We start from the raw sequence: 53,852 nt of genomic DNA, 5'->3' as shown, positions 1-53,852 counted from the left end.
TCTCTCTAACAAGCTTTACTAATCTCTGTCTCTCTCAAGATTTTTGACTACGAGTTACAAAACAAAAGTAAGGGAGTAAAGCTATTTAGATCATAGCTAAAACAAGACTCGGTAAGAGTCTTTTAACCAACTTTCTATTTTGGGCAGAGTTAGTTAAAGTAGTTGATCTTTAGGAGGATTAATTACCACATGTACTTATTTAAACTACTAAAAATTGAGAATTTTATCTATAGTATCGCATTTATATATAAAAACAAATATTTATTTTTTGGGATATTTACATCCCTTACGGATTTCAAAAGAAAATTTTACAAATACTATATATATAAAAGTTTTTTTTTTCTATGGTTAGTAAGATATTTTTATTTTCTATTTTTATGTTATTAGAGTGCTTCTCCTCCTTCATACTTGGCACCTGCAGAGCCTTGCTTATGCCCTTTCATGGTGGACTCCGAATGCCCATAACAGTAAGTGGAGACTAAAAATCAAATTAATTATCATTTTAAGAGGTTTTTAAACTCAAATAAATGATCAAATCCATTAAAAAAACCATGTTTAAAATGTTTATAGGTCGAAAAAAACATTAAAAATGAGGTTTTACGACTAAAGTTTTTCTTTGGTTTTCATGGGGCTCTGGCAGTCTCGAACTAACCCGGCTGGAGGTTGAAGACGACTGATTTCAGTCATCAACCATATCAATTAGACCAACCACATCAACTCTCAAATCTTTATTGGAAAAAGTGAACATCAACTAAATTAATCGGATTTTCACTACCAAAATGTATTTTTCAAAAAAAATTATTTATAAAAAACATATTTTTGAAAGAAAAAAAAAACCGTATCAATAAAAAAATATCATAAGAGAATATATTTATGAAAAAATCCATTATTTTTTTTTTGGATAATTGCAGCATAAGTACTCACTGTTTGAGTTTTATACGCGGCATAGACTCAATATTTATTTTTAGTGGCAATAGTAACCAAAGTCAGTAAAAGTGTAATTCCGTCAGTCTCCTCCGTTAGGTCTGTTAATGAGCTGATTAGGCAGACATGTGTCACGTTTTTATTGGTCAAAATCATAATTATTTTTAAAATATTATTGAGCTGGACCAATCATGAAGTGACACATGTTGGTCCAGTCATCACGAAACGGAGACCTAACGGAGGAGGCTGACGAAATTACACTTTTACTGACATTGGGTACTATTGTCACTAAAAATACACATTGAGTCTATGCCGCGTACAAAACCCAAACATTAGGTACTTATGCCGCAAATAATTAAAAATGATTTGAACTACTCTTTTAATTAATTGAAAAGCACAAAATAAAAAAAAATTAAAATGAAACTAAAATGCCCGATTGTTCTTCAACTAAAAGTGAAGCCCCATTTGATATAGCTCGGCCCCCTAGTTTCTCTTTCAATTTATATTTCATGTTTAAGGCCCAATCTTACATTGTGTGTGTGTTTTTTTTCTCTTTTTTTTTTTTTTAGTTCATGAAGTTTTTTATAAAAAATTGAAAGATTTAATTCTTAATTATTTCTCATTATATTAAAATGGCAAAAATGAGATTAGGTGGGAAAACTCACTAAGATAATATAAAATTAAAAAGAAAGGAAAGGCATTGAATATCACTTTAATATAACAATATTATACGAATAATTGACTATAATAATAATAATAATAATATCAAAATGGGACAACATAAAACGGTTGTCTCTGCCTTTTGGCAACTACTTCCTGCAAACAAGGTTTAGAAGGAAATAAATAAATAATTATACTAATAATAATAATAATAATAATAAAGGCATCCAAAATCATTAATTAATCTAATTAATTGAGGAAAAAAAACAATAAAATGGGTTTTTTTTTTTTTAGAGGAAACAATACAATGGCTACAATGGTATTATACTATTATTAAAGGAAAGGGTCCACTTTCCTTTATAATTATATATTTTTGCAAAAAAAAAAAGGAATTTATTAAAGTATTTGCTATTAACTAACACATGATTTTGGACAAAAATGTATGAATAATAAAATAATAAAGATGCAGTTATTAGGTTAGCTTTTAGGCCAAGCATCTTTGCCAAGTCAAAACTGCATTTATTACATTTAATATGTCTGCCAATTTATTGATTTTGCTTAATTTATTTCACATAATTTGCCGGTCAAATTTCAAAAATTCAAATTAATGTCCTTAAAAAATGTGACCCTTTTGCTGGAATTATGTAATTTTTTTTATATCAAGTCAAATATTAATAAAATATTGCAAATAGTTTGTATTATTATAATTTCTATATATTTAAATTTTAAAAAATAATATTATTTATTATATGAGTAATTGTAAGAGCACATATATAAATTATACATCAAAATTATACATGTCCATACAATTTAAAATGTTATGGTCACACTTATAAATATTAATTATATAAATTTTATGTTTAATTTATATGTCTTTGAAATTACTTTTAATATATATATATATATCATTTTTAGTTTTTTTTTTTCATAAAAATGGACTTCCATTCAAGGCCAACCAGCCAATTATAAAAAACACTTACATATGGAAATTATATCATTTTTAGTTGCTGTTATGAAATTATGTAATTTGAGTACATATATAATTACTCTAAATAGTAGTAATATATAATTAGCAATAAATAAATAATGATATTTATATATTTATGAGAATGATATATATTTTGAAATAGTGAATTTATTATGATTAAGATTGAAAAGATCTAGGGGATAAATTTACTATACCTCTCCTCACAAATGAAAAGTTTCAAGTTTGATTTCCCTTTCTTAATGCCAAATACATTATTTTTAAATAAATAAAAAATTAGCACAAAATATTATATATATATTCAAAATTAGAGGATGAAATAGCTACAAGATTAACTCGCGGGTATGCTAAGCCAATTCACGAAGCGCTTAAAAAATCATTTAACATTAGGGGAAAGGACTTTTTTATGTTAGTTAATTATTTATTTAATAAGGGTAATTCCAGCCACAAAAGTTATTTTGTTGTTGGTTCAACATTAAATTAGTAAAATTTTAGCATCATATTTTTTTTTTCATTACAACCATAATATTAAAATTTACACTAAAAAAATATATTCTTTACTATTATATTATTTTATCTTATAAATAAAATAATATAACTATATATTTATTTATAAAATATTAATATATCAAACATAAAAAAAAAAAAAGTAAAAAAGACATTTTGGCGTTGCTACATTATGATATGACGTTGTTGTAACATTCTACTAAAATAATGTTATCATGTTTTCCGTCCCATTGAAATTGATTTGGTATAAATTTCACACCAAAATATATATAAATATATATATATATATACAAGAGAATTCTCTTATAGGGGTTTCACTTTAAGCCTTACCGATGGGGCTCTCAGTATTCTCGACTCGTGAACAGTTTTCGGCGCGATTTTTTGTATGATCGTGTATATTGTAGCTATTTAGAGCATCCTGCAAATTTTCAGAAAATTACGAATAGTTTACAGTACCGAAAACTAAATTCAAACATCTTGTTGCACGCGTGACTAATTTTTTTTTACGCGCGTGGAAAGCAACATATTTGAACCTAGTTTTCGCTAGTGTAAACTATTCAGAATTTTCATAAAATTTGCAGATGCTCTAAATCATTATACACGGTCATAAAAAAAATCGCGCTGAAAACTGTTCACGGTCGAGAAACACTGAGAGCTCCACCAGTAAGGCTTAAAGAAGCTCCTATAGAAAAATTGTCATACATATATATTTATGGGAATTCTCCTATAAGAGCTTCACTTTAAGCCCTAACGGTGGAGCTCTCAGTGTTTCTCGATCCGTGAACAGTTTTTAGTGCGATTTTTTTTATGACCGTGTATATTGTAGCTATTTAGAGCATTCTGTAAATTTTCAAAAAATTCTGAATAGTTTACAGTATCGAAAACTAGGTTCAAACATGTTGTTGCACGCGTGACTAATTTTTTTTATGCGCGTGGAAAACAACATGTTTGAACCTAGTTTTTGGTACTATAAACTATTCGAAATTTTCTGAAAATTTGTAAATGCTCTAAATGGCTACAATATACACGGTCATAAAAAAAATCGCGTAAAAAACTATTCACGGGTCAAGAAACATTGAAAACCCTACCAGTAGACTTAAAGTGAGGCGCCTCTTAAAAAATTATCATATATATATATAAATAAATGTTCTAAGAAAATAAATTTGATGGGAAATGATGAAAGCATAAATTGTTGTTTGGTATTTGAGTGAGTGGGCATAGCAAAAAAAAGACCATCACTGACTGTGACCATTTAACGGAAACATTTTAGGAAAACTTGTAAAATTACCTTATCACTTCAGATCAGATAATATCTCGATGGACGGTCACGATTTCACAGAAAATATATATATATATTTATTAAAAAAGGTTTTGGGTTCAGCAAAATCAACGGGGTCGCCTCGCCGGCATTCTTTTTCAGTAACTAAACTAACTCACTTTCTCAGATAGTGTCGTTTAACGATATACTCTCTTCAAAACGACACTCACTAACTCACTCTTCTTCTTCTGAGGTAGTTGAAGATGATGATGCTGATGGTGATTCTTACTATTTAAAACCTAGACAGAGAGAGTGAGAGAGACTGACGATGTGGGATTTCCCAATTTGGCTTCGCATTGGATTTTAATGAGCAAGTTGTTCGGTTCAGAGATTCTGTCCTCATCTGGGTTAGATGGTGTGGACCATTAACCATAACCAGTTTATTAGACTTCTTCGTTCTCGGTCATGGCTCGTCGTCATGGATGGGAACTCCCTGCTCACACTTTCCAGGTTTTTATTTTTATTTTTTTTCGTGCTTATTTGTATTTTTAAATGCTGTGCTGTTTAGGGTTTATTGGAATTCATTTCAGTCTGTTGACTATGTTTTTGGCCATTTGGGTTCCGATCTATGTTCTTGTTTTTTTGAATTTGTGATTTTATTTAGCAAAAATGTACTCGAGTTCGGTTAATATATTTATGAAAATCTGAAAGAAAAAAAAACCATTTTTAAAAAAAAAAAAAAAAGAAGTATTTGTCCTTTCCGTCCTTTTGTTAACGAGATAAACTCTAATATACAGAAAGATGTAATTTTGTGTTTTGCATTTTGAATATGAAGAGAGTAACGAGTGCATTTGTTATTAATAAGAATAACAAGTAAGAAAAGAAAGATGTGGGCATAGTGGCATTTGAATCAACAAGTTCATGGATCGAGAATCTCTGTAGGGTTCTCTGGTTTTAATGTTTGACATGTTGATACTCAGTCTTCTTTTTGCTGTGTTCAGGTTGTGGCTATAACAGTTTTCTTCTTGCTATCCGTGGCATATTATGCCTTCTTTGCTCCGTTCCTTGGAAATTATATTTACCAATATGCAGCTATTGGTGTTTATTCTTTCTTGGTATGCTATTTATACTCTTTTTAACTCATGCTTTCCCATTCTATAATGTTAACTGCTTCGCTTATTATAATCTCTTTTGCATTCTTGATCTTCAGGCATTGGCCGTGTTCATTCTTTATGTTAGATGCACGGCCATTGATCCTGCCGATCCTGGTATTCTGGTTGAACCCGACAAGATGTCTACATATAAATCTCACAATGATTTGGATACGCCTGGTCAGTGTTCTGCTTCAAGAAATTTTATTGGCTTATGGACGTCGTAGGAAAGGAAATAAACATCCGAGTTATCTCCACGATACATAAAAAGCTATATCTGCATTTATTTATTCTAATATTGGTTATTTCATATGAAATTGTGATTAAATGAAGAATGATGTTTATTTCTAATTTTCTGCAACTTCACTGCATAACTTGACCATATTTGATTGATTATAGGGAATGCTTCCTCGGTTGAAGACCCCAGCAAAATGGAACTAAATAATGGAGGAAAATATAGTAGGCATAGTTCAACATGTTGTGCACGACTTGGAGGTTTTATTTGTTGTTGTATCGTGCTAGAAGATTGCCGAAAAGATGATGTTCCACAACAATCTGGAGAGGATGCATTATTCTGCACTTTATGCAATGCTGAGGTATAATATTTTAGTAGCAATGTTAATTCCAATGTGGAGCAATCTGGTTTTCTTCAATAGCTACGGCCCTTTCTTCTGTAGGTACGCAAATTCAGCAAACACTGTAGAAGTTGCGATAAATGTGTTGATGGGTTTGATCATCATTGTCGGGTAAGTCTAAAGAGTTATAAACATTCACCTTTTACTATGGCATCATGTACTCTAAAACTATTGTATATCATAGTTGACAATCAATGTCAATGATAGCAAGCATGTCTTGTGTCTTTTGTCTTCTATGCTCTCTAATTGACAGTACACGTAACTAGTCTGCATTTGCACTTCGCTCTATGTATCAAATAATAATCGTCTTTGTGATGTTGTAAAACAGCATCTTGGCTGATTATACCAGGAATGATTAAGTTATCTCTACTCTTTATTGGTGCAGTGGTTGAATAATTGTGTAGGGAGGAAAAACTATATTACATTTGTATGCCTCATGGCAGCAAGCCTTGCTTGGGTAACCTTTGAATTTCAGTTCACTTTGATTGTTCTATTCATTCTATTTTTATTGCTTGAAATTGAATTAAGTTTAATCTTTCCTTTGTCAATCTTCTTTCAGCTTATTGTCGAATGTGGGGTTGGCATTGCTGTTTTTGTTCGTTGCTTTGTTGATAGAAAGGGTATGAATCATCAGATAGCTGAAAAACTTGGAGTTGGATTCTCACAGATCCCCTTTGCTATTGTGGTGGTGGGTTTATTGACTTGTTAGCTTTGTATTTTTTAAAACTTACTCAAAATTTACTCTTCTGTTTTTTGACATTTATTTTTCTTTAGAAATTTAGTTGGTGAGATGATAGTGTGGTGAAATAACAATGACACTTGTAATGTATCCAGGGCCTGTGTACTATTATATCATTTCTGGCTATCGTTCCTTTGGGAGAATTGTTCTTTTTTCACATAATTTTGATTCGAAAGGTATGCTCTTTGGACTTCTTACTCCTCTCTCTATCTCCATGTTTTTTTAGATCAAGCTCAAGTTAATTTTAATATGTTCTATCCTCCAGGGTATCACAACATACGAGTATGTTGTTGCCATGAGAGCACAAAGCGAGCCCCATGGACCATCTGTAGACGGGGAGGATCAACAAAGTCTGCCTTCATCACCTACTAGTTCAGCTGTGACTGCAATAAGTGGGAGAAGCTCTCTTGGTATGGGTTTGCAATATAAGGGTGCTTGGTGTACTCCTCCAAGAATTTTTATGGACCATCAGGTACTCCAAACTGTATGCATTCTGTAGCCATTGAATGTAGAAGTCATTTCTGTTTATAATAAAGAGCATTGCTAAACTAACATTTGAGGTCCTACTATTATAGTGAATATTATAACTTAACTAGCATAATCTAAGATGGGTAGGTCAAATAGTTAGGCATGTGGTTTGGACCCACAAATTCTGAAGTTCGAGTTATTCTTGAGCACCTACATAGCAATTTCTATAGTTTCTTGGTCCTTGGGTTAGGCAGGGAGGGAGCCTAGTTTAGGAGGAAAAAAAAACTTCACTACCATGTAAATTCTCTTAAATATTAGATAATAATGTTGCATGTGCATGCATGTAGATTCTTAGCTAACATAATTTATGGGTTTCTCATCATCCTAACTCTTGGGAAAACAGTGTGGAAGTGAAATAGGCTTCATCTAGTCTTATAAAAGAGCGTTTTAATTTGATTGTTTCTGATTTCTGTTTTGGTAGGATGAGATAATTCCACATTTGGAACCAGGGCGTTTACCCTCCACAGTGGACCCAGATGCATTACCACATCCAGACAGGGGGAAAAAAATACCCCAGCGTGTGCCACGTCTTAGTGCATGGAAGCTTGCGAAACTGGACTCTAATGAGGCAATTAAAGCAGCTGAGAAAGCTAGAGCATCATCATCTGTGCTCCGTCCAATCAGCTCTCAGCTCCATCCATATCATGCTGATTATTTATCCAATAGCAGCTTCAGTGGAAGGAGCAGTCCTGTCAGTACTGATCATGGCTTCCTCAGTAGAAATGCCAAAGCAGGGACTTCCAAGCTATCCCCTTCTAGAAGCTCATATCCTCCAAGTCGTGCTAGTCGGGAAGATAGTGAAACATGTCATCATAGTGTCAGTAGTATAAGCAGTCCTCAGGTTTCTAACTTCGCCCCTGCCCCCCTGCAAGTTCAGAAGTTTCCGAATAGAGATCATCAACACAACCCCATTTATCATTCGTTGGCGGATCAATCCCTGCTGCATTCAGGAAGAGAAGAAATCAAGCCAAACGAAGCTCCCCCGCAAATACCTGCAAAAAAGAACAACTTCAATGCTGCAGGAAATGTTCGATCATCGTCATCATCATCATCGGTTGTTTGGGATCAAGAGGCAGGACGTTTTGTCTCCTCCTCCAGAGAAGCAGGTTCTACTCAAGTGTCTGGGGCAGAACTACTTTACACAGGACAATCCATATTCTTTGGTGGACCCATAGTGAATGAACAACAACAACAACAACCCAACAGAGGGACAAGAAGTAGCAGCGGCAGTGTGGTGGATAGAGGCGGCTCTAATTATCAGTGGGGAAGATCACAGGGCGGCGGCCAGCTTCCCGTGTTCGTCCCTAGTGATTATCAACAGAACCAGTTCCCATCTAGACTGCCTTGATTTTACTAAAACGACAACTGATCTCTTTTTTTTTTCTTTTTCACGTAGATATTAGCATTGAGAGTTAGCCAGAGGGTCAGCCGTTCTCTAACTTGTAGTGATGGTTTTTTTCGAACTCATGTTTTGAATTCTCTATATTATATTATGACATTGTAGGTTGTAAAGACTGTTTTAGCTGACTTTTATATGAGGATTCCGTTCAATTTTCAGGGAACCGTTAGGTTTGTTAGTTTTAAACAAAAATGTTTCTCTCGATAATGGGTCACTGCCTGTTTTTTTTTTTTTTTTTTGATAGAATTGACTATAGAGAAACATCAAGCTCCTAATCCTAAAAGCTATCTAATATATTAAAAATAAAATAAATAAAATGCAGAAATTAAGATTATAAATCAATACTCAAAACGGTATGCATGAACAAAACTACTACTAAAACTTGTTAGGACTAGTTTTGGTATGTTTTTATGGCGTGTTTTAGGATGCAATTTTAATCTTTTATTTGGTTTTGTGCGATATTATGCTGGTGTTTATTGTGTTTTCAGGATTAAGTGTGGTTATGAAGGAAATAACTTGAAATTAGAGGAAAAACGCTTAATTTTTTAAGAAACGATGTTAAACGGGCTAAGGAATGGAAATTAGGCGAAACCGAGGGTCAAATTCATGATTTGGCGAAAAAGTGGAATTAGAGCCGCAACTCTATGGTGTAGAGCCGCAACCCTAAGAGTTTCAGAGATGAGAAAAAAAATCTGTCAGCATTAGAGCTGCAGCTCTATCAGATAGAGCTGAGGCTCTATTAAAATCTGAATTAGAGCTGCGGCTCTATCAAGTAGAACTACGGCGCTACAAGAAGTCAGAGACGAATTCTGGATTGCGAAGTGAATTAGAGTTGCGGCTCTATCAAGTGGAGCTGCGGCGCTAGTGCCTACAGAAGTCAAATTTAGGGCATTTTTCAAGGGCAATTTTGTCATTTCACACATAATTAATTAGGGATTATAAAAGCTTTCTTAATGACGTTTTTAAAAAGGAGATTAACCCTAGGAGACGGCTAGAGGTACATTGTGGAGGATTGCAAGTGGAGTCGAAGAATTCATCATAGTTTTCTTCTTTTCTACTTTGAATTTCTGTATTTTGGATGTTTTTTATTTCTTCTATGGTTATTATGAATTTGATCATGAACTAAACTATTTTTCTAGGGTGTTAATGGATTCTCCTGAACCTTTATTTTAAATTAATGCAAGTTTTATGATTTCAATTTTATCTTGTGATTTATTCAATTTGATTCTAATGCTTGTGAATGATTGCTCACCATTGACATGAAATATATGATTTTGATTCATAAGTGAGAATTGAATATACTGTAATTAAATAAACATAGATTTCATATTAGGACGAGAGTACCTGTGTGGTCTGTATAGTTTTAGAGTTGTTAATTTTAATGCCTATCTTATGTTTATTTATCACAGAGATATAGAAAATTTGCATAGAATTGAGACTTATATATTATAGTACGAATATAAGTTATTATTGTTGACCTGCTATCACAAGAGAAAAATTGAATAGTAAGATTTGTGTTAATAAAAATTAAAGAGGATGATTGATGAAATTGATTGCCCTAGTTTTTAATCCATTGAATTTTCTTTAACGTTGTTTATTTTCAGTTTTTGAAATTAATTTTAGATTTTTGTTTTATAATTTTAGTTAATTCTTGAGACTCAATTATCGTTAGCCAAATAGAAATATGAATTAGGTTTTGGTACTCAATATCCAGTCTTTGTAGGAACGATCTCACTTATTCTTTATTACTTGTTACGATTACGTGCACTTGCGTATTTATTTTACACAACAAAACAAAAAATGTTATAACAAAGAAATAAACATTCAATCGAATTGAAAGAGTGCTTACAAAGAAATTTATTTAATTAATATACGATATATATATTCAGATATATATTGTATAAATAATATTATATATATATATAAGTTTACGTAATAGACCGAGAGACTCAGTCTTCTTCCTTACCAACGGCTGATGAGCACCACCACAGCGTGACTCTAGTGATCGGCAGCACTTCTCCTCTTCTCCTCAGCATCGCTTCACGGTGGTGACTTGTACAAGACCGAGAGAGTCTCGACTCTGCCATCGTTCGACGATGCAGGCCACCACCAACACGACACCTTCCTGACGCCACCACGACGATAATCTTCTTGCCACCGCTGTCGCCACAGGCTTCCTCCCATTGTCAGCAACCATCTCCTGCCACGTAAAAGGGACGTTTGATTTTGTCTTATTCTCGCCAGCTGCTTGAACTTGAAGGAACGTTCGACGTTCTTCCGAGATGATCTTGGTCCGACAAATCTCACCTTGACACTACCATCTTCGGCGGAATCCTACTGGGTTAAACTTGGAGGTGATTGGGATTAAAGAGGAGAACCTTGAAAATAAAAGGTTGAAGTGGTGGGTTGGTAATGGCAGAATGGAGAAGAAGCGGGAGTGTACAGGTTCACATTTTATATTGATTATTTAATTTCTTGAGTAAGGAAAATTTCTGAAGTACAGTTATAATTTTAGTTTTTATTTAATATATGTTGGGTTATTTTTGTGTTGTTATTTTTAGTTGTTTAGATTTATGTATAGATGTTTTCACGTGATTTTTTAGTTGTTTAGATTTATGTACGGTTGTTTTCACATAAAAAAAACACAGTATGCAATGAGTTGACTTCTAGTTGTTCTTTATTTGTTGTTTTTAAATGTGTGTTGTATGCAGTGAGTTAATATTTAGTTGTTGTTTTTATGCTGCTTAGATTTTATGTATAATTATTTTCATGTTAGTTTTTATTGTTTAAGTTTATTTACAGTTATTTTATTATTGTGTTGTTGTCTATTTATTTGTAAATACATTATAATTTAAAAAAAAATAGAATTAATGTTTTGTTGTTGTGTTATTGTTATTTTTTAGTTGTTGCTTAGTTATTTTATTAACGTCGTATTTTTATAAATATATATTCCAAAAATTTAAGGTAGTATTTTTGAAAAAAAAAAAATTGGCATCTTAAAAAATAGAAAACCAAAATAAAAGTACCTAGTATAAATATAAAAAAATTTATCTTTGAAATTATACCATAATAGATTTCGGCCAATTATTGTATTAATGTTGTTATGTTATATATAAGAAAATTATACGAGTGGTATTTCTCAACAATGTCGTTGTAGTATAGTGGTAAGTATTCCCGCCTGTCACGCGGGTGACCCGGGTTCGATCCCCGGCAACGGCGATTTTTGTGTTTTTGTGTTTTTTTGTTTTTCTTAACTCAGACCTTTCTGCCGTTACAAATGGCGGGAGCCCTTTTCCTATTTTATCTCAAAGAATTATTTTTGGGATTAAATTATTTGGACCTCAGACTTATTTAGGCAATAATCCCTATCAATACTCTGGTTAACGAGTTCAGCGTTGGCACCTCAAACATGGCCTATCTCGAACACCAATCCCCACTCGTTGAACATCCTCGGCAACATTCCTTACCGTTACGAGGAAAAGAAATAGACCCAAAATACTACTTAACCGTTTTTAACCGTTTTCTCTTCTTCTCTTTCTATGACCCTTAATACATTAACCATCAACGATTGAGCTAAGGTTGATGATTTTTTTGGTTATTTTGTTATCTGGGTTTGTCGTGGTTTAACTTGAAAGGACAGGAGCTTGGGTTGGATTGGAAATGGCAGGTGGAGAAGGATCTAGTACCGCAAGGGAGCTTGATCAGACACCAACGTGGGCTGTGGCCTCTGTTTGTGCCGTCATCATTGTGATTTCTATTATTTTGGAGAAAGTTCTTCATATGGTCGGAGAAGTAAGCAATATTATGCTTAACCCAATAATGTTTTTTTCTTTTTCTTTTTCTAATTCATGCATGCAATGGGGTTGTTCTGTTTCAAACTTGTGATCTAAATTAATTTTTTGTATTGTTGGGATTGATTAGTATAAGATTATGTTCTGTCATTTTGATCTAGATTTTGCATTCAATTAACCTTTTTTTAGTGAATTTTTATAAAATAACATTCTTTTCATAATTTTTTGTAAAGAAGCCTTTCTGACATGTTTGACACTTGATAGCCTGTCGAACACCTATCGAGAATATCTAGCCAAACTCATGATTCAAATTTCTGGTTTGTATTGTTAGGATTGTTTAGTATAAGAATTGTTCTGTCAAATTGATCTTGATTTTGCATTCGATCCAATGAGAATACTGTTTTGTTCGGTAATTTGTCATTGTTTTTTAGTGTAAAATGACATTGTATTCACTCAACACCTATCAAGAATGCTACTTTGCAAAAATAATTATATAAAAAAAAAACTATTTTACAAAGTGACATGATTTGGTTTGTGTTGTAGTGGTTTCAAGAAAGAAAAAAGAACGCTTTGTTTGAAGCTCTTCAGAAAGTGAAAGGAGGTAACAATACCATTCAACCTATGAACATAAATATTTGGGTTTTGGTTCTTCTTGGAGTTTGATCACTACTAAAGTTGTGTTTAAATCTTTAATCCTGCAGAGTTGATGGTTCTAGGATTCATTTCTCTGATTATGACTTTTGGGCAAAACTACATAGCTAGGATTTGTGTTCCCATGCATAGTTCTGAGATTATGTTGCCCTGCCCTTTGACTTCTAGCGACCATAGCTATGAATCAGGGCATGAGCCAGAAGCCAAAGGTGGCGAACATGAACACCATCGAAAGCTTTTGTGGTTTGAACGTAGATATTTAGCTGCTGGTAGCGTAGGTGCTGGTTGCAAACCGGTAAGTATGTTTGGAATCTGAATGTAGACTACTGTGATGATCAGCTAAAGACTTTTTTTGATGAACTGATTTTTGGTGTTTTGATAATAGGGGTATGTGCCACTTATATCTCTAAATGCGTTACATCAGTTGCACATCTTCATATTCTTTTTAGCAGTGTTTCATGTTATTTACAGTGCCATAACCATGGCACTTGGAAGATTAAAGGTGATGATGATTCAACTATTTCTATCATACTTTTTTTTATAAAATTATGATTATTCTCTTCTTCCACTTGATGCTGAAGATCAACTCATTTGTTTCTTTCATGCAGATTCGAGGTTGGAAAGAGTGGGAACAAGAGACTGCTCATCATCAAGAATACATGAATGGTATTTTATTGCATTATCAGAAATCTCTCTTTTTGTTTTTGATAGACTATGATATTGGTAACATGTAGGTAATTAAGTGGCATATGGTTAATTGTAGTGAGGACAGTGGATGTTGATTGTAATGAATTGAGTGGTAGCTTTTGGGAGAGTCCAGTGTCTCTCGAATACCCAAAGTGTTTTCTTGTTTACTGAGGGGAGCATGTTGATTGTAATGAATTGAGCAGTAGTTCACAGGAGAGTTCTAAGTCTCTCAAATACCCTAAGTGTTTTCTTTTAGGTTAGTGAATAATAGTTCATATTTCTCTTCCTGTCTGGTTCTTGCCTACTGTTGTATTGATAGACCATACCTTGAGGACTAGGTGAAACTCGAGCTGACGGTAATGATAGACATATTGATAGCATATAGGTAATAGAGGGGTATATGGATCATTGTATTGAGGTTTGCAGATGGGTTGGAATATAGCATATATAGGAGAGTAGGAAGAGTAAGGGGAGCATATTTGATTGTAATGAATTGAGCAGTAGTTCTCGGGAGAGTTCTTGGTCTCTCAAATACCGAAAGTGTTCTCCTTTAGTTTAGTGAATAATAGTCCATATTTACCTTGAGGACAAGGTGAAACTTGAGTGGCTGGTAATGATAGACTCAGATACTGATAGCATATAGGTAACAGAATAATGAAGGGAGCATGTTGATTGTAATGAATTTAGCAGTAACTCATGGGGAGAGTTGTGGATCTCTCTAATACTCAGGATGTTTTCTTTTACTTTAGTGAAAAATAATCCCTTTTCCTCTTTCTGTTTGGTTCTTGTTTACTGCTGTATTAGATAGATCCTATATAGGGTCTATCAGTTTTACTTTGTTTTGTTTTGTTATTATACAGATCCTATGAGATTCAGGCTTACTCATGAGACATCATTTGTGAAAGATCACACGAGATTCTGGACTAAAAATCCATTCACCTTCTATTTTGTAAGAAATCTCATCTCATGACGGTTTTGTCCAACTCACTGATTTTCTATCACACTTCTTCATCACTTGCTTTCTTCAACGTTTAAATTTCACAGGTGTGTTTTCTTCGACAATTCATTAGGTCTGTTCGTAAGGCCGATTACTTGACCATGAGACATGGATTTGTAACTGTGAGTTTCTCCAAACTTATCCCATATTTTTTATCATCAAATAACAATGATGAGTACAATATGTTAGTCTTGATTACAGGTTCATTTAGCACCTGGAAGCAAGTTTAATTTCCAAAAGTATATCAAAAGATCATTAGAAGATGACTTTAAGGTGGTTGTGGGAATAACGTAAGCTTTTCTCAAACTTGTTTTGGTTAAGAATTTTGCAGCCTTATTTGAACACTTTTCCTTTGGAATTGGATGTCATGAACTTACATGAGCCATCATATGATGCTGCAGCCCTGTATTATGGTCTTCATTAGTGGTCTTTCTACTTCTCAATGTACATGGTAAGTATATTATTATGTTTTTTTTTTTTCTTTTTTAATGTTATGTGTCTTTTTTAACTTTCTTTTTTTCATCACTTTCAGGATGGCAGGCTATGTTTTGGTTGTCCATGGTGCCTCTAATGGTAAGAAGCCTCTGCTGAAAATAAAACATCTATGGTTTGATATATATAGAAATGGAAAATATTTTGTAGTATTAGGAAGAGTCCATCATGAGCTAGAGAGTGTTTTATTTCTTTTTTAGGTATTGTTTTAACATAGAACACATGACACAACACCCAATAAAAAAACTCATCTGTCACGTGATAAGCTCGTTCTCGGACTATGTAGCACTGTCCTATATATAGAAATGAAAAATGCTCTGTAATTAGATGTTGAGCCCATCATGGGTCAAAGGGTTATTCTTTTTGTAGGACGTTGTGTCAAAAGTTTGATTATATGGATATGTAATCAAATTTTTAATACAATACCTAGTGACAGAAAAATGATTCATCTCGCTTGTGATGGGCTTATTCTTGGATTGTGTAGCACTGCCCTATAGAAATAGAAATATGTGTGAGAAATGGTTTGTGAAGTGTGGGTTGCATTGGTTGAAGGTGACCTTAGCAGTTGGAACAAAGCTTCAAGGAATTATAACACAAATGGCACTTGAAATCCAAGAAAGACATGCTGTAGTTCAAGGGATACCTCTGGTGCAAGTTTCAGATGGACATTTTTGGTTTAGTTGGCCTCGATTGATTCTCCATCTCATCCATTTTGTCTTGTTTCAGGTTCTAAAAATTATCTCATTCTATCCAATTTAATCCAACTTTCCAAACACCATCTTTGGGTTTAGAGCTGATTCATTGTTACTCTTGTTTGTCCAGAACGCATTCGAGATAACATATTTCTTTTGGATATGGGTAATCAACTAATCTCCCAACACCACCCTTTTCATTTACATACACACATATATAGATATATTTGCCTCTTAACTCATGAATTTTGCAGTATGAGTTTGGATTGAGATCTTGCTTTCATGATGATTTTAATCTCATAATCTTAAGAGTTGCCCTCGGGTATGTATGTCTTTTCATCAACTCAAAAAACCATGTGTTATTGTTTCATTTTGTTTGGTCTTACTTACAAAAGTACATGATAAAACATGACACAGGGTAGTGGTCCAATTCGTGTCTGCCTATGTGACGCTACCGTTGTATGCACTGGTGACTCAGGTAGAGATATAATATAGAGTCATTTGGCAAAGTAGATTTCTTTTCTTTTAATGTCGTTTGATATTTCTTTACAAAAAGTAGCATTTCCAAACACATTAAACACACTGTCAAAAACACTCAGAACATCAAAAGAACATCAAAAGGTGGTTTTGATTGGTTGTATAGCAAACAAACTAAGTGAGTAATGAAATGTATAATGTATGTGTAGATGGGATCCACAATGAAGAGGTCGATATTCGATGAACAAACATCAAAGGCACTAAAGCAGTGGCACAAAAAGGCAGTGAAAAAGAAGGATGAGAAGGCGAGGTCTCCAACAAGGGTATTGGGAGGAAGCCCTGGAGATTCACCTCTGCATTCTCCCATGTACAACAACAACAACAACAACAAGCATAAAAGAGCTGTGTCTCAGCCTGATGATGCTGCCAACATCACGGCCGCTGTCGATATTCACCAACATCATCATTCTCCTTCCAATACCAATACCAATACCAGTAGTATTAGTACTAATAATACTAACAATAACACTAATGATAATAATAATAATGCCTTTTATAGCCATGCTGATCTTCTATAAGATTATATGTTATCTCTGTTTTTGTTGTTGTTGTTGTAATATCACTTTTATACATCTATTTATTCAGTTTTTTTTTTGGTTGATAAAACTAGGGATAGACCACATGTTCTGTATATACTTGAAATGTTGGTTATTTAAGAGATTCCTTTCCTTGTGTTTTTCTTTTAAATTAATACAAGGCAATTTTGTTTTTTGTTTTTTTTTTTGAAAAAAGTTTGTTATAGAGAAAGAGAAATGGGAATTTAAAAAAAATTATTATAATGTTTATTATTCTTTTTGGTAGAAATGATTATATATAAGTGTCTTTTAGGTTGGTATTGTTTTGGGCCTAACCACACATTCTAAGTAAGACCCTTTGCCACTAAGCCAACCCCTTAGGTTGGTCGTAGGGATGGAAATTTTTTTTGCGGGAAAAATTTCCCGCGGGGATTCCCTGCCTAAATGGAGAATGGGGCCGGGATGGGGACTATTTTCAAACCCCGAATGTTAAACAGGATAGGGACGGGGATAGCAGTCTTTGCCCCTACAGGACTCTGTTTAATTTTTTATTTATTTTATAACATTTTTTTATTTATTTTACATGTTTTTTATGTGATTTTTTAGTATATTAGTAACTTTTAAAATATTTTTAATTTTATTTTGGATATATTTAATATTTTGAGTGATTAATATAGTGTAATATATATTAATTTTAGATAATCTACCTTTGTTTATTTTATTTTTTTAAATAAATGGGTATCCACGGGGATAAGGGTGGGGATGAGGATAAAAATGGTTAACATGAATGGGGACGGGGGAGCATCCCTGCCAATTACCCGCCCCGTTTCCATACTTAGTTGGTCAGTATCCATTTTTAAAATCATCTTTTATACCTTATCTAATATATTAAAAAAATGGTTTATACCTTTTTGGACCCTGTGTTTTTTCCCATTACTTGTTTGGACCCTGTGTTTTGACAAATTACTTTATGGACCCTATGTTTTGTAAAATAGTTAAAATAGAACACTAAACTCAATTTTGGTCAATGTTTTTTCAACTAAAATCACAAATAATTTACCAAACTAACAATTCAGAACAAAAATAAAATCATTCTGCTTAAAATCTGTGTTGTTATATTCAATTTTTTTTTCATCAAAATTGAGTTTAGGGTTCTATTTTAACTATTTTACAAAACACATGGTCCAAACAGGTAATGGGAAAAAACACACAATTCAAAAAGGTATAAACCTTTAAAAAAAATTATGTCTAGTATTTTTTAATTAATAAAAAAAATCATTTTCACAATAAATAAAAATATATATCTTATTTTACTTTTTTTTAATAATATTTAGTACATATATGGTATATGTTGAATACAAACAAATATCACATTTTTTAAAATTAAAAATAAATAAAAAATCATATTTTTTAAATAAATTCTTTTTTAAAATCGTAAAACTGATATATAAACCTAAAGTTAATTTAAAAAAAAAATATCCAAAATAAATTGAAAAATAAAATTAAGATTACAAATAATAAATAAATAAGCTAAACACTCATAATATTTATATTTGAAATCAAGGAGAGAATTTAACTAAATTATCAAAATTACATCATTTTATTTTATTAAGAAAAAAACACTTCAAAAAATATTATATATGAAAACATGTAATTTTGGTAAGTAGTTAAAAATTGTAATATGGATAGGGATATAAATACCTCAAAGTCTGTTCTGGTATGGTGGTCACTTCGTGTATTGTTCCAACTTCCAACGGCCATGGCTGCTTCTTCTTCTTCTTGTTCTTCACTAAGATGCCTGAACCAAAGGATGGTGAAACTCAATTTTGGTAATTTTGAAAGCGAGGAACCAAAACATGTTGTGGTTTCAACAACAGCCATACCCATTTCCATTTCCATTTCCAGAAGATGTGCCATTCTTGCAATGTCTTCAGTCCTTTCTCTGACCCTTCCCATGGGAGGAGCTGATGCCAGAGAGAGACGTAGCAGGAAGACCATTCCTCCTGAAGATTACCTAACCAGTAGTACTACTACTGATAACCCTTTGTGTTTTTCTTTCTTTACTATCTTAATTGTAATTGATTTTGATCAAAGGTTTGTGTTTTGAAGGTGATAATGGATTGAAGTATTATGATGTGGTTGAGGGGAAGGGTCCAGTTGCTGAGAATGGATCCACTGTTCAGGTTCATATAATTTGTATTGATGCTTTTTATGAGTTGGGTTGTTGTTGTAAAAAAAGTATGTGAAAAAGCTTTCATCTTAATTTGTTGATTATTAGGTTCATTTTGACTGCTTGTACCGTGGGATCACTGCTTTGTCAAGTCGAGAATCTAAACTCTTGGCTGGGAATCGTGCTATTGCCCAGGTTATCTATCTATCTATGTAGCTATAATCTCTCATTTTGGTATTGAGTTCTTTCTCCTAAATTAGACTGGATTTTGCTCTTTAGAAGTTTTTGCTATAGCATAATTTTAATTCTACTAGTTTTTTTTCAACTGGGTTTTGCTCTTTTAGTAGTTTTGTTTAGGCAAAAACTGTATGCATCCAGTTTTGAGTATTTAGTTTCATTTGTCTAACATTTGCAATCTTAAACTCTGTATCATCACATATTGTAACATGTTAAACTTCTCTATTGGTATTTTCTTGTAAAGCATTGCTACCTTTTTCTTCTCTTGAAAATTTTGGTAATGTGCAAAACTAGCCATACGAGTTCAAAGTAGGAGATCCACCAGGGAAAGAGAGGAAGCGTAATTATGTTGATAATCCAAATGGTCTATTCTCAGCACAGGCTTCACCTAAGCCTCCACCAGCATTGTACACCATTACACAGGGCATGAAAGTAGGAGGCAAGGTTAGCTACCATATACTTGTTTATCGCAACGGGGCACCTGTAGCTTTAAGCTACACTGGTAATGTCTCTTAGCATTATTCTTAGGACGAGCTCTTTCTCTTCTTCCTTTATGATCTGTGTGTGTTTGTTGTATGTATGTATGTCTTTTCGCAGCGAGCTGTGATAGTTCCACCGGAGCTCGGTTATGGCAATAAAGGGAGCAATGAGATCCCTGTAAGCCCTTCTGTTTCACCTCCTCATTTCTTCATCTCTATTCACTTGAATGATGACTTCTTACTGAGATTGTTTTTGCAGCCTGGAGCTACTTTTGAACTAAACATTGAGCTTCTTCAAGTGAACCCTACTCAAGACAAGTGAAAGTGATCTCTGTCTATGCCATGAGTTTAGTTCTTTGCATTTTTTTTGTTCTTTCTTCAATCTTGTAAAGAGCAAATTTAATTGAAATATGGAGAGAATTTTACCATAAATATGTAGGGTGCTTGGCATAATAGTCTTCTCGACATAGTTGACACCCTAACCCTATTTGTACCATAGAGAGCAAATTTAATTGAACTATGGAGATTGGAGAGGATTTTACTGTAAACATATCATACTAAGAGTGGATTTGGTGCAAGTTTTCATAGCTCCAAGTAATTATATTAGAGATGAAGCTTTAATAATGCTTTCTAATTATAAAATATGACAACCAAACTAATCCTCCCATCACATCTTAAGCCCTCTCTCTCTCTGTACTTCTCACTTCTCACTCTCTTCAATTTCTCTCACTAAAACAAAAATACCTAAACCATAAAATTTTAATTTTTTTAATTTTTATGCCTCAACTAAAATTTTATGCAACAATGGTATCTTACAAACTTGAATTTAGATCTCAAAACGATTGTTAACGATGTTAAAACGGTGGTCAAATTAAATTTTTATTTTAGAATTGCTTTGACGGTATCAAATTTTCATGGGGCTATCGCAAGCCATCATTTTTGTTCTAAAATTAGCTTTTAAAAAAAAAATTGTGATTAAAACGAAAATATCCTTGTACAAAAGTGTTCAAAATGTATGGTTTAAGTTTTGAATCATAAAAAAAAAATTAAAAATTAAGCCTCAAATTCCCCTTATTTTATTATTTGCTGCTGAAACTCAACTCCATCATGTTCGTGGAAATATAATAATTAGATTATAGATTGTTTTCTTCAAAATGGTACGAAGGATCCTACAACAGAGTAGTATTCTTCTCTTCCTAAAATCCTAAGGAGAACAGAAAGAGAGGTAAAAAAAAAAAACTGAAAAAAAACTCAGTAGTTCTCTGAAGACCTTAATAGAAAGTCAAAAACACAACCAACAAAGAACCAATTGAAATTAGTTTTTACTATTCGACTACCTATCTGATATATTTGAGGATTTCACAAGTTAACATGTAATCATTCTTGCACTTTTCCTTCGATTACAAGGGAGAGTTCTCTCTATGTTGAATTCTTATATCTCGTCGATAAAGTCCAGAAGATCATCAACCTCCTGCCTCAAGACACTGATTTTCTGCTGATGTAGAGCAACCCGGTTCTCAATTTCCTTTCCTCCATACTTTTTCTCATAGCAGTCCACAACTGTTGAGTGTTTTGCCAACAATCTCTCTTGTAAATCTTTCTCCTTGACAATCAGGTCCTCCACCTATTTAAACCAAATTTTAAAACCACAATTAAAAAGGCAGGTTCTAGCAGCAGAGCGTATCATAGCACGATACACTAAAAAATATTCATATTGAACAATGAGAACGAAATTTTGACAATCAGGTCCTTCATCTAAAGTCTTGTTCCAAGTGAAAACTCAGACACGAAATGAATGGAAGACATAAAAGTAAGCAAACCTTGGGCAATATCTGAGCAGCTTGCTGTGACGATTGCAGGGAAGCCAACAATGGCTTCAGCTCTTTTGTAAGCTCTTTCAACGAACCATCAACAGCTTTTCGGGCTGCTTTGCAGGCTTGAACATTCCCTGTCCTTGAAAGATCGTGTAATGATGCTTCCAGTTTATCATGTAGTGTTATGCAACGACTGATAATATTTTGGACCTGCTGAACTGCAGCTCGCACCTAAAACAACGCACCCACGTAATTGGCACTCTTCCAATAATGATCATAAACTATTAAGTAGATACTGAATGGAACGACCACTCACCTCATCCCACTGAAGTTTGGCAAGATAAGAAGGAGATGACTTCGAGATTGACATGTCCGCATGCATATACACAATACCGGTAAGAAATAGGAAGAGAAAACCAGAAATCAACATAAATGGTTCCCTAAACATGGCGAGGCTGTTGAACTTGTAATAGACCTGCAAAAACAAATTGCAAGATAATGTAAAAGTCGCACAAACTTATCTATGTTCTCTTGTATAGTTAAAGTTGAAGACGCACCTCTCTCAATCCCAACCCCAAAAAAGGAAAATAAAAACAATTATATTCATATCAGAATATCAGCTATTGTGGATGAGCCACATGCGACTATAAATAAATTTCTTTACTAGTTAGAAACACCTTACACAGACAATTTTGCTTATTTGAAAAAGTTTTAGGAAAATCTGATTCATGTGCCATCATCACTATAGCAAAGCCCTGCTACTAAATACGCACAGCAGTATTATTACCTGGAAATACTGATTATGCTCAGGCACAATATTAGTTTTTTCCAGTACAACCACAGGTCTACCAGCAACATCCAAGTGGGAGATTTTTGTCTGCGGAATAATAAACATAACAATAACAGCGTCATTCACTTAATAGAAAATAAACACAGCCAAATTATAATATCAACATTAAACAGGTTATGGGAGGAAAATATAAAATGACAATCATAGTCTGGTAATACCTCACTTGATTGTTTCACAGGAAACGGTGTAGACACAGATATATCCCCAGAGCCCTCAGGTAAAACAACCTGTAGTTCCAGTCACAAACATAGATACTTATTATTATGCTAATCAAATTATTTACATAATACACCATAGTAACAGATTCAAAGATAAATGCGTTCTACATTCTATTCACTTTTCTGATATAACACCTTCTTATGCTATTTGAGAGCACAGAGTTAAAACCTAACATCAAACTGTCTTCATTTCACTAACCTTCACAATGAGAGTATCAACGACAAGATCGTTAATAGGGGAACCAAAAGTGAAGTTAAGAAAGCGTTTTCCCTGTGACTCAAATAAGAAGTCATGAAGCGGCAAGCCATATCCGATGGTAAAAGCAGTTCTCCAACCACCAAACAATGGATACCTAGGCTCAATTTCTAGTTCCGTCTGAATTATGGAAAAGAATTGAGTAAGATTTAAAAAAAAAGGGAACTCCATAATATCAATTCATATTTAGTAAAAGTATCTACCTTTTTGGAATCACCCCATAAATGAGAAGTTGAAATGTTGCCAATCTCATCTCTATAATAAGCAGAGCGAGCTCTTGGAGGCAATTTTGCAACAAGATGCCTAAACGCAGATGCACCTCTCACATGAGGTCTAGATTGGTAATCAAGCCTGCAACAAAAATGAGTAGATGTTAGATTAAATCCCAACACCAGCAATGCGATCACTACAAGAAAAAATATTACCGAACCTGGAAAATTCCCCCTTGAGTTGGGCACCTCCATGGTGAAGATTGTAATGCTCAGTCACCTGAACATTACCCCAGTGTGAAATCTCTAGCTCTCGCACCAACTCATGAGCAACAGCAAAGGGTTGCTTGTTCTCATAATGAACAACAATAGGCGAGTACGAGAAGGGAGGAAGATTCTCATAGGGGCCATACTTGATCTCTGAGCCATGAATCTTGGTATTATCTAATTTTGTATACGATTCAATTCTAGCATCAGGTAATTTAATACTGACTGATTGAACCTTGACAACATATGGAGAGAGAAAGTAAGAGCTATCTTGGAAGACTAGGAGCTGTAATTCAGCCTGAGAAATTTTCTCAGGAAATGGCTGCAAGGCATGGGAGTAGACAGCCAATACATCAAGAGTAAAGCTTTCCCCTTTAGCCAATCCCTTTTGTAGAGTCACCGAATAAAATGTCAAGGAAGAAGGCATGCCTTTAGGGTGGGCAACTTGGACAGGTAAACTATTAGTGAAATCTTTTGCTTTTCCCTTCCCACCAGTAGGGTTGGCACCCAAATAAGCCAAATGTTTAGCCTGTTTATCAGGGAAAGCCAACAGAACCTCCGAAACCAAATTGGTTCCTCCATTCTCCACCTGCCAAGTTCAGATTTTTTTTTTTACAGGTAAGCACTTCAAATCATATTCAAAATCCCATTTCAGATTTAGGGTCAGCATCCATTTTAACTAACACTCATTCCAAACAAAGTTTAACATTACAAAATCTCACAAAACCCATTCAGAATTGTTAACAAGGTAAGTAAAAGAGTATTAAATGGGGTACCTTGAGTGTGGAAATTACACGAACAATTTGCGATCTCAAATCTACCTGCGGCCCAGCAAAATTGAAATGAAGAAATTAAACAAACATTAAAAGTGCATATCGATAGATCTAAAACAAAACCGTTAATAGGGAGTGGTAAGAGACTTACGCGTCGGTCAACCTTGGACAGAACGAGATCGGAGAGTACAGTCCCACAAAGAAAGGAGACTGAAATGATGAACATAAACACTAACAGATCCAACCTCAAACCCCTGCCCTGCCTATGAATCCTCATCGCTCAATTCTCAGTGAGCCACGCCTCAACGTTCAACACACCAATGAATCTATATGAATACTTCACTTCAGAGACTTCGGAAGCCGAGGTTTTTGTTTTGTTTTGTTTTTCTCTAAACCCCGTTTAAAGGACATATTATCCTATTACCCCTTTACTTTTGCCAAGTATAAAACTTTACCCCAAAATAATTACCTTTGAGTTATTTTTCCCCAAAAGTAATATGACTTTAACCATAGTATAAAATTGTTACTAACGGAATGGTATGATAATATTTAAAATAATAAAACTCTTAGGTGTTGTTTCGTAACACTTAAAAAAATAATTTTTTATTTAATTAATTAAAAAGTTGAACTTCTATAGCTTCTGATGAAGAAGTGAAATGATAATTTCATTTTAATTTGGTTCAGGTGCTAAATGATAGAGATCTCATTTCAGTAATTAAATTAGTTTACTGAAATATCATTTACAAGGAACTAAGTGTTTTAATGATAAAATACAATGAAGGGTAAAACAATATTTTAGTCTCATCTCATTGTAGATCGTCTATAGAGGATTGAGTGACAATTATGGTTGTAACAATGGATAATTAATAGCGTATCTATATTTGTTATAGAACGCTCTATAAATTCAATATTGCAATTCCAAGTCTTTAGTGGAGTTACGAGGAATTAATACGTTAGTAAATTTATTTGTTAGATTTATGATAACTTATTGGAGTTTGATTTCATAGGTCCATGGTCCCCATTTTACCTTGGATAAAATCATCTCGATAGTCTAAATTAATTGATTTAATTATCAATTAGAATTATCAAAGTTGACTAGGTCAATTTTGGATAGTTTCACAAAGTTGTGTAATTTAGAGAAGAAAAGAGAAATTAAGGTAGATTTATTAATTAAGATAAATTAGTATCTAAATTAATAAATAACTTTAAAATAAGGTTCAAATTATAAATAATTAATTTTATAAAGGATTTAAATAATTATTTAATTAATTAAATAAATAGAAAATAATACATGCATTGATTTTAAGTCTAATTGGCTTATAATCAAATGGGAAATTTCACGGATCTAAAGCTCATGATAATTTCGACCTAGGGCTGTTAATTGGCTATTATTTTATTAATTTTTTAATTGAATTAAATGACATAATTGAGTTTATAAAATGAGTGTATAACGCCCTAAACTCCAGGGACCGTTACGGTGCACATTGCAAATAGTGTTAAACTCGTTAATCGAGTCATTTGGGCATAAACATGTAACTAAGTATGATTAGCGGTTTAGGGATTAAAAATTTTGGTTAAGATATAACATTTCACCAGAACGTTTACTGTATACATTGGGATCCCAAAAATATAATTTAAAGGTCTATTACAAGAAAATATTTACAACCAGCCGATCTAAGCGGCAAAACACGGTTAACCCTAGTTCCTCTCCTTCCAACCTCGGCCGTGGCGGTTGAGCAACTGCATATGTACACTTCATCACCTAAGCTCTCCAACTCAAGGATGGTCCAATTTTCTTTTGCCTTTACCTGCACCACATAGCACCCGTGAGCCGAAGCCCAACAAGAAAACTTAATATGCTCATGAACAGTAATAACATGTCATCAAATCATAAGGCACATGCCTAGCAAATACAGCCCAATTCAAGCAGGCAAATAAGTTCAAATAATGAACGAGTGACTGATCAACAAGTCACTAACAAGGGGGTCTGTACCTTTAAACGAGTGACTAATCATCTAGTCACTATCAGGGGGTCTGTACATTTAAATGAGTAACTAATCATCAAGTCACTAACATGGGATTCCGCTCCCTCAGCCATGTGACAAAACAGCCACCTAGGCCTTTGGCCCTTGCTCTGAGTAACTAGTCTTAGACTAGACAAGCGCTTATGATTTTCATCGAACTTAGGGTCGGTCCAGCATTAATACCCGATATGAATCATTTAATGCCGATGTCGATTAGATCTAATCTTTTATCGGCTCTGCGTTCATGACGCTTATGCCGTTTCTGACTCTCAAGTCAGTAATACACGACCAGTGTCGATCCTGAATACTCGGTGCCACAATGCTACCAAACATATATCATATGTCAAATATTCGAATATAAGGCATTCAGCATGCTTACTTAACCATTGCTAGCGTAATTAGGACCATGCATAAACACAGAGGCTCACGCTCTGAACAATCTCATATTCAATATTCATAGCATGCCCTAATCACATGTTTCTCGTGCAACACATTTAATCACTTGACATGTCTCAACAATAACCATGCATGTTACATTTAAACATCCAACATGCATCAAGAATAACCATGCATGTCATACACATAGGGTGCAGTTTTCTTACATTTGGTCCAAGCACAGGTTACTAGTAAATGAGCCACAAGCACGATCCTGATTCAAAGCCCCTAGTGAAAACCTAGTCACAACCATAATATAAAACATCATCAAAATGAGTAAATAAATACTTCTAAACCCAACCCAAGCCTCCGGGACGTCGAATCCCACTCAACTAGGCAGTAGGATCGATCCCAGACCCTCAGAGTTAAGTTCCCATCACAAAAACACAATTATGGGAAACTTTTGCCTTAAGGGCCGCGACCCTCCATGGACCATGCCGCGGCCCGCCCCCCTGACAGAGCCTATCACCACCTTCATCAAGCTAGGGCCGCAGCACCCTAGAACAGGGCCTCGGCCCAACCTCACACCAGCCTAAAAACCTCGTTTTCTCCTTTCTAAAACCTTCGAAAAACCTATCCAAACATCTCCAAACTCAAAAATCAAAGTTCTCAAACATCCCCATGATCCAAAGCCCATAAAACCCAAGCTTCAATTCAACCAAAAACTCACCAAAACACAAAGTCCAATTTAAGCTTAAAAACTTTAAAAAACTTAAAACTTGAATTACCTCCGATTGAGTTGTTTCCCAACCAAATCCTTTGGATAATAAGCTCCTAATCTTTCCTAGGATCGCTATGCCTCAATCCTCACTTGAATCCGAGTCCTAGAACTCAAGTTACCTTCGAAAATGCGATCGGGAGACGAAAATGGAACTTAGAGGGAGAGAGAACTCACTGAACATTCTTTTCATTTCTTAAAATGTTACTTCAAGCTTAAGTAGCCTCAAACAAATCCTAACGCTCGAGGTCCCGGAAACACCCCCGGGGACAAAATAGTCAAAACCTCCAGAATTTCTCCCTGATCTTACTAACTCCCAATTTATCATCAAATATTTATTCCCATTAACCAATAACCCGGTAATGCTCTAAATACCCCTTGACTCACTCCGAGTCAAGAATAAATCTTGTTGTGACTTTCCCACTAGCTTACCTCCTAGGATCGTTTCGTGTTGGGTAACCCTGGCATAACCAAATAATAATAAAGCACCACACACATATGACATATATGTCAAATATGCCCGAAATGGCTAAAATATGAAAATCATTGAATTACTCAGAAATGGGTTCACATGCATATTTAATACACCTAACACATGCATATAATCATTTAATAGCATAATAAATCAATTATGGCCATCCTGGCCTCATAATCAAGGTCCTAAACCTTATTAGGAAATTTGGGGCATTACAGAGTGCTTAGAGAAAAGTAAAAAACATATGTTTTATAAGTTTAATCATTGGTTTTCTGATAGTTTTAGATTCTCTCTAAACCCAAGTCATTTTCTAAGCCTCTTATTATTCTTTTATCTTCTTCTCTCTGTATCTATCTCATGTGTTGAGAATTGCACACTCTAGTCTAGGTGATTCTAAGGATACTTCGGAAGCCTGTGAATATAATAGAATATCAGTTCAGATTCTTAGTAATACTTTGTGACAGAAAGGATACAAGGGTTATAGAAACTAAATGAATGACTCATTCATTCCGCTGCGTATACTGTAAGTATTCTTATCATTGTTTCTCTTTGAATTCAATTTTAGAAACATGTTCTATGTTATCTCATATTAATTTGTTTAATATTAGATCTACATGAAAATAAATAAATATTATGTATAAGTTTCTCTAACAAGAACTTCACCCAGTTCCTTAATTCTACATTTTTTTGGCCTCCCTGGTTGTATTACTATGGGTGGTGAAGCAAAGGGTTTAAGATTAGTCTTAAACCACTCTGGTCTTATACCATGTATAACACATGCTTGTAAGTGTCCACATATGTACTCTTCAGGTATGCTTCATGTATGTAGTCTTCAGGCTCTTCATTATTGCCATAAATAGCTGACTCAACATGCATACAAGGTATTCCTGTAACATCCCATCGTCGACAACTACAAATGCGTCGATCTAAGTCTACAACAGCAATTGGTGTGATGCCAATACTAATTTGGTACTCTCATGCACCACACCATGTGGGTTCAAAATGCCCAGATTTTGACTTAGCCTATTCTACCAACTTGGAAACCCTAGGGCCAATTTTCTCAAACCATTTTTCTATATATTTCCTTCAATTTTCCCATCTCGTAGTGAGTTTTATACGAATCCTCTCCAACATTGAGAATATTGGAAGCACTCTAGCCTCCAAAATGTTTAATTTCTCCATTAAATGACTCACACAAATTGTTGAGCACCATGTCACATTTGCTAGAATACTTGAAGTGACTTCTTGACCCTTGGCTTGCTGGTTTTTTTTCTAACAACTTGTATGCATCTTCATTTAGCTATGTAATCTCCTCCATCACTTCCTTAAATTAAAGAACAATTGAAGATTTTGCAGCCTTCCATAATTTAACTTTAAGTAGATCACCCTTGAACTTTTTTTGAAAGTTAGCATAAATATGCCTCACACAATTCCTATGCTCAGCACCCTCCCAAATTCTTCCAAAGGCCATCTCCAATCCCTCTTGTTTATCAGTCATAAAAGTTATGCCATAATCATTGTTAAGCTCTAGATCAACTTGTAGAAACTCCAAAAACCACTTCCAAGTTGTATAACATTATTTTTCAACTACAACATATGCCACTGGGTAATAAGAATTATCTGCATCAATTCCAATAGCCACTAGTAGTTGTGCCTTATGCATGCCTTTTGTGTGGCATCCATCAAGCCCTAAAATATTTCTACAACTTGATTTCCATCCTCTTTTACAAGCTTCTAAACAAACATAAATCCTCTTAAATATTGGTGTTTGATCCTCACTCATCTCAATTTCAATTATAACTGTGGAACCTGGAATAGTTCTTCTTAACTCTTCAGCATAGTCCCATAATTTTACATATTGCTCCTTCAAGGTACCTTGAATCAATATAGATGCCTTTCGTTTGGCTCTATATATTTGAGGCTTGCTTACTTGTACCACATAATATTTTCGAACTTTGGCCATGAATTCACCCACAGAAAAATCCTTCCCAGGTTTTATACTATTTATGTATCTCTTTGCTAGCCAAATACTGTTTGCATGTTTGTTCTTTAAAACATGTGGACATGTGTGTTTATTGTTATAAGTTGTCTCCATTGCTGCAGGATTATCTTTTTCAAATTGTGAAGCATAAATCTCCCAAGAGCATTTTTCGTTGCACTTAACTCTAACTCGATCATTTTCATTTCGTGTGAAGTTGAGATATTTCCCATCTTTTATACTATACTCCCTAATGGCTATCCTGAATACTGTAACAGTTTTAAACACCAACTCGACCCTAAAAGTTGGATCTCTCATATCTGTTTCCATGTTAAATACTGCAAAATTAGGAGCTTTTTTTTATGATTTTCCTTCGGTCTAGCCTTGACAACTCTCTGATAGCTGTCCTTTGTACTTCATCTTGTTCACCATACTCTGGAAAAATTTCTACCTTTTCACTTTCAATATCTTCTCCAAATGAATCTTTAGCTAATTCATCATATTGATTTGAAGCATAAATCTCCTCATTGCATATTTCATTATCACCATCACTCATATCCATATATTCACTCTCACTAAAGTCATCATCAAATATTGAACTCTCATCACTTTCATGGTCAGATTGATTCAACATAGTACCTATTAATTTTTTAAAACACAATAACTAAAAACTAAAATATATTTTAGAGCAAAAAAAAAAAAACAAAACAAACACACTTTTGTACATGTTTCAAGTATTTACAATAACAAAAAATACAATTCAACTATTTTGTGCATAGAAGTTAAAAAGTGAAGAATAAAAAGAAAGAAAATTTATGACATAAACTTCAATATGGGAAACTTTACTTACCAACAATGACTTTCTCTATCTTTGGATCTAGCTACAATAAAAGATTTTTTTCTGTCTTTGGACACCAACAAATTTAAAATTTCAGGGGTAAAAAATCTTCTTGAAACTTCTTTTCTAGGGCTTTGCATATTAGATGAATTTTGATTATTTTAAAAAGAAAATAAATGCACCGTTAACCCACCTGTGTAATTTTTGGGGGGAAAATTAATTAACTTTGTTATATTTGGGGTAACTTATTCCATAGTCAATTAGTTTGGGGTAAAGTGTAATACTTGGAAAAAGTTAGGGGCTAATAAGGTTATATGTCCTAGTTTAAACGTCATTCCACACAATAGTTGTAAAAACGACATGTCGTTTAATATTGATACCAACTCCAAAAAACGACATCTAATTTCTCACTCGTTGATGAAAATACGAAATGGTGCCTTGTATATGTAATGTCTCAAATTCCCTAATGTGGCTTAGTGCCTGGATTATGGGTCCGGAGGGCCATAATTGACTTAATATGTGATTATGTGAGTTATAATATTATATGGCGGTATTTGCATGCATGTGAACCCATTTCTTATTAGAATAGCATTTTCGTAAATTTAGCCCGTTGATGGCGTATTTGTATATTTATGTGCATGTATGTGATATATGGGTGAGACCACATTATTATGTGGATATGTTTGGATTATTCGGCATGAGACGATTCTAGGAAGCAAGTTAGCTGTTTGGTCATAACGGGGTCAAATATCAGGCTCGGGGCGAGCCTAGGGGTAATTTGGTAACTTAGTACATTACTGGGATCAGGTAATGGGGGAAATTATTTAGTAATTATTTGAGGATATTGGAATTAACGGGAATTGTGAGACGTTAATTATGATTAACAAGGTAAGTGGCAAATGACGAAACTGCTCTTGGAGGGTTTTGGGAGAGTGTAATGGCCCTAGGGGCAAATTGGTCTTTTGGACCGATATAGTGATTGAGTCACTAAAACCCTCAGGTGATGGAGCAGCAAAAACAGAGTATTGTTTCTCTATCTTTCTCGGCTATCTCTCTATCTCTTGGAAGTTTTGAGTAAAAGCTTGGATTTTGGGGAGAATTGAAGCTAGGAAACTGTTTGGGTGTAGCTAGGAATCCATTTCCAGTGATTAAGGTAACGTTTTTAGGCTTTAATTTGCTGAGTTTCTGGGTTTTAATTGTGTTCTTGGTGTTCTTGAGTTTTAAGAAATTAAGTGATGATTTTGGATAGTTGTGGGGATTTTGGGTATATTATGATGTTGTAATGATGTTATGGATAGTGTATTATGATTTTGAGGGTTGAATTTGGGTCTGAGGGGCCTTTGAGGTCGGTTTTGAAGTTTGGAACTCAGGGGAAAGAACTAGAAAATTCTGGTCTGTAGAACTGGCGCCCCAGCGCTAGGCAGGGGAGGGAACGAGTGCTCTCTAACTTGGGGTAGCGTGGTGCCCCAACGCTATGCCTGTTTCAGCAAGACCCATTTTTAGGGCTTGGGAGGACTTTGGGGGTTTGGGGGATGGTTTCACCACCCCGTTGGGTGAATTGGAAGTCCTGAGAGCACGAGAGTGGTTCCAGAGTTTGTTTTTAAGAATTTAATCTTATGAGATTATTGTATTTGGTTTTGATTAGGTTACCGCTAAGGGCCTACAGTTAGGATCATTCTCAATGGTCGTTCTTAACTTATTTTACGCTCAAGCCTGAGGTAAGAAAACTGCATCCATTACGTGACATACATGATTAGGGCTCGGCCCGAATGCTGAATATTGTTTTGATTGGGCATTGGCCCCTGTAAATGCCCATGATTATTATCCTGCCTGTGAATATTGATGAAGCATGTTGGGTGCTCTATATATATGGATGTTTGTTATATGACGAATGTTTGTTAGCATTATATGCTTGAGAAAAACATTGACTTACTAGTCAAGGACGGCAATAGCGCTGAGCGCTGGTCATAAGCATTGACTTATGAGTCAATGGGCGGCAATAGCGCGTTGAGCGCTGGTCGATATGATTAGACCTAATCAGGAGTGCATTGCATGCTTGTTCAACCCAATTGCGTAGAAAACTAAAGCGCCAGGTACGCTGGACCAGCTCCAACGCTGGTTATTCAGAAGATAGGATAATGGGTCCCAGGGTGACTTATTAGTCCTAGATCCTAGGGCGCTGAGACCCCAGTGTGACTTATTAGTCATGTGCGTGGGCAATGGGCCTCGATATGAATCACTTAATCATTTCTTTAGAGCATTTGGTTCCATATGACAGTGTAGTCATTTACATGAATGGTATGCATGCACGAGTAGGGTTATTATTGTCGGGCATGTTTATTATGATTTAGAAATGTGTTAATCACTACTTATGAGCATGTTAAAGTTTTCTTGCTGGGCTTTGGCTCACGGGTGCTTTGTGGTGCAGGTATAGAGAAATGAAAGCTGGACCAACCATGAGTTGGAGAGCTTAGGTGGCGATGTGTACATATGCGGCCGTTTAACCACCACGACCAAGGTTTCTCAGAGGAACTAGGGTTTAACCCTATTTTTTATGCTTAGGTCGGCGGATTGTAACTTTTGAATTGTAATGACCATTTTGGATTGTAAATAACTTTGTAAACACTTTTATGGGATCCCATGTACAATTTAACGTTTTTAATAAAATATATCCATTCATTTTAATCAAGATTTTAACCCTGGCCCATTAATAACACTTAGATGCACGTTTGTAGCCTAATGACTCATTTAGCGAGATAAACACTATTTAAAACACATAGTGTAACGGTCTTGGCTAACCAAAGCGTTACAGTATATTTCGATCGGGTTGGGCAAGATTACTGATAACTCTAGAAATTAGAGTTATTTCACCACATTTTTTAAGCTAAAAATGATTTAGTTCTTAAGTTTTTAATTAAATTATTAAGTTTTAATTACTTTTTGAATTTATTAGTTTCATTTTAATTTTTTATAGAATTTTATGTATTTTTATAATTATTTTGTTGTAAAATTTTATATAAATAAATAAATGAGTATTGTTGAACTTAAATGTTAAATTAAGTTATAATTAATATTTTCAAAAAATTTATATGAATTATTTATAATTGAAAATATTTTATCATGACTTAATTTATATTTATTTTGTAGGAAATGGTTCTATTTTTGGTTCTTGAAGAGCCAAGATAGAGTGAAGAAAAGAAAAAGGAATAAGGAGAAAAAAATGTTATTTTTGAAAGAATGAAGCCAACCAAGCATCTGGGCCCGAGCCCAACCATCTGCCAGGCCCACAGCCCGAGCCCAGCTCCCACCTGCTGCCTGGCCCAATCCGAAGTTGTCCTCCTCAGCCTTCAGCATTTCCCTCACGCCTGGCCAGCTTCAATCACTCTTGCCCAGCATATTGCCTCAACCGTGTGCCTGTTCTTCTCTCGGCCAAGTCCAACTTCAGCACATATAATATCCAATTCGCCAGCTGTCACACCATGTGTTTCCTCAGCATTCAGCTCCCAGCTTTTTCAACATATATCACCAACGTACGGGCCCATTCAGCAGCCAGCTCTTTGCCTCGCCAACATCACCTCCCTGCCACCCTTCAAGCCCAAACCGCCCAAGACAAAAGAGTCTCCTTTGGGCCCAATATGCAAGGCCCAAATGGCCAGTCAACCAAGCTGTCAAACAGCCACAAAAAGACCCCCAAAAATCACATTTTCATTCCCAATATTTTTCACTCAAATATCAATTTATTCTTCCCTATTTTTCTTACCTAAATAAACATTCTTAATTCATTTTTTTTACCCTAGTTTTTCACTAATCTTTTATCCAACCAAACATTTCATCTTTCCAATACTCTTACACTTACTCTATTTATCCTACCACTTCCCAACACAATTAAATTAATCAATTTATTTATTTTAATTTGATTAATTTAATATCCATATTTTGCATATAAATAGAGTCTTGTAAGACCATTTGGGGGGCTCTTCTTCTTCATATTTTTCAACCTCTTCTACACATTTTTCTTTCTTCTTTTCACTAGTTTCTCTCTACCATTTTCATCTTTTGAAGAGCATGTCAAGTATGTTATTTTGTAATTTTTATCTAGTTATGAGCTTCTAATCTTTTTCAAAGGTTATTAAGATGATGATGAAGCAAAATGTAACTAGATAGTATTTTTTAGTGTATGTTGATTTCCCATTTGTGTAACATTGTTTATGGATTTTTCTATCAATGATATGCATTTTTCATCTATTATTGAGTGTTAAAGCATATTACACTTAGTTATTCATTATGCAAAAATATGATATTCTTTGATTAAATGTTTTTCATTAAATTGTTCACATCTAATTCTTAGAGCATAAGTATCATATTTTGCCTAAACATAATCTCTTTGATTTTTTGTAGTTTCATTAGGTTGTAACACAACTAATGCTTAGAAATTATATCTTATAAAAGTGAAGAAAAATCCTACCTTTTTGAAAGAGTAACTTGTGCTTGAATAGAAAATATATTTTGAAAAAATATATAGTGTGATTTATTTCAACTATATTAAAACTTGGGAATCAATATACTTATAAATACTATTAAACTTGCATTTTGTGGATTCTAAAATCTTAATAATCTTATTTTATATATCTCATTTGAAAACAATTTTTCTATTTAATCTTAAATCTTTTTATTACTTGTGTTTTATTTTTCTAAAACAAAATCTCATCAAATATTTGGAACTAGGTTAGAATATTCTTGCTTTGTTTGAAATAGTTTCTTTTGATGTTAGTCAACTCCCATGGGTTCGACCTCGTACTTACATGAACATTATATTCCGAAACGATTCGTGCACTTGCGAGCTTAAATATTAAAACACCCTCTTTTGGGATCAACAATTACACCGACCATCCAACCATGAAGATTCGAGTTTAATTTTGTACATATGAAACTTGTTCAAATGATATATTATAGGTACAATTTAAAATGAGGTGATATGACTTGAAATATGAATGGCTAGAGGATTTTTTATTTTATTTTTGCAATTAAGTCTCTGAATTTAATTAAATTAATAATTAAGTCTAATTTATAAAATTTTAGTAATTAAATTATACTTTTTATAAATGATTTACATTAATCGTCGATAAGTTAAGTGCGATATTGTATGCTGGGAATACCCTGCCATCCCCACCATAGTTCGTTAATGACTTGGTGGTTTAGGTCGGTCTTAGCTTGATTTTTCATGCCCAAGATGGTGGAAATACCCTAGACCGAGAAGGCTCTCAACTCCAATACCTTAGAGGACCTTTGTCAAGCATGGCCTTAGTTGTGTGTTGAGGATCAAGCCCTAGCGTGACCCTAAGGTGGCATCCTTGAATTTAGAGTAGCTCAAGTTGACCCAGGGTCTATTATTGCACTCTTATAGGGGTAGGGACTCATTACCTAACATGGGGCAAACCTTGAGGCTAGCCACAATGATAATAGTGCCTTAAGCAATCCTAATCCTTAGAAATATCACTACTAAAAATAAGAGATTTAGCTTCGGTGGAGAACCGAAGCTACTGCCAATAACATTGGTTTCGAAACCGATGTTCTAGAAGGTGTCGCAATAGATACATTCAAAAGCATCAGTTTAGAACCGACGCTATTAAGATAAATAGTATCGATTTCAAACTGTCGCTTAGAAAAAAAAGCTAGATTCATTTTTAGCTATTATTGGCATCAACATTGATATCAAATACAAATCAAAGCAGAAAACTCAATCACAATGCCATTATTTACCCAAAAATAAAATGAAAAATACACAATCCATATTACAATCAATGCGTAGTGAACCAAATATGAGATTTATACATTTAAAAAAATGAAAAAAAATCATATTTAAAGTTTGATTACAAAAAAAAAAGTCCCAAATTTGATACTTAGCCACATTTTCATCACCACAAAGCACCGTATTCACGAACTTAGATTGAAAGAGAGATCAAGTGAGAGATATAGAAAGAGCTTACAAATGGATGCCGAGCCCCATGAACCTCGAACAACCACCATCACAAACCATCGCCACCACGCGAGCACCACCACCTGCAAAACCGAAAAAAAGAACACCCAAACCCACTAATTGTTGATTACTATCGCCCTACAGAAACCCATGAGCCACCACGCGAGCACCACCATAAGTCGTTGATGACGAGACCTATGAACACTTAAACCCACCACCGCCTCGAACCAACATCTGCAAAACAAGAATATATATATATATAGAAGAGTGAGAGTGAAATATATATGAAGAACGAGGGAGAGTGAGAGAAGGGAGAAAGAATGAGAGTGAGAGAATGAGAGAGGGGCGGTTGGTAGTAAAGATTGAGAGAGCTAGAGATAAATCTTAAGGTTATAATGGAATTCGACCAATCTTTTGGTATTTTATATATATATATAATTAGTCCATTAGCGTAGATTTAGAGCTGACGCTAAATCTACATAACTAACGCTATTGATATCAGAATCGTCATGATTGATTTTAGCAACGTCGGTTTAGAAGTCGCGATTTATATCAGAAGCGTTGGTTTGGAATCGACATTGATGGTCTTTACTAACAACGTCGATTATTGTATCGACGCAATTAACAAAAATTAGCATCAGTTTGAAACCAACGCTATTGAATTGGTTTGATTAATTTCGACAGTGAGTGTGCAAAATCAACGCAAAGAAGTGACAATTTTTGTTATAGTTTATGGGAGGCGGCCTTCAAACCTAACAACCACACGTACCATGCATTGGGAAGAGGCTCATCTTCAATATGCCTCATTGTGTTACAATATTTCTTAGTCAATAACTATTGCATCTACGAACTAGGCCACAAAGGCTCGTGTTCAATTCAATAGATGAATCCTATGTTCACAAAGGCCCATAACATGTAGGGTCCAAAACAATAATGAACCCACAAAAGATGAAAAGAGCATGTTCAAGAACAAAAGTTGAACCTCATCATGCCATGAGATCCAATCTTCAACTACAACCCGTTGGGGTTTCGAGAGACTAGGTCTTTCATTGTATATGGAGTTGGTTGAGTACAACCACAAACATTATATAGGCAAAAATTTATATCATTCGAGAGTCATTAACTATGTGTCACTTTCGTCCATTAATAATAGAAACAAAATATATGTATACATATGCCGGCTGGCCGGCGGCCAATAATATAAATAACAATTTTTTTTAAAGAAAAAAGGGGTTTTATCGTAAAAACGACATGTCGTTGATTGTGAATGAGAAAACGACATGTCGTATGAAGAAGAAACGCCCCGTGATTTGTAGCAAAGTATTGGGTTAGAATTTGGAGTGTGGAAGGTGGAGGATAACAGTTCGGTACTTGAGAACAGTGATAGCGAGTTAGTGACGGTCTCCTCTAACTCCGGCTAGGGTTTGCGAATATCAACCCTAAAATTTCCCCAAATGGAGACCTCTCTTAGATATGCTGGAGATTCCAAAGGAGCTTTGAGAATCCATGCTAAGCAGAAGTTCCTCATCGACCTCAAAACCCACCTACAGGTACTACTATTTCTCTCACCAATTTCTACTTTTATGCACAATTTTTTACTCTCTTCTTACTACTCTTGCCTAAGCTTGGATTGTACTGAATTTGGCTTTACCATCTAATCTTGCTCTGCATATGCTTTGATGATAACCCTGTAAACTAACACTTCAGTAGTATACTAATGGCTTTTGGCTAATCCTGATAATACTTTTTGTTTTATTCTTACTTATTTGGACCTGTAAAAGGGAATGGATAATGAGGAAGTGTTTCCCTTTTTTTGGCCCATTCACTTTTGTATGCACCCATTTGAGATACAAACTTTGGAATCCAGTCACATTACTAGTTAAAGTTGGGAATAAGGGAATCAATTATTTTTATTAGGGATCAGGAATCAATTTTGGAATTCACTCACTTTGATATTCTGTTGTACATGTAGTCTTACTCTAAGTGTGCTTTGATGATAATCCCTGTAATACTATCACTTCAGTCGTCTACTCACGGCTTTTGGCTAATCCTGTACTGGGAGTAGCTAATGAGGAAGTGTATCCCTTTTTTTTTCCCCTATTCACTCACTTTTTGATGTACCCATTTGAGACAATTGAGAATGGGGGAATCAATTATTTCCATTAGGGATTAGTAAAACTACCCTAGTTTCTTAGCATAGTGTTAACTTTATTTATGTGAACATGGCTGATGAAGTACAATTGAGAATGGGGGAATCAATTATTTCCATTAGGGATTAGTAAAACTACCCTAGTTTCTTAGCATAGTGTTAACTTTATTTATGTGAACATGGCTGATGAAGTACAATTGAGAATGGGGGAATCAATTATTTCCATTAGGGATTAGTAAAACTACCCTAGTTTCTTAGCATAGTGTTAACTTTATTTATGTGAACATGGCTGATGAAGTACATTTGATTCTTCAACTGGGACATACCTGTATTAACCCCTTATTGTCTTTTTCTTTATTCCGTTTTAGTTTCATGGAGAACTTGATACCCGACTTGGAGTTCCGAGCCATTTCAGTGCACTGTTGAGACGCTTCTATCCAGATGTATGCTCTCAATTTTGGTTGCTGAGCATTATTTATGTAATTGTCATCTTCATTTTCATTCTCTTTCTGATGTATATAGTACTAAGTAAAGTCTTCAATTTTAGTTCTCAGCAAGTCTTGGAGTAGGAATGAAATATGATAGGCGCGAGAAAGTACGATATGTTGTTCGTGGGAAGAAGTCATTCCCTGTGACAACTAATGGTGAAGTTAAGTTTAATGTTAAGGGGCGCTGTGACTTTGACAAAGAGTTCAAAGAGGTTGGCATAAACTCTGAGCTTTGAATTTGGTTATACGCTTAATAAGACATAACAACAGTGGATAACATATTTTGTTCTAATTTCAATTGGTTCTAATATTCTGGCAGAGGAGGTCAACAGGGGCTGCTGAATTTTCTTGGGCCATTTTAAACTTTCAGAAGGAGCAAGATGTTAGGATCAAATTTGGTTATGAAGTGCTGGAGCAGGTATGTACTGTTTATATATAACCTGTATTTGTTATAGAATTTCAGGAGCTTTAGTTTTAGATTATTGAAATTATTGAGTATGTCTTTGATTGTGGCACTGGAAAAAATTATTCTTCCATTAATCTCTTGGGATGGAAGATTTGTTTACCGTTTCATTTCCTCTTCCTGGAAGAGTATGTACAGTTATTAATAGCCATGATGTGCTCTATTGTTTTCTTGGATTTTAAGATTTCCAGTTTTGTTTCTTTTATTTCAGCTTCCATATTTCCAGATAAGGGAAAACAATTGGACATTCAACGCGGATGGTAATGGAAAATGGAATGTGAGATATGACCTGTGAGACACATAAATTTCACATAATTTTTTGAAGGTTAGAGACTGAGATGTATTAATGCAAACCCTATTCTTATGCATTTTCTATTACGATGAACTGCTGCCGAGCAGAAACATATTAGCTGCAGTTGTTAATGAAATGGCAACATTTAGCAGACTTCTTCTAGTTCACGTTTACCGGAAACATGAATGTTACGCTTTGGATTCCTATATTTCGAAATTCACATTTTTGCAGCTTAAGAAGTTGGGTCACAAGAATTTGATTTTGGGTGTTTGAATGAGACATGAAGAGTCCATGTTTCATTCTGTTACGTCTGGGAACAGTGTTGTTTGTGTTTTGAGTCTTTGAGAAAGAAGGGAATCTATTAGCAACTCTGGTAGGTAAAGTAGTGGGTGTGCGTGTGTGTGTGTGAGAGAGAGAGAGAGAGAGAGAGAGAGAGGGGAGAGGAAATTGTAGAGTTGGTGGTAGAGAGAAAAGTAGTAGTATTAGGTGGTTGGGTTTGGATAAGATACATGTCTAAAATGTGAAGATATACCATATTATACATTGTTTACTTGTACAATTGATACTTAATAAAGAAGTAGTTGAGTCAAATTAGAAGTGGGGTATCTTATATTCTGTCTATCATCTTCTTTCTGACCAATAGTGACTAATTTAATACATGAGGCTGCTGGTTGTTTCATTCCTAGACAAACAAGGCTTGATTTAGCAGTATGGCTTTATTTTAATATATATAAGGGAGCATTTTACAAAATAGACATGTATTAATATTATTATTAGGCAAAATCACTTTCCAACTCACTACATACACTGAATTTTCAAAAGAACACTATCTTGCAAAGTAACAAACTCAACAAAATGACTTTGGTAAGTAATTCTTTGCGAAGCAATCCTCTCTCAACTCAACGTAGCCGACGAAACATTCGATGACCGGTCGAATTTACTCGATTCCGGTTCGAAAAGTAGTTGTTCTGTAAAGAATTCTGGAAGAACTGTAATTTTGTAAAGTGATATTTGTTGGAAATGGAACTAGTATAAAAATAATAATAAAAAGGCTTGTTTTTTCATAAATTATTGGTGTTGGGAGTGAGTGTGTGTGTATATATCTTGTGCAACAGCAAAGGAAAAGATGTGACTTTAGATGAAAAGAAAAAGAAGCAAGTGTGTGTGTGTGTGTGTGTATAAAGGCAAGTGTGGAGTGAATCGAATCTCTAATAAATACTAAGATATTTTCTTTTAGTAATATTAAATGAATCTCATACTCGTACTCATCTCATCTCATCATCCTATGTTATTTGTAACTAAACTAATAGCAAGAGGGACTTGTCTCATATCTCTTTCTCTAATATTTTTGGGGCCAAATATCTGGCTTTGGTGCCGCGTGCGCCTCATTGCCACGTGGCGAAAGCAGATTGGCTGCAGATCCGACAATACGTTTTTATCATTGGCTCACTTTTCTGCCTTGTCTACTTTTTATTTTTTATTTTTATTTTTTTTGTTTGTAATAAGCTTCAGCTATGTTTGGATAAGAAATAAATAAATAAAAGGATATTATTATTTATTATTTTGTTTCTTAAATTTTAATATTGCAAAATAAAAAAAATAATAAGATAAGCTGAGAAAGAGAGAGAGTGTGAAAGAAAAGAAAGCCTAGTCCCCCACGGCCATGACATTTTCCTAATGAGTGAGGACAAAAGTATTGGATTTAATGAAATCAAAACTAAAGCATGGTTCACTCACACTTTCTATGCTTACAACAACTCTAACTATATTTTCTATATTTTTAATTTCTCTTACAATTAACTTATCTGAATAAACCTAAATTATTATTATTATTATTATTATTATAGAACAACCGTTTTTTCTATTTTATATATCAAAAATATAAAATATCATTTTTAAAAAAAAAAAAATTGAAGTAGGTAGAATGATACATGAAAATGAAAGGAGGGTTTTTTATTTTTTGTTTTTAGACAAACGAGTTATTTGTCAAGTTGAAGATAATACACAATTAATTTAGAGATATTCCTTAAAATTGACATCTAACTTAAAATAAAATAGATTTATTTAACAAAATTTAATAAAACAATTTTGTCCAAATCAAATTTATTATGAGCCACTTATTTTCAGGGATGTAAATAGGGTGGGAGCTGGGACTAGAATACTCCCTTTACTGGACATGAAATTTGCATGCGTTGCTGGGATCAGGGGCTTCAACAGGTACTTATTTTTAAAAAAAATTGTAAAATAATAATAATAATAGATCTATTTTTACATATGAATTATTGTATTATATATTTTAAATAATATTTATATTAAAAAAAGTATAAACAAATCTCCCATACTCGCTTATTTTGTTTGAGCAATTAAAAATCAATCTACAAAAGAAAAATAATAGAAAAATAATTGGACAGTAAATAATTTTTTTTTTTAAAATAACAAATAATATATACTTTTTGAATGTATTAATACAAATGATGAGAAAAGGAAGAAAATAAAAGAAAATAGAAGACTTATTGAGATTTTTTTCCCAAATTATTACCAATCTAAATCGTACCCTTAAAATTTTCAACTTGTTAAAAATCCTCCAAAATTATTAACATTACTGAAATGTGAGACTTTTGTTCAATTTCGCGAATGGTGATGTGGCAGTTTGGTGGCCAATGTGGTATTGTCATGTCAATGTCTCGTTTATAATATACAGAATAAATATGATTTTTGTCTCCCGAACTATTACCATTACCGAATTGTGATCCTGAATTTTAAAAATTTAAAATTAAACACTCTTTTGAATATTAAAAAAAAGAGAAAAAAAACCATTAAAATTAAAAAAAAAATGATAGTGACAAAAATTGGCTTAGGTGTTGGGCATGAGTCAGAATGAGCTCAAAGTTGGTTGGGTAGCAACATCATCGACTGACTGGGCTCATGTAGGTCTGTGGCCACATTCAACTTTGGTGTCGCCTTAAATTTTTATTTTGTATGATTTAATTTAATTTAAATGAATTTTTAGTTTAATGTTTTTTATATATTTTTTTTAATATTCAAAATATTGTTTAAATTTTAAATTTTAGAATTCGAGAGACATAATTTGGTAACAGTAAAAATTTTGGGGAAAATCCTATCTATTTTTTGAATTATACACGTGACAATCCACATCAGCACTTTAGTGTTGCCATATCACCATTCTGTTAGCAAAATTAGACGGAAGCCCCATATTTGAGTAATATAAATAGTTTAGGAAGAATTTTTAACAAACCAAAAAATTTAAAGACACAATTTGGTAGTGGTAATAGTTCCCTAGAAAAAATCCTAATAATAATGTAAACTCAATATGTGAAATAATGGAATCCTATTAAAAAACAAACAAAATATTATATAATAATAATAATGTATAAAGGTTAAGACTAGGAGGAATGGGAGGGCTATACGTCTCCAAGCTCTACTGTACCACTCTCTCCAACAAACTAACTAATTAGAATAATTTTAATTTTATTATTATTATTTTCAATTATATAAAAATAAAAAAATACTATTAATTTTTTTTTAAAAAAAATTAATCTATTTTATTTTCGGTTGGACTGTGCGCATAAAAACGTTACTCGCACACTTTCTCAGAGGTATCAATATTTCCTTTCTCTCATCTCTTCACTACACTTTCTCTCTCTAACTATTCTCCCTTTCTCTCCCTCTCTCACTCACTCCAATTCACATGAATCGTTCCTTCAGATTATTAGGCGGCGTGAACTCGTCGTCGTCTCCGACACCGTCGCCGCCTGAGCCCACGGTGGATTCCGACTTCGTAGTAATTCTCGCCGCCCTTCTCTGTGCTCTCATCTGCGTCCTCGGTCTGGTGGCCGTGGCTCGATGCGCCTGGCTCCGTCGCCTCTCTACCGGAAGCAGTGGTGGTACTGGAGGAGGAGCTGGCACGAACCGTCCTACACCTCAGCCACCGAACAAAGGCCTCAAGAAGAAGATCCTTCGCTCTCTTCCGAAGATCGCTTTTACTCCCGAATTAGCTTCCAAGTTCACCGACTGTGCGATCTGCCTCGCCGAGTTCGCCGCCGGAGACGAGATCCGTGAGCTCCCGCAGTGCGGCCACGCCTTCCATGTCGCCTGCATCGATACCTGGCTCGGATCGCACTCCTCCTGCCCTTCCTGCCGTCAGATTTTGGTCGTCGCTAGGTGTCAAAAGTGCGGTGGTTTCCCGGCGTCGTCGAGCTCTTCAAGCTCCGATGCCGAAGCCAGATTGAAGGAGAGAGAGGACTCCATTAATAGGTTCTTGCCTTAGCCTTAGCCTTAACTTTCAACTACTCTCTCTCTCTCTCTCTCTCTATATATATATATATAAATCTCTCTACTTCCACTTTCTTCCCTAAGTTATTACTATAGCTACTAGTACTGTTATTATAATTATTATAATTTAGATCTTAACTCGATCTTATTTATTTTCATATATAGATCTAGTTCATGAAAAATATATATATATATCTCTATAGGATTTCAAGGATAGCAGATGGAATGATTCTGTTGCCATTGCTATCTATGATTATCTGTAATTGCGTTTATAATTATGCTTGTATATAGTTGTTTAAATTTATTATTATTATTATTATTATCTAATATTTAATCTCGTTTTTTTTTCTTTCCACAAATTTTCAGGTTTTGCTTTTAAATTAATATAATTCAATTAGTTAACGAGACTAAAATAACAATATGAATGTTCGAAATCAACAAAATCACCACATCGATCACGAGTATGAGAGGATCGATTAGTGTAAATTTGGATTGGGGCTAATTTTAGACTCGCTTAAACGATTATTATTTATTTTTTAAAAAGTTACATTTGGCCTAATAATAAATAATAATTACGAAATTTGAATAATTAGGTTTTTGGGTGGAAAGGAAAGGACGAAACTGACTAGGTCTGGGGAACTTGTATTTGTCAAACCCACAATCATATATAATAATATATATATAAATTTTAATGAATATAACACGTACAAATTATTCAGTGCTTTGAATTTTCTTTCTTTCTTTCTTCTACTCACAAAAAAAAGTTCACATGTATGTATGTCCAGCATTACTTTTACTACTAGAGATTTTGAGGTTTGCTTTTGCAGTTGATTGGTGTATTTATACCTGTACTGTACTGTCCATTTTTACTTTCAAAATAGCTTAGGTTCCTCTTTTTTTTTTGAATAAAGTGGGCCATGGAATCGAGTGTAAAAAGAAATGTGAGACTATTGGAGTTTGGGATTCGACCCATTTGAAAAAAAATAAAAATAAAAATTATTTCGTCCTTTCTTTCTTGGTGTTTTTTTCTCGAGAAAAATAGATTATGTAAAGACTAAAGTATGAGCATTCCTCTAAACTAGCAAATATGTAAAAATAAATACTTAAGGATTTAAAATTCATTTCGTTCTAAAGATTTAGATATTATACATAAGCTCGAATACCAATATATTTTTCACCAAATGTAACTAACCTTTTAAAGCTTCATTAGATATTTTTTTTTAGTACTTTTTTATCTTTGTTTTCCATCACTCTCCCATTAGTTATTTTTTTATTATTATTATTTTGTTTTTCAATTTGTTTCTTTGATTTTAATAAATAAATAATATTTATAAATATAATATTTAAATGATGTAAAAGAAAATATAAATAATTAATATATGGTATAATGTAAAAGTGTGAAGTAAAATAAAATAAAAAAAGATTTTGATGAAGTATTTTGAGAGATGTATTTTGAGAAATAGAGTAGAACATTTCCAATGTAGTGCTTTAAAAGGATTAAGACTAAGTTAATTTTCAACATATATGAGGAAGACGATATATAAAATCAATTTGTAATTTTACTACTGTTGAAAAAGAAAAAAGAAAAAGCATTTGTTTAAATCTCAAAATTTAGAAAACACGATGTAATGAGTTAATTTTATCATTATATAAAATCAATTTTACTTTTAACAAAAAAAAAAAAAGTCGAAATAAATCCATTACTAAGATTAGTGACTTCGTCACTTTGAACGTGCTTAACTTATCATATAGGTACTTAGGTTGTGATTCAACATTTTCAAGCTATATATATATATATATACACGTTTGTTTGTTTAATTTCAAAGTTATAGATATTGTTTATAATTTTAATAAAAATAAGATCATTTCTTAAATATATTTTAAAAAATATATAGTTGTAAATATTGTTTATCATACAAATTTATTAGATAAAAAAATAATATGTATGTCTTTATTATTTTTAAATAAATATGATTTAATTATTTAAATTATCATAAAATATCTTAAAAATATCATATTTTAATTAGTATATTATTTATTTATTTTTGTTTAAGTTTATGCTTGTTATAGTTTTTAAATTTGACAGTGACAACAAAAGATTATCTATTATATGTTTAATATAATATTAAGTTTAAGTTGAATGAAATTTTATTTAAGTTATAAAATATATGATTTTATTATTTTTAAATAATTATTATTGTAAAATATCTTATTTTAATTTGTTTAATTATTTATTTTTTTCTAATTTTATTTAAGTTTAAGATATGTTTATAATTTACCATTAAATATAAGAATAATTTGTTAAAGTTAACTGAGAAAAATTAAAAAACTGTTAAAATCAAGAATTTTTGTTATCTACACACTTTTTTGTACAGAAGATATAAATCTATTTGTGATTTCACGGTTAAAAAAGATTATTTATGTAAATTTGAAAATCCAAGTATAACTCAATTTAGTCCATCTTTTCATGTAGTTTGAATGCAAACTTATAAGCTACAAAGTACACGTGTCGAATGGCACAATAGGTTAATTTTATCATTAATTAGAGTAGAAGATGATGAAGTGAATGAATGAACCCATTAATTTCTTATAATACTTAGGGACTGATTTTGTGACTTTGAATCCTTAATTTATCATTAGGGTCTTCTACTATTTGTTCGTTTTTCAATGCCAAATGTCACCAAAACATGGTTTATAATATAAAGAAGAAGAAAAAAAAAATCAAATAACGTTGAAAAAGCAAGTTCACACTATGAGTATTGATAATGCTTAGCTAATGCGATAGAAACTAGTCCACTCAAAAGTGTTTGTAAGAGTAAAACGACAAAACAATAAGTAAAAAAAAATCACTAACGGCGCTATTTATTATTATTATTAATTTGTTTAATGAATTAATAAGTATGAAGTGAAGCACTAAAACATACAAATAATATACATAATATTCTCTCTTAAGCACTTGTAATATACAAATAATAGTGTCGCATTCAGCCCCAAAATGTATAAACCTAAGCTACTAAGCTAGTATATTATTACTTATAATAGAATTATTCCAAACTACCAAGCTTTTTTGACCTATTAAGTTGGAAAAAAAATATTTTCATAATATGTCCATAAAACCCTTTTTTTTTCTTTATAAATTAAATGTAAAATGTACATATATGTATATATATGTATACACACATACATATATTTATATTCACCTTAGTGTGTTAGTGGGTGGCACTTAAAACAAAGTGCAACTAACACAAAAGGTCATTTCTAGTAAGTAAAATATTAAGATAAATCCCGAAAAGGGCAAAACATTTTTATTAAATTATCTAAATTACCAATCTTAGTAGCATTGATTTCATCACTTTGGTTTTAACACACATATCACGTTAATAAAAAAAAAATATGTGTACCTAATATTTTTGTTAAGATAAAATAAAAAGCTACATGAGCCACGTGTGTTTTTTTTGTTTTTGATGAATTACACCTAAGGAAGAATATATATATATATATATATATAAAATCACTATTTTGTTTGTAATGAATTATTAGTATTTTTTAAAGATAAATCTCTAAAAGGGATTTTTTTTTTTTTGATAAATTAATTAAATTACCAATCTTTGTAGCAATGATTACGTTTGCTTAGTAAGGTGATAGGATATATATATATATATAAGAAGAGACAAGATAAAAAGAAAATGGGTGAGTGGTGGTGGTAATGGATAAATGCTATAGGGTAGTAGCCATAGTAATAGTGGTGGTAGTAGTCGCCATAAAAGACTCTTGAGTTGGGTACTTAGTACTTACTTGGTTTGAAATATCTTAGTATACAAAATTCAATTTATAATAATAAAGTAGGTAAACGCACTTACTAAGCTACAAAAGAAATCAATTTATTAGGGAATGGATTCTAAGATATCATTAAATAATAGGGCACAATATAAACACTTCAATTTTTGGAACAATTTAGATTTTTATTGTATTTGACCTAATTGAAGATTGTGTTAGACCAACTTGATGGTAGTAGTAAAGTAATAATATACTAACTTAATGAGCTAAACATTATATTAAACATTCATTCTCTTTCATTAAAAACCGTCCAATAAATTATGGTCTCTCTTTCGCACTCAACTCAACCTAAGTAGCCTATGGACAAGTGTGCCTACTTCCCCTTTTTATTACTTTATTTTTTGGCACATTATGGACTTAATTAATTGTCATTAAATAGCCAAAAACCCTAAAAAGTAAAATAAAACCCAAGTAAGCTTTTTTCTTTCTCCTTTCTAATATATTCTTTATTTAAACAAATTAAAGAAGTTGAGAGTTGAAACAAGGCCAATAGAGAGAGAGGGAGACAAAGAAGTTAATAAAGGTGAGATACTCATATTTGTGGTGGTGGGAAAAAGTTAATAAAGATGAGGAGAGGAAAGAGAGGTAGCTAATAAGTATGTAACAAGAGTTCACGTGGTGAGAAGGCATATATGTCATGTAATATTTGGTCATTTTGGGCAAAATGTGTGAATCATGGGCCAATGTGTTGGCCCATCTTAATTCCTAAATGGGTGCATTGCCAAACTCATTTCTACTTCTCCCCAACAAATTGCCATATGCAACTTATGTCATCTTAACCACTAAGCTAATAGCTTCACTCAAATGCAAAGCAAAGAATCACTTCTAGAGCAGCTTTAGTATTTTCGTCACAATGTCTCAAATCTACACAAGCCTTAACGGTGAAATAGCAATGACGAAATAGATTTTTATTGTTAAGATTTTTTATTTTTATTTTTAAAGGTATATTTAAGGGTCATTTTTGGAACAAATGAACTCAAATATGTAAAACATGAGCTAATGCATGATCTCATATTCATTCCTCAATGGGTAAATTGGCCAACCCATTCTTGTTGGAGGTAAGTGGTTCACACATCGATGGAGATCTACAAACTTTTGAACAATAATTATAAGAACAAATGAAACACTAATACAATATAATACAAAGGTCTGCACAAGATTAAGTAAATCTTTGTCCGAAACTTTTATTCTAAACCCCTATAAGAGTTGCTTGAGGTTTTTATAAAATGGAATAAGGAATAGGATACAACAATCCTATAGAATTCACAAAGCAAGCAATCTTGATGAATTTTTTTAGAGTAAAATGAGATTCTTGGAGAGCTAGAGAGATAAAGAGATAAAGAGTTAGTAAGAATGTTCAAATCCCAAAAATTCTAAAAAAAATTTCTTAAATATGTTAGGCACCGTCATTAGATCCAATCAATACGATTAGATATTTTTAAAACACATTTTGGAAGCAAAAAAACGTGACTTGTATGGAACCAGTAGGCGACACGTGTATGTTTCTTAATCATGCGCATGACGCATCACCTCCTAAGGGGCGACACATCACTTCTAGGCCTAATTAACTTGTCGAAAAGTGTTCTTAAACACATCTAAATGTTGTGAGAATTATGTATGCAAGTATAAGTATCGTTTAAACAAGTAATAAAGTAATAAATAAAGTATCGTTCCCACGAAGACTGATTTACCAGTTACCAATAGTTAACTCTTAATCTCTATTTGGTTAATCGAATAGTTGTTGAATAAAGCATACTAAAAGATAAACATAAAAATAATGAAATAAAAACAACTATAAACTCTAAACAAATAATGATGAAAATAATTAATTAATAGATAAAAATATAGGGTTATTAACTTCATCAACTATCCACCTATGTTTCTTTAATTCAATTCTCAGAACTCCTATCTCTATTGTGATAGTGGATCACAACTGTAAATTATATTCTTGCTAGGACTTATAACTCTCTACAATAAGCAAATCTCCAATGTCTCTGTGGTAAATTAACATATCGCATGCATTAAACACGTAATCCCTAAGCTACACAAATCATACAGGTACTTTCGTCCAATATAAATTTATGATTATTTGACTATAGCCTATTTATCCTTCACTTTTCAGATCTCAGGTTAAAATCATATAAATCATGCAAATGGTGATCAAGCATTCACAAGCATTAAACACAAGTAAAAAATTCACAATATTGATAAGAAATTCATAAAAAATGCAATAAAGAATCATAGGGTCTGATTGGTTCGCGATTAGAAAACTGTATTTTTTAAAAGTGAGATTCTGAAATGAAAATCTGAATTTAGTGACTAAAAACATGTTTTTGAAAATGTGATTGGTTCAATGTCTGTAAATTGTTTTTGAGTTTTAAAAAACTGAATCTGTGATTGGTATTAAATTTGAAAATATAATAGGAACTGAATATGTGATTAGTTCAAGTGAATCTAAATATTATTTTAATTTTATATATTCTATATACATAGGTTGTATGATTTTAAAATTTTCAATAGATTTAATTAAGTAAAATTTAATAATAGTGCATTGATTATATTCATAAAATTGCTTCAGTATATAGGTGTTTTATTGCTTCAGTATATATATATTTATATATATATATAGAAGACTTCTCAATGGTTACTACCCATAGGGTACTAACAATTATGATGATGTGGCAACACAGTGACTTGGTAAGCAAGTCACTAACAAGTAAATATTTTTTTTCTATATTAATTTCGAATTTAGTTATTTTTTGTCATAATTAATATTGTTTCCAACTGATGAGAGACACTACCTATATTTAGAAATTGACATGCATTTGAAAAATGAAAAGTTTACAATATTATATTTTTATAATAAATATACGTTTTTCATCATGTAACCCTTCCAAAAATTTGAAAAATCAAAATTTATTTTTGAAATTTTTTAATTAACAATTATAAATATGGACATTTAATTTTAATTCAATAGTTAATATTAAAGTAATCATGGTACTAACCATTAAAAATGCACTCATATATTTATATATATATATATATACTCGAACACACAGTAGAATTAATAGAATCAAGGCTTACTGAATAAATTAGTAAATAGAGAAAACATAGAGATAAAACATAAAACTATGTTTTATCGTTTTCAACTAGATAGGCAAAATTTTAAAATCAGATTTAGATTTTTTTTAGGAAATACCAAACCAATCACTTGATTATTTTGGGTCCTACATACTTATAGTATTTGGAAACATAAAATTGATTCCAAAACTGATACCAATCACGCCCATAAGGTTTCAAGAAGAATCCATTAACACCCTAAGAAGAAGATTAGTTCATGACAAACATCATCAAATCCATTAAACTAAATATCAACATAAACTAAAGATGAAAATAAAGAAAAGAAAGAAAGAAACTCTAAGCTATCCAAAGTTCTCAAAAAGTCTTCAGCCATCTTCACTATGTTCTAACTCTGAATCCTTAGGGTTTCATACTGAAAATCGCATTAAAATACATAATCCTACGTTTTTCCCACGTGAAATGACCAAAACGCAATTTATTTAAAAATTTGCCAAATTCCTCTTTTTAGCCACCTAGCGCGGTCAGGCTCTACAATAGTGCGGTTGCGCTACTTGCTCCGAAACACCATTTCATCTTTTTGTGATTTTGACATCTTTTTCGTTCCAAAGCATCCCGAGTCCTTCAAAACCTAAAAATAAACCAAAACAAACGTAAAATAGAACAAAATAACCCTACACAACTAAAATCCTTCCTAAACAGACACACTAAAACGGGTCTAAAACTCGGTTATCAATCGCCTCCTAAGGGTGATACATCACTTCTAGGCCTAATTAACTTGTCCAAAAGTGACCTTAAACACCTCTAAATGTTTTCCGAACTTTTTATGTATGCTTAGATACCTCATCGTACCACTTTAGACCCACAAATATAATTTGTAAATGCTTACAATAAAAAATCAAATTTCACATCACCATTATGTGAAATCGTTAAGTGTTTTATACTATTTTTTTTCTTTTGTCGGTAATAGATTTTATTTCTATTTAGATTGCAATGAAAACAGAGTACAAATTGAAGGAGAGATTTCCTCAAACCAGCAAATTTCATTGTCTAGCCAAAATGCATGCTTAGCTAATCCATGGGCCGCCAACTCAAAACACAAAAATAAAATTGGAAAAGAGAAAGAATTTAAGAAATGCCACCATCAAAACACAAGAACCCTAACACAAGGGAAATTCCCTTGGTTACGATTCCTAGGTGCCCTCATTCTAAGGTCAATTTAAGAGGCCAATTCTTTTCGTTTTGCTTTTAATTCGTCCCCTCTAGAAAAGATAATCTATTTACATTAATATCAATTAAATTATTATTAATTCTTAGTATTTTCCTAGTTTCATGAGAACTTGCAAGATTCGACTAGCCCAATAATCATTTATGAATATTGTTGACGCCGTTTTTCGTCAACAGTGAAATAAGAGCACGAAAACAATAATTGGTTATGGCCAAGAAAAAAATGATCACACAAATGGGATTTTTTACGTGGTTCAGCAGTTAACTCTGCCTAGTCCACGAGTCTTTGTTATTAAAACTTAAGATGATTTCTGGAAATTCTTTAAGAATGAATTCTCCAGAGTTTCTCTCAAGATCACAAAAATTCGGTCCTTTACAATGGTGCATGACTTCTCTATTTATAGAGGAGGTTTTCAGAATACTATCCCACACATTTCGGGAAGTTATTCTGTATATGTAAATAAATTTAATGGCATTAAAGACCTGTAATCCTATATACAAGGAAACATCCCCTGAAGATCAGGGGGCGTATAACTGCATAATAAATATCCCTTGATTATAGGGGATTTACAGCAATGAATGCAGACTGCGTCTCTCTTAGATGATTCACTAAGATATTCAAAGTTATCAGCTTATATTGTCAATACCACGTTCACCCAGGTCTCTTAATGACTTTCGAGCTATAGCATTTTCCCGAGATTATGTGGCTTCGAGCTCATACTTATGTCAGGCTCGGAACCCCTGATCCGAGGTCATCCAAGAACAGACGCACTTCGATATCTGCCTTTCGAGATCGTGAGGGTTTTGAGGCTATCATCTTCGAAGTCGCCCTTGCTTTCTAGGCTCGGTGCCTAGGTTGTGGACACGTGTTCCAGACATTACGAGCCCATCCCTAACGAATCCAGCTTTCGAGATCACAATTCTTAAGGCTCGAAATCTGGGTGTAACATTTTTCCCTCTCAAAAGTATTTGTTCGAATCCTATGAGAAGGAAACTTTTGAACTACTTTCTTCGGGAACCGCACCATCACACACTTGAAAATGGACACGTGTCAATTGGATATTGCTCATTCAAGGTACTCGAGTACCTTGGAAATCCGCCCACGATCGTTCGCCTGCCACCTTTTCGGTACCATCATGTCATCAATCCCTGATCGTTG

The 53,852-nt window shown here is 33.3% G+C and overlaps 7 protein-coding genes and 1 non-coding gene across 10 annotated transcripts; 6 read left to right on the top strand and 2 right to left on the bottom strand.

The window, feature by feature from the left end:
• Nucleotides 1-4,454: 4,454 nt before the first annotated feature.
• LOC133805383 (protein S-acyltransferase 21) lies at nt 4,455-8,993 on the top strand. Its single transcript, XM_062243556.1, has 10 exons — nt 4,455-4,844; nt 5,336-5,449; nt 5,545-5,665; nt 5,885-6,081; nt 6,163-6,231; nt 6,506-6,577; nt 6,680-6,808; nt 6,955-7,035; nt 7,125-7,331; nt 7,809-8,993. The coding sequence occupies exons 1-10, from the start codon at nt 4,800-4,802 to the stop codon at nt 8,733-8,735; spliced, it is 1,962 nt and encodes a 653-aa protein (XP_062099540.1). The 5' UTR covers nt 4,455-4,799; the 3' UTR covers nt 8,736-8,993.
• A 2,940-nt stretch (nt 8,994-11,933) lies between these two features.
• TRNAD-GUC (transfer RNA aspartic acid (anticodon GUC)) lies at nt 11,934-12,005 on the top strand. The gene has a single exon. It is a non-coding gene; the product is annotated as a tRNA-Asp (tRNA).
• On the top strand, nt 11,940-17,305 carry LOC133805384 (MLO-like protein 9). The gene is made up of 15 exons (XM_062243557.1): nt 11,940-12,578; nt 13,121-13,178; nt 13,279-13,523; nt 13,614-13,730; nt 13,837-13,894; nt 14,776-14,864; nt 14,960-15,034; nt 15,114-15,202; nt 15,314-15,363; nt 15,445-15,485; nt 15,957-16,130; nt 16,227-16,262; nt 16,351-16,418; nt 16,514-16,574; nt 16,783-17,305. Exons 1-15 carry the CDS (start codon nt 12,447-12,449, stop codon nt 17,149-17,151), a joined length of 1,662 nt encoding a protein of 553 aa, XP_062099541.1. The 5' UTR covers nt 11,940-12,446; the 3' UTR covers nt 17,152-17,305.
• Nucleotides 17,306-18,819: 1,514 nt separating this feature from the next.
• LOC133805358 (peptidyl-prolyl cis-trans isomerase FKBP18, chloroplastic) lies at nt 18,820-20,640 on the top strand. 3 transcript variants are annotated; one of them, XM_062243518.1, is made up of 6 exons: nt 18,820-19,169; nt 19,258-19,331; nt 19,427-19,513; nt 19,850-19,999; nt 20,153-20,212; nt 20,294-20,640. In XM_062243518.1, exons 1-6 carry the CDS (start codon nt 18,830-18,832, stop codon nt 20,354-20,356), a joined length of 774 nt encoding a protein of 257 aa, XP_062099502.1. In that variant the 5' UTR covers nt 18,820-18,829; the 3' UTR covers nt 20,357-20,640. The 3 variants fall into 3 exon arrangements, with proteins under 3 accessions (XP_062099502.1, XP_062099501.1, XP_062099503.1); XM_062243517.1 differs by having other exon boundaries at nt 18,820-19,172; XM_062243519.1 differs by having other exon boundaries at nt 18,820-19,172; nt 19,850-20,057; nt 20,294-20,487.
• A 504-nt stretch (nt 20,641-21,144) lies between these two features.
• LOC133805357 (dolichyl-diphosphooligosaccharide--protein glycosyltransferase subunit 1A-like) lies at nt 21,145-24,800 on the bottom strand. Its single transcript, XM_062243515.1, has 10 exons — nt 24,573-24,800; nt 24,425-24,469; nt 23,603-24,237; nt 23,376-23,523; nt 23,116-23,292; nt 22,857-22,925; nt 22,636-22,725; nt 22,165-22,323; nt 21,855-22,079; nt 21,145-21,658 (listed from the first exon to the last, which is right to left on the bottom strand). The coding sequence occupies exons 1-10, from the start codon at nt 24,696-24,698 to the stop codon at nt 21,467-21,469; spliced, it is 1,866 nt and encodes a 621-aa protein (XP_062099499.1). The 5' UTR covers nt 24,699-24,800; the 3' UTR covers nt 21,145-21,466.
• A 4,849-nt stretch (nt 24,801-29,649) lies between these two features.
• On the bottom strand, nt 29,650-30,381 carry LOC133806498 (uncharacterized). Its single transcript, XM_062244591.1, has one exon. The coding sequence runs from the start codon at nt 30,379-30,381 to the stop codon at nt 29,650-29,652; it is 732 nt and encodes a 243-aa protein (XP_062100575.1).
• A 7,818-nt stretch (nt 30,382-38,199) lies between these two features.
• On the top strand, nt 38,200-40,464 carry LOC133804021 (outer envelope pore protein 21, chloroplastic). Its single transcript, XM_062242162.1, has 5 exons — nt 38,200-38,416; nt 39,384-39,458; nt 39,563-39,715; nt 39,823-39,921; nt 40,178-40,464. Exons 1-5 carry the CDS (start codon nt 38,321-38,323, stop codon nt 40,259-40,261), a joined length of 507 nt encoding a protein of 168 aa, XP_062098146.1. The 5' UTR covers nt 38,200-38,320; the 3' UTR covers nt 40,262-40,464.
• Nucleotides 40,465-43,876: 3,412 nt separating this feature from the next.
• LOC133804130 (RING-H2 finger protein ATL80) lies at nt 43,877-44,878 on the top strand. The gene has a single exon (XM_062242287.1). It carries the CDS (start codon nt 43,968-43,970, stop codon nt 44,544-44,546), a length of 579 nt encoding a protein of 192 aa, XP_062098271.1. The 5' UTR covers nt 43,877-43,967; the 3' UTR covers nt 44,547-44,878.
• The last annotated feature ends 8,974 nt before the right edge of the window (nt 44,879-53,852 follow it).

Source organism: Humulus lupulus, chromosome X, assembly GCF_963169125.1.
Source record: "Humulus lupulus chromosome X, drHumLupu1.1, whole genome shotgun sequence".
Taxonomy (NCBI): Eukaryota; Viridiplantae; Streptophyta; class Magnoliopsida; order Rosales; family Cannabaceae; genus Humulus; species Humulus lupulus.
This window is presented reverse-complemented; position numbering and strand designations above follow the sequence as displayed.

Coding starts and splice junctions, on each gene's coding strand:
- LOC133806498 (XM_062244591.1), bottom strand. CDS start 30,381: ATGGAAACAGATATGAGAGATCCAACTTTTAGGGTCGAGTTGGTGTTT.
- LOC133805384 (XM_062243557.1), top strand. CDS start 12,447: ATGGCAGGTGGAGAAGGATCTAGTACCGCAAGGGAGCTTGATCAGACA. Junction 15,364..15,444: donor TCTACTTCTCAATGTACATG/GTAAGTATATTA, acceptor CATCACTTTCAG/GATGGCAGGCTATGTTTTGG. Junction 15,486..15,956: donor TGTCCATGGTGCCTCTAATG/GTAAGAAGCCTC, acceptor CATTGGTTGAAG/GTGACCTTAGCAGTTGGAAC.
- LOC133805357 (XM_062243515.1), bottom strand. CDS start 24,698: ATGAGGATTCATAGGCAGGGCAGGGGTTTGAGGTTGGATCTGTTAGTG. Junction 22,324..22,635: donor AGCATAATCAGTATTTCCAG/GTAATAATACTG, acceptor TTGTTTTTGCAG/GTCTATTACAAGTTCAACAG. Junction 22,080..22,164: donor CCAAACTTCAGTGGGATGAG/GTGAGTGGTCGT, acceptor GCGTTGTTTTAG/GTGCGAGCTGCAGTTCAGCA.
- LOC133805383 (XM_062243556.1), top strand. CDS start 4,800: ATGGCTCGTCGTCATGGATGGGAACTCCCTGCTCACACTTTCCAG. Junction 6,082..6,162: donor GCACTTTATGCAATGCTGAG/GTATAATATTTT, acceptor TTTCTTCTGTAG/GTACGCAAATTCAGCAAACA. Junction 6,232..6,505: donor GGTTTGATCATCATTGTCGG/GTAAGTCTAAAG, acceptor TTATTGGTGCAG/TGGTTGAATAATTGTGTAGG.
- LOC133804021 (XM_062242162.1), top strand. CDS start 38,321: ATGGAGACCTCTCTTAGATATGCTGGAGATTCCAAAGGAGCTTTGAGA. Junction 39,459..39,562: donor TGAGACGCTTCTATCCAGAT/GTATGCTCTCAA, acceptor CTTCAATTTTAG/TTCTCAGCAAGTCTTGGAGT. Junction 39,716..39,822: donor TTGACAAAGAGTTCAAAGAG/GTTGGCATAAAC, acceptor ATATTCTGGCAG/AGGAGGTCAACAGGGGCTGC.
- LOC133805358 (XM_062243517.1), top strand. CDS start 18,830: ATGGATAGGGATATAAATACCTCAAAGTCTGTTCTGGTATGGTGGTCA. Junction 19,514..19,849: donor GGAATCGTGCTATTGCCCAG/GTTATCTATCTA, acceptor GTGCAAAACTAG/CCATACGAGTTCAAAGTAGG. Junction 20,213..20,293: donor AAGGGAGCAATGAGATCCCT/GTAAGCCCTTCT, acceptor TTGTTTTTGCAG/CCTGGAGCTACTTTTGAACT.
- LOC133804130 (XM_062242287.1), top strand. CDS start 43,968: ATGAATCGTTCCTTCAGATTATTAGGCGGCGTGAACTCGTCGTCGTCT.